Below are 71,857 nucleotides of genomic sequence, written 5' to 3' on the forward strand. Positions count from 1 at the left end.
TGAGCCAAGATCATCGTCATGGCTGCCATATGCCTGCACAACCTGATGAGACTCCGCTATCCTGGCTTGCAGAACAACGACCTGGATCAGGAAGATGAAGCTGGAAACAACATCCCCGGAGCATGGAGAAACGACCGAGTTCTACAAGATGTGGAAGCAGTTGGCAGAGGAAACTTGCCAAATCGGGATGGCAAGAGAATCCGAGCCTACCTGAAACATTACTACAACAGCAACGTTGGGAGCTTGCCGTGGCAGCATAATATGATATAGACTGTGATATTGATCAAGTAAAGATGTAAATTTGTATATCAATAAAAAATACTTTTGATTTACTTGAACAGTATAGATGAGATATAGTGACTTGGCAACCAGATTATACAGTATAAGCTATTTTTTCAACCAATCAAAATGTTAATTACAACCAGAATTATATTATTTAAGGAATCGCTTTAATTCTTGGCCATTTTATCGAGTAAAATCAGGTTTGGGTCAGTTTACGGTCTATAATCCGCTTCGAACGGAATATAAAGCGTAAACTGGCCCAAACCTGATTATACTCGATAATATGGCCAAGAATTAGAGTAATTCCTTATAATATAATTTTAAAATAATTAATCAACTTTGGATGTAAAATTGTGTTGCTCTTTGAAGCGAGGGGAGGTGTAGCATAGGTCTAGCAGCCATGATGTTTGTTAAATAAAGTAAAAAGAGTAACTATTTGAAGTTAAAGGTACATTAATTGATTGGAACATTATTAGTTATGTAGACACTTAGAGTGGTAATACGGAAATATGTGGGGTCCTTGAAAAAATACATATTGGGCGAGGCGTAAGCCGAGCCCAATATGCATTTTTTCAAGGATCCCACATATTTCCGTATTACCACTCTAAGTGTCTACATAACGAATTTATCCTGCTGATGATTCGATCACTAAAAGATTAGATATTGATAGTATCAATAAACCGCTTTCACTGAACGTCCAAGCAAGATGTTCTACATCCATTGTACGTTGTCGTCAGACGCATTGTGACGTCAGATATGAAGCTCCGTGTGGGTCACGTGAAAGCAGTATATTGATGATGTGTGGTTGGTATATTTTTAATATATGGTGGGTAGGTCACGTGGAGGGGGCACATTAGCAATGTGAGGTGGGTAGACAGCATAACATTGTTTCATGCAGTATTGCTCTCGGCCAATGAAATTTCACGATTTTTATCAGAGGCAGGATAAATTTTATTACGCCCTCTCCCTAATTACATCAATTAAATCTGGAATTTTCAATGCATTCCGAGGACTGGAAATGAGGGGATTAAATGGATATGATCTTTAAGCTAGTCATCAAGAAGGTTTGTCCCCATACCAAACCAAATTAAACAAAATAATTTGCGTCCCTTTATAGAAATCAACCAATGAGAGGCGAGACTACAAACAAAATTATTTAAAAATGTGACATGTTTTATTTTTTATTAGTTACATCTTTATGCAAAAAAAATACAACTTCTTTATTAATGTTACATTCATATACAAAATCAGAATCTTCTGCTGCTGCTGCTTAGACTACACTTATCACTAATTCAGGGTACGGGCAGCGGCGGCCAGAACATCTGAAGACTGTGGATACATCTGGTTGTACATCTGGGGCTGGGGCTGCATCTGTGTGAGGTCTTGAGGCCATTGGGCGGGCACTGACGCTGGTATGACCGGCATTATCGGCGGGGTCACCATCTGGGGGGTCGCTGGTCTGTGTGGTTGTTGCAGAGACTGCAGTGCAAAGTGCTCCCGCTGCTCATTCTCCACCCTGTCCTGGTACTTGCTGACGAGAGCAAACGCCTCTTTCATGAAGTCCCGCCAGATATGTCGAGGAAGGGGTTGGAGGGCTTGCAACATCCAGTTCACCCAGGCCTGCTTCTCGTCGCTGCTGTGACTCATTGCTGCGTCGACTTTTGCAGTCAGGTCAACCATCTGCCTGTCAGTCCTCTCCAGCAGGTCAATGATTGCTGTATCCAAGTCCTTCTTTTTCTGCTTCTTTCTGGTGGGTGCCTGTGTAACCGAGGAGGAGGGCTCACTATCCTCGTCCTCTTCATCAGCTGGTACTTGTCCGAGCTGGGATCCCTGTGGCCGGTGCACTATGTGTCTTCTCAGGAAGCCTAAGTTTGTTTCCACCCACTTCTGCCTGGCTGTGAGGTTGCACCTTTTCTGGCCACTCTTCTTTTTCTGGACCTTGCCCAGGATGGTTCGCTGGGATCTATACCAGAGCCGGATGTCTGATACTGAAAAGAAACAAATGCCAGTTTGTTAAGATTAAGAATTTAAAATATTCAACAATAAATTAAATATATCAAAATAAATCAATTAGAATGTTTAATAATATAGTTTTTATTTACGCACCAGTCAAATTCATAGCTGCTGCCTTTTCTTGAATCAGGCGATCTTTTTTCTTGGTGTTTTTAAAATCACTCCGACTTTTATCATAGAAGCAGGGGTTTTTCTTCGAAAAAGTCTGCTAACTCTTGTTCCTGCTCTGGAGTTAGCTCTAAGGATTTATGCTTGCAAGGATCTTCCTCGTCCTTATCCTCACTGTACCCATCGGGTTGTAAAGGTTCAATTGGGTGGTCTGGTGGCTCTTCCCCCTCGTTGACAAGCTCAGGATGAACAGGGCTCTGCTGCTGTGGCAGGTCCTGGACCTCCTCCTCCCCCTGGGCCTTCTTTCTACGACTTACTTTAGCTTTACTAGAAGCTCTTGTCGTCTTTTTGGGCGGCATCTCTTGCATTTGATTGATGAGGGTCAGAAACAGGTAGTATATATATATTCTTCTTCTCACCCGCACGATCAGTCGTACCAGGAATCGCATGATTGCACGAGCGCTTTACGTCCAATCACATTGGTGTACGTTCAATCGTCCGATCACCTGATAACTCCCGCGATACTTTAGCATTATCTTACAACACTCGCTTTCATTGTACAACAGTCGCTTATAGACGCAAGATATATCGTAAGATTTAATGCACAACGGTCGCTTTAGATCGTGCAAATTTCGTACGAATACTTTTTCATATGCGATTATTTCAGCAACAGTTTACGATCCAACTTACAGTTTTTCGGTCGCACGAATATTTTGTCACTTCTGCTCGTGCACCAATTGTGAAAGGTCCTTAAGGCTTGCTTTATTAAGGCATGAAACTTCAGTAATAATTCTGGCCTACCATGTGTATATACATCTTTAATGTTTTTTTTTTTTTTTCGAGCTAAATACAAGTCTGACTTACAAAGAGAGCACTGCTCTATTTCTTAATTAATAGAAGACTTGTGTTACTTTCTCTTTTCAACCAATGAAAACCATTTGCCCTAGTGTCAATCTGACTTTTATCAAACCATAGGTCAGTTGGTTGAGCATTCCATGATCAGAAGGTTCTGTGTTCAAATCACAGCTGTGACTGAACTGTCAAAAAAAAAAAAGGTAGCAACTGTTCCTTGGCCACTAGCACTCTGCACTTGGAAGTGAAAGTCGCTGGTCTTTCAGATGAGACCTTAAAAACTGAGGCTCTATGTCATGGTAGGCATTGGCATGATAAAGAACCCTCACTGCTCAATTGGCCCTCAGTGCAGAGTAAAGTGAAAAATTCTCAAATAGGACTTAAACAACATTCAATCAATCAAACCAACCACATGGGTGGATTGAAGTTAAAACAAAGTACATGTATTTTCCAATTAGATAATGAATGTATCTACATATGCCTCTGTTTAAACTTCCATTTTTAGCTCACCTCAACGAAGTTGGGGGGAGCTTATGTGATACCCTCGGCGTCGGCGTCCCAGGTTAAGGTTAAGTTTTTTGGAGCAGTTTTCTTTTTAATTACTTCTGAGTCCTATAATATTGATTAGACATGCATGGAATATGGTTCTAGTGTGTTTCATTGTACCAAACAGAGTTTCAGATGCTGCAATTTCAGCAAAGGAATGACCAGGTTAATGTTTTTGGAGCAGGTTAACATTTTTGGTGCAGTTTTTGGTGCAGGTTCCATTTCCAAGTAACTATAAGCCCTATGTTGACCAAACTTGCATGGATGATACATCTAAGGATGCATACTACCGGGCTTGCTTCGGATGCTGAATCTGACCTACATTTTCCGGTTGAGTGAACAGGTTAAAGTTTTTGGTGCAGGTTTTATTTTCAAGTAACTATAAGCCCTATGTTGACCAAACTTGCATGGATGATACATCTAAGGATGCATACTACCGGGCTTGCTTCGGATGCTGAATCTGACCTACATTTTCCGGTTGAGTGAACAGGTTAAAGGTTTTGGTGCAGGTTTCATTTTCAAGTAACTATAAGCCCTATGTTGACCAAACTTGCATGGATGATACATCTAAGAATGCATACTACCGGGCTTGCTACGATGCTGAATCTGACCTACATTTTCCAGTTGAGCTAACAGGTTAATGTTTTTGGTGCAGGTTTCATTTGCAAGTAACTTTAAGCCCTATGTTGACCAAACTTGCATGGATATTACATCTAAGGATGCACACTACCAGACTTCCTTCGGATGCTGAATCTGACCTGCATTTTCCGGTTGAGTGAACAGGTAAAAGTTTTTGGTGCAGGTTTCATTTCCAAGGAAATATAAGTTCTTTAATGACCAATCTTGCATAGATGATACATCTAAGGATGCATACTACCAGGCTTGCTTCGGATGCTGAATCTGACCTACTTTTTGTGGATGAATGAAAATGTTAGTTTTTGATGCATGTTTCATTTCCAATTAACTATGAGCCCTATAATGAGCAAACTTGCATGGATGATACATCTAAGGATGCACACTAATGGACTTGCTTCGGATGCTGAATTCGACATACATTTTTCAGATAATAGACAAGGTAAAAGTTATGGTTTCAGGTCTATTTCCAAAAACTATAAGGCTTATATAACATTGTATAAACCAAACTTGCACAAATGCTGCATTAAGAGATGAAAACTCTCAAATTTGCTTCAGATGCTGGATTTTCATTATATTTTCATGAAGAAGAACTAGTTTAAATTTTTTATGTAGGTCTATTTCAAAGTATCAGATCAAAATTGCTTAAATTTTTCATTTTTGGAATGTATACTTTTTGTTAGCTCACCTGAGCCAAAGGCTCAAGTGAGCTTTTCTGATCACAATTTGTCCGTTGTCTGTCGTCGTCATTGTCGGCGTTGTCGTCGTCGTTGTTGTCGTTGTTGTAAACTTTTTACATTTTCATCTCAAGAACCACTGGGCCAATTTCAACCAAACTTGCGACAAAGTATCCTTGGGTGAAGGGGATTCAGGTTTCTTCAAATGAAGGGCCTTGCCCTCATTCAAGGGGAGATAATTGGGAATTAATGAAAATTTGGTGGTATGTTTTAAAAATCTTCTTCTCAAGAACCACTGTGCCAGGAAAGATGAAACTTATGGGGAAAGATCCTCAGGTAGTGTAGATTCAAGTTTGTTCAAATCATGACCCCCCGAGGTAGGGCGGGGCCACAATGGCCGACCAAAGTTTTACATAGAAATGTATAGGAAAATTCTTTAAAAATCTTCTTTTCAAGAATAACAAAGCCATAATTGATCATATTTATATGGAAGCATCCTCAGGTAGTGTAGATTCACTTTTGTTCAAATTATGACCCCCGGGGGTAGGGCGGGGCCACAATGGCCGACCAAAGTTTTACATAGAAATATGTAGGAAAATTCTTAAAAAATCTTCTTCTCAAGAGTTACAAAGCCATAATTCATCATATCTATATGGAAGCATCTTTAGGTAGTGTAGATTCACTTTTGTTCAAATTATGACCCCCGGGGGTAGGGCGGGGCCACAATGGCCGACCAAAATTTTACATAGAAATATGTAGGAAAAATCTTTAAAAATCTTCTTCTCAAGAATAACAAAGCCATAATTGATCATATTTATATGGAAGCATCATCAGGTAGATAAGATTCAAATTTGTACAAATCATGACCCTCGGGGGTAGGGCGGGGCCACAATTGCCGACCAAAGTTTTACATAGAAATATGTAGGAAAATTCTTTAAAAATCTTCTTCTCAAGAATAACAAAGCCATAATTGATCATATTTATATGGAAGCATCCTCAGGTAGTGTAGATTCAAGTTTGTTCAAATCATGACTCCCGGGGGTAGGGCGGGTCCAAAATGGCCGACCACAGTTTTACATAGAAATATATAGGAAAAATCTTTAAAAATCTTCTTCTCAAGAGTAACAAAGCCATAATTGATCAAATTTGTATGGAAGCATCTTCAGGTAGTGAAGATTCAAATTTGTTCAAATCATGACCCTCGGGGGTAGGGCGGGGCCACAATGGCCGACCAAAGTTTTACATAGAAATATATAGGAAAAATCTTTAAAAAATCTTCTTCTCAAGAGTAACAAAGCCATAATTGATCAAATTTGTATGGAAGCATCTTCAGGTAGTGAAGATTCAAGTTTGTTCAAATCATGACCCCTGGTGGTAGGGCGGGGCTACAATGGCCAATCAAAGTTTTACATAGGCATATATAGGAAAATTCTTTAAAAATCATCTTATCAAGAATAGCAAAGCCATGATTGGTCATTGGACTACTTTTGGATTTAAAGTATTAATCTACTTTTTCTTAGCCACAGTGCTCAGGTGAGCGATGTGGCCCATGGGCCTCTTGTTGGTTAATTGTGTGACTTTGCCTTACTTAAAGACAACATTCGTTGAGGTGAGCTCTGTAATCTCTGATTACCTATGTTTTTAGAAGTGTGAATGCACTGGTCAATTCAAAGGAATCAAAGTATTAAATCATCCATCTATTTTAATGACTGAATACACTGTTTATAGCTAAAAAATACATGGTATTTAGTGAAGTGTTGTTTATTATCTTGCGAGTCCTTTGGAGTCATACAACCTACAAAAAAGTACATGACAGTGAGTGTATAAGTATAAGAATTATATTAGGCTTATAAAAGGCAAGCCTTAAAATGTGGTGAACCAGCCCTTAAAGTCAGCAAAAATGGGGCATAAATATTAAGTCCATGGTTTTAGTTAAGAATTAATGCTTTAGATTTGACACATATGACAGTTGATGCAAAAATATTTCTTGCATCCATTAATAATGACCAGTGCATTAATTTAATTATTATATCATCTTGTCACTTTACTGCATGCATGAACTGGATTTTATGTATCTTTAGCAGCTTTATTTATATTAATTAATTTATTTTCATAATGAAAATAAATGCAGTCTATTTCGGAAAAAAAAATTGTTATAGGAAACATGTGCTAGAGAAAAATTGGTCTTGTTTAAAGGATTTTAAAAAAACGATTTGACAGGTCAAATAAGATATTGTCAGTTTTAATCAAATATGTTGCTTAATTGTCCCCCGCTTGAAAAGTGGGGGATACTAATTTGGGTTTGTCTGTCCGTCCGTCCGTCTTTCTGTCTGTCTGTAACGCTTTCATTTCCACACGATATCTCGAGAACCCTTTAAGCTTTTGCAATGAAATTTAGCATAGCAACTCCCTATGGACTAAAGAAGACCCCTATTGATTTTGAGGTCAAAAGGTCAAAGGTCAAGGTCATAAATAAGCAAATTCTGTCTGTTATAACACTTTCGTTTCCACACGATATCTCTAGAACCATTTGAGCTATTGCAATGAACTCCCTGTGGCCTAATGAAGACCCCTAATGATTTTGAGGTCAAAAGGTCAAAGTTCAAGGTCGTAAATTTATACATTCTGTCTGTGTGTAACACTATCATTTCCGGGTGATATTTCAAGAAGATTTTGAGCTAATGCAATGTAATTTTATACCAAAACTCCCTAAGACCTCTCTCACCCCTCTCAAAGTGCCCCGCCACGTTTTTTTTATTAGTATTTATAGTATTACATGTCGCTACTTTTAGCACAGGGGCATGAGGAGAGTTATTGCATATAAAACAGGTTCTCGGCGGACTTTGTGTTCTTATTACATCTATTAAAACTGTTTAATAAAGGCTAAATAAATCAAACACCATGGATTGTGTAAAATTTTGAGAATACCAAACATGAATATATACTTGTATGTGACTTTAGTTCTGCATATACTTGACTCAACGTAAAGCGATTTCGTGGTCTATTGGTATGTCTCTCGCTTCACATGTGAGAGGTCCTGGGATCGAATCTCGGTCAATCCTTTTTATACCCCCCGCAAACGAAGTTTGGGGGGGGTATATAGGAATCACCTTGTCCGTCTGTCCGTCTGTCTGTCTGTCCGTCTGTCCAGCTGTCCGTCCGTCCGTCCGTCCGTCTGTCTGTGCATTCGTGTCCGGTCCATATCTTTCTTACAGAGGGACATTAGAATCTACTACTCCACAATAAGATTGCTCATGACCTAAGGGTGTGTCATGACCTTGACCCAAGGTCATTTGGGAAAGTTCAAGGTCACTGGAAGAAAAATTTCATAATTCGTGTCCGGTCCATATCTTTCATATGGATAAACTTGGTAGGTTCTCATTTCACACAAAGATTGCCCATGACCCAAGGGTGTGTCATGACCTTGAACCAAGGTCATTTGGGAAAGTTCAAGGTCACTGGAAGAAAATTTTCATAAATCATGTTTGATACATATCTTTTATAGATAAACTTGGTAGGTTCTCATTTCACACAAAGATTGCCTATAACCCAAGGGTGTGTCATGACCTTCACCCAAGGTCATTTGGGAATGTTCAAGGTCACTGGAAGAAAATTTTTATATTCCCTGTCCGGTCCATATTTTTTTTATGGATAAACTTGGTAGGTTCTCATTTCACACAAAGATTGCCCATGACCCAAGGGTGTGTCATGACCTTGACCCAAGGTCATTCGGGGAAGTTCAAGGTCACTGGTAGAAAAATTTCATAATTTGTGTTCAGTCCATATCTTTCTCATGCATAAACTTGGTAGGTTCTCATTTCACACAAAGATTGCCCATGACCCAAGGGTGTGTCATGACCTTGACCAAAGGTCATTTGGGGAAGTTCAAGGTCACTGGTAGAAAAATTTCATAATTCGTGGCTGGTCCATATCTTTCTTATGCATAAACTTGGTAGGTTCTCATTTCACACAAAGATTGCCCATGACCCAAGGGTGTGTCATGACCTTGACCCAAGGTCATTTGGGGAAGTTCAAGGTCACTGGAAGAAAAATTTCATAATTTGTGTCCAGTCCATATCTTTCTTATGGATAAACTTGGTAGGTTCTCATTTCACTGAAAGATTGCCCATGACCCAAGGGTGTGTCATGACCTTGACCCAAGGTTATTTGGGGAAGTTCAAGGTCACTGGAATAAAAATTTCATAATTTGTTTTTGATACATTTCTTTATTATTGAAAAACTTACTTCTGAAAAACCCAGCGGGGGGTATTTTGTCCCGTTTGGACAGTTCTAGTTTTTTTTTTAAAATACTTTTCTTTTTTTTTTTTTACTAAATGATAAGTTACAGATTTACCCCTTACCCCAAAACAACCCATAAGATTGGATCACCCCAATTTATGCCCTGAATACTAAATGTATATGTCGTCCTTTTATTTGTAGATATCATGGAAATATCACCAATTATCGTATATTATTAATGTATGCTTTATAATTCATTGTATATGTTTATTAGACAAATATTGTTTGGTTGTATAGTACAAACCCGAATTTCCTCCATTGATCAGCCATATCGTAATAACAAATGGCCACCTGGCATTGTTATTCGACTCATGTAACTCAAAATACACTTGGCATCATCTCCAAAGTAATTCCCAACCAATAATTCATCCTTTTCCAGCGTTTGTAATACTTTTTAGATCCTTGTTTACTTGGTGCAAAGTTGTTGACAAATGTCGCGCGAATAATGGCGGCACCGCACGTTATTCGCGCGTGGAGTATTTCGCACCTATCAACCAAAAAGTATATAATAAACGATCCGAGAGACAAACGCCAGTAGTGCTTGCGCTGCTCAACCAGGCATGGTGCCTTCAGTGCCCATCAGACTGGTACTCTACCCATAGGTACATTTTGTACCATTACTTTGGGTAGGCCTGATGCCTCTTCATACCCAGTGTTTTGGGTCCCCATGCTTTTCCTGGGTAAACTCACCATTTTATGGGTAAACACCCATTTTGTGAGAAAAACACCCATTTTCCGCAGTTTTTGCCACTTTCTGTTGATTTTGGCCATATATTAGTAAATTCCTGACTTTTTAGGTGTTTTAACTGATTTTCTTGATTTTTAATAAATTTATAGAAAATTGACCATCTTTTCTTATTATTGGGTAAATTTCAGAAATAAGAGACCCACATATAATTTCTGTAACGGGGTAAACCATAGAGTGGTAAAAGAATACAAAGTATTCAAAAACCACAACTATACCCAGAAACGTTACAACTGGTGTCAGAAGTGGGATTTCTCTTATCTTATTTTTGTTTACCCATAATGAAGAAATAGATAAAAATCATTTCTTTTTACTTAGGTAAAATTTTATTGACTCAATACATTTTTTTTTGAACATTTTTGTACAAGATGGAATTAGAAGAAAGTCTTGAAGTAACTTTTAAGTCCCGTTCATCTTCACCCAACAACTTGGAGAATGATAGGGTGGCCACACCCGTTTCCAATCCTCCTTCTCCATCAAAGGCATCAGATATTGCCCAACCTGTGAATGAAAAGCAATTAGATGCTATCATGTCTATCATGCAAAATGTAAACCAACAATTGTTGGGAATGACAAATGAGTACCAAAGGTTGAGAGAGCATGTTGATAATTTGGAAAAAGAAATTAAGAGCCCTATTCCAGATAGGGGAGACAACCATCACTTTCCAAATTTTATACCCAGACCCATTCACCCAGTGAATTCTTATGACAATTTTCCTCCCCGCAGTCATTCAAACCCCGTTAATGGGCAAAGGGAATATAACCCCGGTACAATGTCGGGTACCCATTATTCCCCATTACCTGAAATAAACAGGAATGAAAACAGAATGCCTTACCCATGTACACCCAAAACCCATGTAACAATAAAACCCCAAGCATTTGATGGCTCAGAGGACTTTGACGAGTACCTCGCCCAATTTGAAATTTTAGTTGACTTGCATGGGTGGGATTATAAAACAAAATCTCTGTACCTTGCCAATAGCCTTACAGGTGGTGCCCGTGCCCTACTGAGCGAATTAAATGAAAATCAGAGAAGAGATTTTAACTCCCTTGTAAAAACCCTAAACAGGAGATATGGCTCCATTGAGAGATCTGAAATGTACCGTGCCCAACTCAAGACCAAAACTAGGGGTACAAATGAATCCTTACCTGAATTGGCCCAATCTATTAAAAAATTGACCCGTCAAGCATACCCAACAGCTGACCCAACCATTATAAGCATTCTGGCACTTGATCAATTTATTGATGCCCTACCAGAACCAGATATGCGACTAAGGTTGAGGGAAGCTAAACCAAAAGACATAAATGAAGCAGAAATTTTGGCCATTCGATTAGAAACTTATAGATTGGCAGATGCCCAGAGAAATAAAACTGTCAATGTCATTCGTGACACTGACCCTATTTCATCATTAAAGCAAGATAATCAAAACTTGCGGGATGACATACAATCCCTTACCCAAGAAATCAGAGCCCTTATAAGAAATGGTCCAAGGCCGACCCATAATTTTGGGCAAACCCCCTACGAAAATTATTACAATATGGGCTCTTATGAAAACCCAGTCAGACCTGAATACGAAGGGCATGAACCCACAAATTATGAACCAAGACCCCAGGGTCCATCCTACCAAGGAAATTCAAACAATGGGAACAATTACCCCAAAAACTCAAAACAAAATCCTTTCGAACCTCAAGGACAGGGAAACTACCCAGAGTCGAATTCGGGGGTCGGAAGTCGACAGGTTCAAGGGGCAGGCCCCAACACTTGCCATTAAATATGGCTCAACCACTCTCACTAAAACCCAAACCCAATATTGAAAATAAAACAGATGAGAAATCTGATAAAGGAATCTCTGGTTGTAATACACCTACCCCCAAAGAAATTTTAGTGAGAGATATAAACGGGGGAGATGATGTAATTTATGTAATTGGAAAAATTGGAAATAAAGAGACAAATATACTAGTAGATACGGGTGCTAGTATGACTATTGTCAGTACCCAATTCTTTGAAAATATAGATGCTGAGGAAAAGCCCCAAATTACCCCAGTATCTATCAAACTTACATCTGCAAGTGGTGATGCAATCCCAGTTAAGGGAGAATGCTTAATCAAAATATCACTTGAAAATGTTCAAGTTACCCATAAAGTACTTGTGGCTGATATACAAAACCCATGCATATTGGGATTAGATTTTATGACCAAGAATTCATGTGAACTTTTTGTAAAACAGATGAAACTAAAGGTACAGGGTCTAGACATTCCCTGCTTTAGTACATCTTGTGTAAAAGTTGTGTCTTGTGGCAAGATAAGTCTTGCCAAGGATATTGGAAATCCTCCCCATTGTGAATATATTGCTTCTGAGAAGGTAGATAAACCTTTGAATAAGGATGAGGTTGAAATAATAGAACCTATCCCAAGTTTTGTTGAGAAAAATGAATTGATGATTCCCCAAACCCCTGAAACTGTAGACAGAGAAGTCACAGTTTGTCACATGAATTTCAAAGATGAAAGTAGCAATTTTTATGAAAATACCAAAAATGCCACAGTCAAATGTGTTGACAAAGTACTAGATAAATGGGAAGACCTAAACAATACCCGAACTCTTGATGCTCCTAGCCCAGAGCTCAAACCCCAATTTCTAGACCACTTGCCATGTTCTAATATTGAGAAACTACCCAAAGAAATTGCAAATGAATCAAAACAAAAGTTTCATTTGAATGAAAATTGTCATGTAGCTTATGACAAACTCAAAAGAGCCCTAACCGGTTCCCCGGACTTGTCCTACCCTAACCATGAAGGATTATTGAATATCCTAAATACTGATGTCTCCAATAGTGTGCTAGGCGCTATACCCTCTCAAGGACAGAGTGATGTAGAAAAATCATCTATGCTGTACCCTACACTAAGCGAGCCATCCCTGGTTCATACCTTAGTTTGAGGAATCCTTCCAGGTCGAGTGATGTAATTCCGGATATGGATCCTGACCATTTTCCGATGACGCTGAATTTGAAATAAGTAGACGTGTGCTGGACTTTGTGGACATCTCAAAGAAATATATTATGTAACTGTGTTAGCTGTATAGAAAATGTGAATATTTGTGAAATCAGAACAATTGTCTTTTGGAGATTTGTGATGCGTCCCGGTCGTGACTTTTCTATTCCAGTGGATCCAGGATGTGAAGATGAACTGTGATAAATGAAGACATTGTTTTATAAAATATTTTGGTAAAAGTTATGTATTGATAATCGACAAACTGTTATTCATATTATTGTTATTCATGCCTATAATTGTAACTTGTTGATTGTATTTATTGATATATAACGATATTTGTAAATGTATTCTTGTGGCCCATGATTATGTTATTGCAAATGTTACTCATTGACTATGTTTTAATTACATGGCGATATTCCCATGAAAACTAGTCACCAAAATGAGTTATGATAAAACGATCCAACATTCGGGACGAATGTTTTCATGGAAGGGGGGCTGAGTTACAGATTTACCCCTTACCCCAAAACAACCCATAAGATTGGATCACCCCAATTTATGCCCTGAATACTAAATGTATATGTCGTCCTTTTATTTGTAGATATCATGGAAATATCACCAATTATCGTATATTATTAATGTATGCTTTATAATTCATTGTATATGTTTATTAGACAAATATTGTTTGGTTGTATAGTACAAACCCGAATTTCCTCCATTGATCAGCCATATCGTAATAACAAATGGCCACCTGGCATTGTTATTCGACTCATGTAACTCAAAATACACTTGGCATCATCTCCAAAGTAATTCCCAACCAATAATTCATCCTTTTCCAGCGTATGTAATAGGGATGTGCGATTTTATCGGTATACCGGTATATCGCGATTTTTTGTTGCGTGATACGTATCGTGATACGGAGACCTAAATACCGGTTTTTCGGTACATATTATAAAGTTCAGAAATTATTCATTTATTTGTTCAATCTTTCAAATTACAATTGCAGAAAGTATAAAAAATGTTGTAAAAAGTGAAAAGAACGGCATCTTACCGTCCAAACATAATTGATTTCATATACATAAAAATTTCAAGAACGTAAAATTTTGTTTTTCTAGCATATTTTTTAGAAAAATAATGACTTTTCATATAAAATCATTGTAAAAACTGCTTGTAAAAATATCATGATATTATCGTGATATTGTGGGAAAAAATCGTGATATATCGCGATACGAAATTTTTGGCGATACCCATCCCTAGTATGTAATACTTTTTAGATCCTTGTTTACTTGGTGCAAAGTTGTTGACAAATGTCGCGCGAATAATGGCGGCACCGCACGTTATTCGCGCGTGGAGTATTTCGCACCTATCAACCAAAAAGTATATAATAAACGATCCGAGAGACAAACGCCAGTAGTGCTTGCGCTGCTCAACCAGGCATGGTGCCTTCAGTGCCCATCAGACTGGTACTCTACCCATAGGTACATTTTGTACCATTACTTTGGGTAGGCCTGATGCCTCTTCATACCCAGTGTTTTGGGTCCCCATGCTTTTCCTGGGTAAACTCACCATTTTATGGGTAAACACCCATTTTGTGAGAAAAACACCCATTTTCCGCAGTTTTTGCCACTTTCTGTTGATTTTGGCCATATATTAGTAAATTCCTGACTTTTTAGGTGTTTTAACTGATTTTCTTGATTTTTAATAAATTTATAGAAAATTGACCATCTTTTCTTATTATTGGGTAAATTTCAGAAATAAGAGACCCACATATAATTTCTGTAACGGGGTAAACCATAGAGTGGTAAAAGAATACAAAGTATTCAAAAACCACAACTATACCCAGAAACGTTACAGATAGTATTCAGCATGTGAAATGAAAAATTTAAGAGGTTATAAAATCATCATTACAGTTGATAAATATTCCATATAAAAAGAATCTTCTATACACATAGTTCTACAAATTCAGTCAGGGGGATCCGACTTTTTCCCTAAGTGGGGGACACGAATTCTCTGAATTAGCTTGTTTTTTTTTTTTTTGATCACAGGCACTTGTTTCTTATTCAGGGCATCTTAGTTTTTGTGGTACAAATAAGAAGGGGTTCCCCGTATACAAAACATGTGCCTGTGGTTTTGATGCATATATACTGAAAGGAAAAAGAAACACAGGATAGCATAATATTCAAAATTTTTTTGACCGCCAGATCGAAAATTTCTGAGATGAGAATGTTAGTTACTATGCACCAAAATCAGTGTTCAGAATTACCCAACCGTAAAATATATGACGTCATGTAGGGAAAACGTTAAAAAGCCCAAAACAGGTGCAAATTGATGACGACGAGTTTGTCAACAAATCTTGTTATACCATTTGATAACCTGAAGTATACATATTGTTTTTCAATATTTAAGGACAATATAAATTTCTTGCAATCTTGGTACAGTTTACGGAAGTTCAATGGGGCTTGGTTTTCGAAATGCCTTAGTGAGGACAAGGGGTTACTGAGCAGTTTTTAGCTCACCTGAGCCAAAGGCTCAAGTGAGCTTTTCTGATCACAATTTGTCTGTTGTCTGTCGTTGTCCTTGTTGTCGTCGTTGTTGTTGTAAACTTTTCACATTTTCCTCTTCTTCTCAAGAACCACTGGGCCAATTTCAACCAAACTTCCCATAAAGTATCCTTAGGTGAAGGGAATTCAGGTTTGTTCAAATGAAGGGCCACACCCTTTTCCAAGGGGAGATAACTATGAATTAGAAAAAAATTAATGGTATTTTTAAAAAATCTTCTTCTCAAGAACCACTGGGCTAGGAAAGATAAAACTCATGTGGAATCATCCTCAGGTAGTGTAGATTCAAATTTGTTCAAATCATGACCCCCGGGGGTAGGGTGGGGCCAAAATGGCCGATCAAAGTTTTACATAGGAATATATAGGAAAAATCTGTGAAAATCTTCTTCTCAAGAACCACAGGGCCAGGAAAGATGAAACTCATGTGGAATCATCCTCAGGTAGTTAAGATTCAAGTTTGTACAAATCATGACCCCCAGGGGTAGGGTGGGGCCAAAATGGCCGATCAAAGTTTTACATAGGAATATATAGGAAAAATCTTTAAAAATCTTCTTCTCAAGAACCACTATGCCAGGAAAGATGAAACTCATGTGGAATCATCCTTAGGTAGTGTAGATTCAAGTTTGTTCAAATCATGACCCCCAGGGGTAGGGTAGGGCCAAAATGGCCGATCAAAGTTTTACATAGGAATATATAGGAAAAATCTTCTTCTCAAGAACCACTGGGCCAGGAAAGATGAAACTCATGTGGAATCATCCCCAGGTAGTGTAGATTCAAGTTTGTTATCATGACCCCAGGGGGTAGGGTGGGGCCAAATGGCCGATAAATCTTTTACATAGGAATATATAGGGAAACCTTTTAATATCAAGTACTTCAAAGCCATGCTTAGTGATATTTATAGGGAATCATCCTCAGGTAGTGTAGATTCTAGTTTGCTCAAATCATGACCCCCTGGGGGGTTAAAATTCAAGCCCCCTCCCCCCTTCAGTAAACTTTCAGTTCTGATCTGATATGTGCTTTTTCCTAGCCAATTGCTCAGGTGAGCGATGTGGCCCCTGGGCCTCTTGTTTGTAAATATTCCCCCATAGAGTGTGTTACCTGTTGTCAGAGAGGGCCTGGAATGGTTCGCGACCAACCGTGATGATGACGTTGGCGAAACACACTCAGGTTAAGATTGGGTTATTCGACCTGCCACCTGTTTAATTGCCACCTTACTACCTCAAAAATCGCTCTTAACGAGGCCCAATTTAGTTGAAAATTACAAAAACGGAATGATAAAAAATTTTAATTCCTGGAAATATACTTGTATGTTTAATGCTTAGAAAAATTAAAATGAAATTTTGTTACCTTGCCTTTATTGTAGTGAAATGGGGGCACTGTCAAGATATGGACCATTTTTCATGTTTATATACACAATTACATACTAAAACTGTTCAATAAACAAAGAAATTTACAAATTAAAAAAAGATACATGATGAAATTCTTTGTTTTTCACATATATCATGCAATTTTCATTCTTCTTATAAAAAATGAAAAGAAAATTGGAGGTAGCCTTTATTGCAGTGAAAAGGGGGCATGTCAGAACACAAAATTTGGATTTATTCTGTCTAACTACGTATTTTATAGGTCGCAATGGGCTTACATAACACCAACAAACAATTGCAATACTGTATAAGTTTCTTAAAAATAAATAATTCTTACATTATGAAATAATTTTCTCGCCATGTTCTATTTTTCTCTTAACACGCGACGTTGTTTTGTGTGACAAAAAGGGTTAGAGGAGGGGAGGGGTAAAGGCGACAAAAATGCGATTTTTACTAATATCATGTAATATATAGAAAAATAAAATATTTCGGGGGTTCAATTTAAATGATTTATAGACTTATTTTATTTTTTAAAACTGAAGATAATCCATGCATATTTAAGTCCGCATTAAAAGAGTGTGTATAAACACTACAACATGTTTAAAGAGAAAGACTAAAATCGTTTACTTTTAGTTGCAGTGTTTGTTTTTTTAAACTCCCAAATTGAAATAAAACAGGATAAAATTAATGAATCTGTACCAAAAAACTGATCCCTCAAAATTAATTAGGTTCCAAAGTTGTTTATTAATTTAAATATTTAAAAAAGAAAAATAGAAATGCCAGCTTTCAATGCATAGTCTATAGAGCTACCAGGTAAGCTAGATCAGCGAAACATTTTAGCGCAATTTGACGTCATTTTAATATGTGACGGCAGACAAGGGTATTGTGACGTGCCTGAGTCGACGCTGCATTAAAACTTATGCGCAGATGAAGTAGATCGGGCCTCGTTAATACTGTTAATACAGTAGACTTTCATAATCATTTTATTCACCCCAAAACTGAAAGAAACCTATCGCGTAATTTTGGCTTTTGAGTAGGTAAACTTTATGTTGTGTTCCTCTAACTTTCGCATGCGCGCAATGTTTGACTAATTTTTTGGCGTGGTTACCCATGCCCAATATACACAGGGTTTGAAAGATAAACATTCTGATGAATTTCATGCAAAGGAGAATTAAGGCTGTTACAGATGCGATAGGGGAGACATTGAGGATAATGAGAGTTTACGATTTTCACTTTTGGGGGGTATCGTCATATGAGTTAATTTCAATAACTCATGAATTATAAGACAAAATCAAATGGGTTTTTGGTTATATTTTCTTTAAAGATGATTTTAAAAGTTAGAGTGGAATACTGAAAAAATAAAAAAATAAAAATAAATTTAATTCACCTCAAAATTTACCCTGCGCTTCTTTTTCCTTTCAGTATATTGAAAGTTTATAAAACTATTCAACAAACTCTAAAATAGAACAAATAAGTCAATTATTTTTGTTGCGTTTATTGTGACGAAGACTCGGAGGCATTCGTGATATTGGATAAATTTGATTTTAATATAATATGAAACAAGCTAATTCAGAGAATTTGTGTCCCCCGCTTAAGGAAAAAGTAAACCATGCGTGGGAAGGGAAGGGGGTCAGATCCCCCTGACTGAATCTGTAGAATTATTAAATGGATACATGTATACTGAAGCAAATAAAATACTATGCCAATATAGATATAAAGATTTGATTGCTTATTCTTTATTATGTGTATGGAAGATTCTTTTTACATGAAATATTTATCACACTGTAATAATGATAAATTTGATTTTAATATAATATGAAACAAGCTAATTCAGAGAATTTGTGTTCCCCGCTTAGGGAAAAAGTAAACCATGCGTGGGAAGGGAAGGGGGTCAGATCCCCCTGACTGAATCTGTAGAATTATTAAATGGATACATGTATACTGAAGCAAATAAAATACTATGCCAATATAGATATAAAGATTTGATTGCTTATTCTTTATTATGTGTATGGAAGATTCTTTTTACATGAAATACTTATCACACTGTAATAATGATTTTATGAGTTTGTACAAGCCAGACCTCATAAATTTTTCATTTCACATGCTGAATACTATATATATCATTTAGTAAAAAAAAGTATTTCGGTAAAAAAGAAAATGGATCGTCCTGGATTCGAACGCGGAACCTCTCACAGATGAAGCGAGAGACATACCACTACGCCACGGAACCTCTTTACATTTGCGAGAATTATATGCAAATATGTATTCATATACATGTATATATTCACGTTCGATATTGTCAAAATTTGAAACAATGCATGGTGTCTAATTTAACCTTTATTAAACAGTTCTAATAGATGTAATAAGAATATAAAGTCCGCCGAGAACCTGTTTTATACGTAATAATACTCCTCATGCCCCGGTGCTAAATATAGCGACATGTAATACAATAAATACTAATAAAACAAACGGGGCGGGACACTTTGAGGGGGGTGAGAGAGGTTCTAAGGAGCTTGGTATATAAAATTACATTGCAAAAGACCAAAATCCTCTTGAAATATTGCCTGGAAAAGATAGTGTTATACACAGAAAGAATGTATAAATTTACGACCTTGAACTTTGACCTTTTGACCTCAAAATCAATACGGGTCTTCCATAGGCCACTGGGAGTTGTTATGTAAAATTTCATTGCAAAAGCTCAAAGGGTTCTTGAGATATTGCGCAGAAATGAGAGTGTTATAACAGACAAAATTTGCGAATTCATGACCTTGACCTTTCACCTTTTGACCTCAAAATTAATCGAGTTCTTTTTTAGTCCATAGGGAGTTGTTATGCAAAATTTCATTGCGAAAGCTCAAAGGGTTCTCGAGATATCGTGTGGAAACGAAAGCATTACAGACAGACAGAAAGACGGACGGACAGACCCAAATTAATATCCCCCACTTTTCAAGCGGAGGACAAAAAATGAATTTAATATTTGTTTTATTTCTTAATCTATAAAGTCAGCATCAAAAACAGTATATCATATTCATATATATATATATTGTTATTTTGTTAGTTTATTTCTGTATGTTTCTGTATGTTCATTTGTATTCAAAGACCCCAACCTGGAAGTCTCTGTCTTAAACAAAAACTTGAAACTTATGCCAGTTTTGGAGTCAAGTGTTTTCTGCTATCTATAGGCAGCTGAAAAAAATTGTGAAGGTGGCTTGACCAGTTGATATTGATTTTGCAGCTTTGACAGCTCTTCTAGAATGTGGTCTTTATTTGTAATTTTGTAGCATTAGTGGTGGCTCCTGAGTTTAATCAGATGCAGGATTGAGTGCAGAAGAATTAATCAATGGGAAAGCTTTGTGTAGTATTATAGTTGCTTGTATTTGTTTCTGGCTCAATGGTCTTAGTGTAGAGACGGGCATGTATTAGAACATCCAAAGGTTTTAATAGGCAATGGCCCCCATCATATTACCAAAAAAAAGTGAATCATTGGATGTCATGTTGATTTAATTCACAGAAATACAAAAAAAGTAGCACTAATTACAGCTTGTATGTTAATTTTCAGGGAAGGTTAAAGAGAACAATATACTTTTATTATTTAAGACTTCCAATTAATTCTTATCTGTTTTTTAAAGTTAATTCTGCTGCCATGACAGTAAGATATATGTTGGTTCTGTCATGGTTGTTTGTCTGTAACAATTAATGTCAAAGCATCATTGAACATCATGTTTGAATCCTTGATTGGAAAGAATTAATTCAAACTTAATTAACCAAATTAGGTCTAAGACTAAGGTCGTAAATGAATAAGTCTAGCAAGCCAGAGTGAGATATTGATATTCTGATCAGGGCAGAATTACAAAATGTTTGATTGGAAGAGTTTTTAAACTTTTAATTATTATGTTGTTGTTCATGACCTTATATTTGCATGTCATATGACAAAATGTTTGACCCAAGATCAGTTCTCGAAGGTTACAGCACATTTGGGAGATTTTTCCAATATAAGTAAAGAAAAATGATTTTAAAAAAGGGGATTTTTAAAGGAAAAAAACTCTTAATTCATATTAAATCATATTCACCTATAACTATACATGTAGTCAGTTGTAATTGCGCAGTCCATTCAGTACCAGTGAGATTTATTTATAAAATAGGCCTGGTAGGTTATAAAGGTATACCAAAAGAAATATTTCAAAATTAAAACATGCATTGTGATTAATTCAAGGCCATAGAATGAAGCTTAATTGCTGTAATAAAATATTTCTAATTAAGGAAATTTATTTACCATGGTTTGTGGACATTTTACGTATATAACAGGCACAAACCTTGCTTGTTCAGGATTTTCTGAGACCTAGATTTATTTACTGAAATTAACATCATTCTAGTAAGTGTCTTTCAATCCATGTCTTAAATTAACCTACCCCCCGGTATTAACTTTTATTTTCATCATTATGGATGAGGTGCAGACTTTATTTCATATTTACCAAATTTAAATCATAGCTGGGACATACTACTCACTGATTTTGTCCTCTGAAGAGGGAGATTTGTTGTAACTGTTTGGTTATAGGGTTTTCTTCATGTGAAGGCTTCTGACATGTTCAGGGATTTCTTCAGTTTTGTGGATCTATCCTGACATTATAGATTAAACTGATAGACCTCCGTCACGATTTGATCTATTTTGTATAATTTTGTCATGGTATGGTTATTTTCAATACAAAACTTTTTGATTGAAGGAAACAAAAATTTGTTTTATGTCTTAATTGTCTCACTAAAAGTATGCTGTTAACTGAATTTACATGCAAATGACTGGAAAAATTGACTAGGATGGATTGAGTTTTGTTTATGATTTATCTACAAACTATTAGACTAAGTCTTTAAAAATTACTTTTTAAATTTTTTATCATGCACTGTTTAGTCTGGTTTTGTGTGCAGTATCTGAAAGTGTCTGATATGATTTAAGGAATTAATTTCTCCAGTTGTGGAACTTGCAAAATTGAAAAAAAATAGACTTATAAAACTCATTGCTAAGTGTCATTTATCTAAATTCTGTCACAAATTTAAATATAGCTAGAACCTCTAAACTGCAGAAATGTGTTTCTTTTTAGATCAGTCATCTTATGGTCACTTGGACAACCATTTGTTATGATACCCTCTGTTTTAAAAACATGCAGGACTTCTTTTGATCTTTAACCCTTCTATAGGTATGTTCAAATAAAATGTCAAACCCCCTGCCTAATAAGATAAGTATTAAATAAAGAATTTTATTAATTCATTGAAAGTTCTTCCTGTTTAAAACCAGTTTCAGAAATGACATTTATATTTAGGAGAGTCTTTTTTATGCAGATTTTAATTCATTGAAACTATATATAGCTTTTAGACCATACAAAAGGAGAAAGTTTACCAATATATAGGCCATTTCTTCTCACAACAGATGGGCACATCTGTAATGAGAATATGAAGTGCTTTATTTAATGATATGTATAGTTCTTAACAAAGTAAAATGAATGTATAGAAGTTTTTATGTCTATTATTTTATTCATTAATAATTTTAGTTCAAGTGTATGTATAGTAAACATAACTATGATATACATATATAATTATAGTATAATATATAAGGGGTGGGGTTCAGTCTGATCATTTTCATATAATGTATAGAATCTATTTATTTAGATCATGATCCAAAGAGTAAGAATACAACCATTGTAGAGCTCCAAAGTTTAAAAAGAAAAGTTCCTGAGGAATCATATGAAAAACCAACTTGAAAGTAAGAAGAAGAAATCAAGCTTCATGGTCATGCAGGCATTAGTTTTTAGCCAGTTCATTGCTTGTAGAGCAATATAAGTTTATTCGGAATATAACTTCAGGCAATACAGCCCATCAGTTTACAAAAATAGCATATAACAACATATATTACAAAAAGATGCAACTCGATCTCAAAGAGCTTACGTTCAATTGGGGGTGGAGTGGTGAAAGCCTTGTTCTAGAGTATCTTGATCAATCCCACAGTTCCACTCATAACGTACTATACAGTACTAATGTGATATTGAATAAAGCAGTACAATTCATAATTCCAAGTAATGATACTATATATAGCAATGCTATTTTAATGTACAAACATCTGAAAATATTAAACAGATAGAAATTATCTCAAACTGATGATCTTTGTTAGGTAAAATTACAGCAAATTGATTGATATATTTCCCTAAACCAACCAAAGCAGATATGTGGTTTGTATCCAACAATTTGATTAATTTGAATAATACTTTGGGATTTGTAAAAGTATTCATTTATGTATTTTTTTCCTTAAATTTGAATATGTATGACATTGAATAATGAAATGAAATTTGTCTTTTATTTGATGAGTGTCATAAAAATCACAAAATCTATTCTTTCTGCTCTTGCCATATGGTACATTTCACATTCTATGTCTAATAAGGGAAATAATTCTGAAAAGGTTTTGTAAAATTGGGTTGCATTTTGCAGAAGTCAGATTGAATAATGTATTTGTTTTAAAAGCATTTTGATGAATTATACTCAAATGCAGTGCACTCTTGGAGGTTTTATATCTAGGATTCTATTTATATATACTGTAAACGTATTACATTTAGTGGTATATTCTATTTAGCGATTTTGGCGGAAAGCAGAGTCCGTTAATTCAAGTACATCGCTAAATGTCTTGTACAGATGTATATCATAGATTTACAACTACCACATTCAGACAGCGCTAAATCAAATCTATGCTAACTTCGTTGTTGAAAATTGAATACTAGTATTCTGCCAAATGTCGTACATGCCAAATGTAATACATTTACAGTATATTACACATGCATAAAATGAGCAAAATTAATTGCTTGATGTTTCATATCCAATGCTGTTTTCTCCCAGACCCAATCTAAATAGTTCAAGTTTTACATGTCACGCCCAATTCTCAATCCATTCTCTGCATCATATCGCAGTTATTATTAGGAATAATTTTAATAAAATGCAGAATTCTGTTTTTGGTAACTTACACCAGAATTTCATAATTTTAAGTTTCCTTTATTTAATCAGAGGACATCACCCCAATTCTCTATAAATCATATAATTGCATACGTTGTGCTTAACACCTTACATGCAAGGGTAATTTTACAAAAGGGGAAATGTGGTCTTTCAATATCCATATATTTATTAAACCCCAGATTTCACTTCCATTGAAAAAACACTTCCAACATGTGTATCAAAGAGTTGAAACAGGTTTTCAATGTTGAATTCAATTTTTCAAATATTACGGTTTAAACCAAATAGTGCTATTTGACCTTGTTCGGCTAATTCCTTCTTCGTAACATTGAATTTACCAATATAACACAATCTTAGGTCAGTAAAAGAGTCGACAATTTCCAAAATTTCATTGTTATAAATCCATGAAAAATTAATGCATCCTCCTTTTCTGAATACTGAAATTTTAGTTTTTTTGCTGTGTTGACAGTCAAAGGTAACATATCCATGTAACGTGTCAAACCTATTCTGTAATTTTTCTGGTGAGTTTAATATACCCCTAGTATGTCTAACTCTGTTTTCATGGTATATATATCAAACTTGGTAAGTCAAAACCATATTCTTTTTTAGATGAATGATTCTATGGAGATAAAATAAGAAAAGTTATATGTATTTCAATTAGTGCTTGTGATGCATGTATATTACTAGTATACTTGTATGTCTGATATATATCATACCATTGTTACAGGAAAAGATGAATGCAATGTTATCAATTAAATGCATGAACATATATAATTAATTTATTGCATAAATTTGAATACCTGCAAGAAAATAATGATTCTACATATATGTTGGAAATTACAAACAAGCCATATATTATATATTATACTGATTAAATGGCATTGGGGAATATGTGATGGCAGCTAATTAAGGTTATTTGAAAAATGATGCAGTGTTGCTGGACATTTTCACAGTGGCATATTAATATTTTTTATATACACATTTTTTTATGTGCCTGGATTGATAGATTGTGGGCGCATATTGTTTTTGTCCTGTCTGTTTGTAACCTTCGCCATAAGTGATAACTTTTGAACCAATGAGAGATAGAGACTTCATATTTGGTATGCATACTCCACTTATTAAGTCCTTTCAAATGACACCAAGGTCAACGACCTTGTGACCTTGACTGTGACCTATATGCTAAAAATAGTTTAATTGAATATTCGCCATAATTTAAAAACCATGAGAAATAGAGACTTTATATTTAGTATGCATACTCAACTAATTTAGGTCTTTAAAATGACACCAAGGTCTTTGACAAGAACCTTGGCTGTGACCCATATACTTAAAATAGATTTTTTGAACCTTCAACATAACTTTTGAACCATGAAAGATGGCAACCTTATATTTGGTATGCATTCTCCACTAATTATGCTCTTTCAAATGACACCAAGGTCAATGACCTTGTGACCTCTACTGTGATCTCTATGCTAAAAACAGCCTTTTTAAACCTCCACCATAATTTTTGAACCATAAGAGGTAGAGACTTCATATTTAGGATGCATATTCCACTAATTAAGTTCTTTCAAATGACACCAAGATCAATGACCTTGTGACTTTGACCTATATGCTAAAAATGGTTTTTCAAACTTTGTTGCCGCTTGTTTCAAAAACACATCTTTTTTCAACAAAATTTTTCTATCTTTTCAAAGAATAGCATAATTAAGGTTAAGTAGCTATTTCTTACTGACTCTGTAGCTTAATATGCTATTGATTTTTATGTTCCTCAGCACAATTTGTTAATTGTTAGACTGATAGATAATTTTTTCTATTAAATACCAATTTATTTAGGTAGTATTGCAGTGTTGCCCCAATACTGCTGCAGCAAAACCTGAAAGGATACATGTACTGCAATTGCTCTGCAGCAACATTGCCGCAACACCTTTCTGGCAATATTGCCACAAATCTAATTTACATATGAAAAAACGATATTGCCGCAATATTGCTGCAATATACTGCCAGAATGTTGCTACAATATTGCCGCAACACTTTTCTGGCAATATTGCCGCAAATCTAATTTACATACAAAAAACGATATTGCCGCAATATTGCTGCAATGTATTGCCAGAATGTTGAGCACTGCAATATTGCGGCAATAATTCCAGAAGGTGAGTATTTTGGTAAGGGATAGCAAATATTATGAAGTCATTTGTGGTCAGTCCCCTGCTTTCAGGGTCTAATTGGTTGGGATGTAATGATCAATGATATAAATAATGTAATGCCCCCCATCCCCTCCTCTTTCACAGGTAATTCACATGTCAAATATGAAAGCCCTATCTCTTCTTAATCAAAAGTTATTAGGAAAAATAGAATTTTTGTAAAGTAGGTCAAAATAGAAGGTCAAGGTCACAGGGTCAAAAATCATAGTTACAGATTTATTGAGAAATACACATATGTGATGTGAAAGGCCTACTTTTTCTCTTTCATAAAAAAAGATCCCTCACTGCTCAAAGAAAACATTATAGAAAAGCGATGCAGGGTTAAAATTTTTATTGAAGCTTCCTCCAGTGTAGATTCAACATATTCATGGTATTTTGAATTATCCTTGATGTTCTGCTTAGGTTTGCATAAAAAATGTTCTTGACAATGAAGTTTTTAAAATTTAAAGACAATGTGAACTTGTACAAAATGGTGTGCTTGTTTAGGTGACTGCTAAGGCCTGTCGGCCTCTTATGTATCATATGTCACCTTTGTAGTTCAGTGCTTCACCCATTGTTGTCATCTTTGTGGAGATCTGCTCGGGTATTACCTCAAAATATGTGATATGAGTCATTCTGTTGGAGGAACGTGCATGCAGAATGATCAATTATGCATAATAGAAAAAAAGTTTCATTAATGAGCTGGAATTCCTTTGATAGTTGTCAGTTGATCTCTCCTAGTATTAGGTTTGGAGTTCTAGCATGGCTTTACTTGCGGGTGTATTGTCTGAGAAGACCGATGGCAGTGTGAACCAAACCACTGATACTTCCTGTTCATCTTTACAGGATATGAATCACAAACTAATTAGGTCTCAGACAGTAATGTAAAATTCACACAGTCTTATAAAAAATTCATAGTGAAGTCGTTATAGAAATGTATTAAACACCCTCATTGAGTCTGCAGTCTCATAGCTGAGATTAGAAAATACAGATTTTGTAAATGATGGATTAATTCCTGTTTTCCATTAATTTATATAAGTTAACAGACTTTTTTTGTCTCCCACTTTTGCAAAAAATGATGGTAAATAAATGTTCATTTATTTGTGAGTCAGTCTGATTGTCACAAAAACTTAAACATTAGTCAGAAGTTTTTATGAATGAATGGGGGCTTATTTTGTATGTACATTACATGTAAAACACCCTTTTTCACTTCATGACCTTGACCTTTGACCTTGAAGTTTGAAATTTTAACATTGATGATTTACTTTTGAATGAGAGAAGATAGGGATTTCATATTTGACATGGGCATTCTCTGTTGCAAGACCTTCCCAGATGAAAATGGTTTTAGACCTCATAACCTTCTAGTTTAACCATATACTGCCCTTTCCAAAATTTTTTATATTACTAATATAAATAACTTTGGAATGAGAGAAAATAAGGCTTTCATATTCTAGAAGTATAATTATACCTGTGATAAATACTTTTCAGAAAAAAACTATATCACTTTTGACTTCAAGACCTTGACCTAGAAGTTTGACCTTCTTATTTTTAACTTTGTTCCATGAAGGATACAGGGCTTTCATATTACTGTAAACATACTTTTCCATGTGATCAAGATTCCGCAGAATCTCGATTTCTGTTTAAGCTAGGAAACGCTTGTTTTGTACTTAATGTAACAATTTATCTGAATCTAACCTATATATGATCATGAAGATTTTACTTTACTAGCTGGCAAAACCTATGACAGGATACGTACATTGTACAATCTGGTATATGGAGACTGTCAGATCAGTAGATATACGTATTGATTAAATATTATCGTGATTTTCCTGGGGAAATCATTAACCTATCCAGCAATACATTACATTAAAACATGCTAAAAGGAAAATAGAAATTGCAACAAAAAAATATATTTTGTCACCATCGTCCCAAGACAATGATGTATGGATGTAAATACTGTGCCTAGAGATTTGTGACTTGTACCATAGTTAGGTGTGATTTCTTTTGTTAAAAGTGTGGGTTATCTGTACATAACTCACACTTTTCTATAACTCCGCCCCCATCAGGTATGGACAAAAGAGCATTTCAGAGAACGGTAAAGCCACATTTTTCTTGGTACAGTCATAGCTATACAATAATGTTATGTATAACAATAAAATTACATGTATTTTGAAATCTGAATTCAGGTTACTATAAAAATTTATCATAGTTAATCTATGATATCTGATTACAAGTAGTACAATTTATTGAGGATGATGATGGTTTATCTAACATGCTTCAATGCTTTCTTTGAATGTTGTTTGAACTAAGTGGATCTTGTCAGAAAAGTTGTTTTATACTTTTCTGTTCTTAGCTATGAAATAGATATAAATGGATTAATTTTTTGTGATTTTTGGCTTTGTTGTACTAAATGATATTCTATAGCCAGAACATCTATTCCCAGGAATTTCAACTTTATTGTCCCCCGCTTTCACTGAAAGTGGGGGATATTAATTCAGTCTGTCTGTCTATTTCTGTCTGTCTCTAACACTTTGTTCCTGCACTATATCTTGAAAGCCTAAGTATCAGAGCTTTTGCAATATGGCATTGTATGGCCTAAAAGACCTTGACTGATTTTGAGGTCAAAAGGTCAAGGTAATTAAACCATAAATTCTGTTTGTTTAAACATTTCCATTTCTGTGTGTTAACTGAAGAAGCCTTTTTGAGCTTTGCAGTGAAATTTTATACCACAGCTCCTTATGGGGAGTTCAACTTTCCCTCCTAATCTGAGCAATTGCTCTTCTTTTTTTCTTAAGTGGGGGTTAAAATTCAATGAATTAGCTTGTTTCAATTATTTTTTTTTATAATAAAGCTACATATTTTAGCCCCCTTTCCCTATACTAGAATTCTTGATTAAAAGGTTGATCTGAAATTCCATTATATTTGAAAATGTCCATTGTTGGGGATCTTTATTTTAATTGCTAGAGGAAAAGTAAGTATGCAAGTGAATATTTTATTATAGTGACTTGTGTATACAATGATTTTACATTCATTAACCATATCATTAATCCAGTAAACATGCATTTTCAACACCCAATTAATTGGACCTATAAGTCACTTTTAGCAATATATATAACATAACATGTGTGTGATATTATTTTTATTTGTCCTATATTACATGCATTATATATACCCTGTAAATTAAAACTTGCAGTTGGACATTACGGAAATGAGTTACTAGATATTTAAAAAGAACATTAATCATTATTATGTTTATTTGAAATTCCAATACCAGGTATTTCTTAGAAAGACATATGTCTACATGAGTTTTTATGTTGATTACATTTTAATTGCAAATGAAATGCATCCTCTATTTCGTTCAGATCACAGAGATTGTATAATCTGTATATAAAAAACGTGATTTATATTTTACAGTCATTATTATCTTAGAAGTTTCATATTGATTGAGAATTAAAAACAATTAAAACAAAAAATACCACTTACTCAGCTAATTCACAAAGCCTGATTTCTTTATTAACTATGTTGACTCATTTAGGTTGAGTACAGAATTATATTTGTAATTAAAAATATTTGAGAACATATTTTTTTATGGTCAATGACCTACCCAGTATTTCCGAAAAACATGACACATTTGAATAACTGCATGGTTAACAAATTCCCTCAAAATAAAAACAATGAATAACAGATTAAAATGACTTCAAAGAATGATTCAAATTTTGGACTGCTCAAAGATCTAATGTTGCATAATGTTTTTGTACAGAATTCCTATGAGATTTTAAAGAATAGGCAAACAATTCGTTTACACTTCCTAATGTTTATGTATTACTCAACTTTTGTGGGGGATAACAAAAGTTAGAAGAAAACAAACTTTCTTTACCATGTTTTTGGTAGTTTGTTTGTACAAGATATTACCCTGTAGTTTGTGGTTCCCATTTGATGATCAAGAGCCAATTACAAATACATTTGTACATGAGTATGAATTAGTGATCAGAATATATCTTGCAGCAGTTTGCATACATTAATTGATTTTGTCCTGCAGCTTTAAGATGTCATGATTTAACTTTAAGACTTTGTTATTTGAATTGGAGTGTTTTGAATTTGTGGATCTAAATTGCACAAGCAAACTGGGTAGGTGTTGTCATATTTTTAAGACATTAAGCTATTTTAATGTATGTGCTTTCAATTTTTAAAAAAGGGAATTTTTCCAGGAAAAGAGGAGTACTGTGCAATATATGCTACTTTAATAATGCAACAATTGCAACAAGTAAAAAAATAAAATTAATTTTTTTTCAGTTTGTCAGTGCCACAGATGTTGCGAAAATGATGAATGAAACCTATGTTCATTAATTAAACTAATTCTGTTATAAAAAAATTATGTTCATTTTTACAAGGTTAGCATTAAATTTATATCTTCACTTAATTACTTATGTCAGATTTTTAAAAAATATTCATTGTGATTAACCCATGGACACATTTAAAAGATTTTGGACACTAAGTTGTTATTGTCATCAAATAGCAATTAAGCTTCGGAGTCCTGACTTTTCATCATTCTATTGAATCACCTCTGGCTCAGTTTAGGTAGTGTTAGAATTTCTGAGCACACTGGACTATAGATATAACTGAAGTTCCACAGGGACCATGAATGTGCATTGATTTGTGTTAACCAGACCATTAGACAGGTGATTAAGGCAATCATTCTGGCCAATTTAGCTGTCCAGTGGTCACTAGTAGGTCTGATGGGTGGTCAGATGGGCAGTTCACCTCTTCTAATCTTCACTGTGTATCAGGCAGGGTGTGAAATAAAAGTATACTGACAGACAGAATTAAATATTTCAGGTGTGTAATTATAATATTCACATGGTCTACTCGTCATGCTTCATTGTGCTTATATTGTTGTAAACATTTCACTCTCACTGAAACAGACATTGTTGGAATCTCTCATTTACTGTGTGACATAACTAGAAATTGTTACATAGTTCGGGATTAAGGGGACTTAACACCTGGAAATGTATGGATTCTTAGAGAGTGTATAATACCTCTTTTGTGTTAGGAAGTGTTACTCTGAAGAACTGATCAAAGTAGTTGTTGAGAACAGAAAGTGGATCATTTAATTATCCCAGTGGGTGACACAGCAGGTAGGTGTTGAGTGTTTACTTATGTGATTGCTCAGTAGATATTTCAGGCTGCTGATCAAATAGGTGAAATCAATTGAATTTCAGGCTGCAATCGGAATTTGATGATCAGATCAAGCAATTGTTAACAGTTTATTGAAAAAATTCTAAATATATCTAGAGAGAAATTGATTGACAAATTTTTAAAATTCAAATTGTGACTGTTAATTTTGCTGTGCCGTTTGTATGGAAAACATTTTATTTCTGATTACAAGGCTATAGATTCTAGATATCTAGGGGAATTATTGATGATACATGGTAGGTGCTTTTGGTTTTTTATTTAAATTGTAAACCATTTAATAATAGTTTTGGTTTATGTTAATTGATTGAAATTTGTTCTGTTCTTTCTGTGAATCATTACCCCTGGCCTGCATTTACATAATGATGCATTAATTAAAAAGGAGGTTCAATAAATAAAGTGATTAAGTCTCATTTTTAGAACACTTGCTATAAAACATCAAAAGTGGATGACATTTTATTTCTGATTGATACAAGGCTATAGATTCTAGATATCTAGGGGAATTATTGATGATAGTACGTACATGGTAGGTGATTTTGGTTTTTATTTAAATTGTAAACCGTTTAATAATAGTTTTGGTTTATGTTAATTGATTGAAATTTGTTCTGTTCTTTCTGCGAATCATTACCCCTGCATTTACAAATGGTGCATTAATTAAAAAGGAGGTTCAATAAATAAAGTCTCATTTTTAGAACACTTGCTATAAAACATCAAAAGTGGATGCATTGGTTTGGCATTTATTGAGTTTTTTTTTTTTGGTTGTAAATGATGCAATTTATTTCAAATGTTTAAAATATTGGAGTAAAATATAAGGGATTTTACTATAACCCACTGGCGACCCCAATATAGTAAAGTTAGGGGTTTTTACTACAGAATGTCGCCTACCTTTAGTTTAAGGTGACGACAGAACACCCAGGTTTACATGGTGGGTAAACAGTGGTTAACACAGGTACATAAATCATAAGAACAACAGGAAAACGTGGTGAAAAGTTTGACTGGTAAGACTGATGTGGAAAGCGTGCTGGCACAGATGGGTGGCCACAAGGTCAGGGTCAAAGGTCATATGTAATACATTTACATACATGTATGCTATTTCACTACAATATTATGAAATTTTAGATCCGCACTTTCTATGTGTTAAAAGTTTCAAATCAATGACTTGATCAAAATTATAAATCATACAATTTTTACCACTCTAAGCTATCATTTTTTCATTCCTACTGAATATATTTCATAAAAAATTGAATTTGATACATATGCCAACTTTGAAGTATAGTAAGTAAGTAATCATTACAGTGACATTGTGCATTATAAGGATTTTAATTTACATCATAAACAAAATAGACATACTGAAAACTGCAAACGACTCATTAGACCAATAAGTCACCTTTTCCATTAAATATAAAAATTTACACATGCAGAAGATATTTTTCTATGGTGAAATGCTTTATGTAAAAATTTGGCTAATTTTATCTCGTAATTTGATTTAACACTTTAAACAAATAAGCAGTATCATTAATTACTATTTGGGTGATCTTTATATAAACTATCAGAATATTTTTTCCTAACATTATCATAAATTTGACAGTCCAATAAGAAATGTTTTAATTTCTTCTTCAACAGAACAACTAGAGCAGAAAACACACGTTCTTTAATTCACTTATTAATTAAGGTTCATTTAATATATAGCGACCAGTTTCTATGCGAATAGGAAGAACACTATACTTCTGAGATGTGCCAATTAAGGCTAAACGTTCTTGTTTTGAAATATATTTGATGTAATATATGGCTGTGTTTCGCAATTAGATTTAAAGGTAAATATAAATTATGTCCTTATAATTTTGGAGATTGTATTTTAACTTTTCAGTCATTTTCAGTGTTTTGACAAAGTTTTTGGTATATGGAATCTTTTAGTTTTAGCAATTTATTTGTATTATTTTTTGCAGAATTTCTTGTTCTTTTGTGAATCTGAATGATTTTTTATTTGGTTTTTAAATGATCTTTTACTTTTAGTACAAATCCAGAGTTTTAAAATCATTAATTTCATATAGTATAAAAGTTAATTAAGATACAAGCATTAATTCTCAACATTACATCCCATTGAATGATGGCAGCTGCAATATATCATAGCTATTTTCTTTGGAGAAAAACATTGAAAATTCACATTTTTGGGGGGGAAAAAACAGTAGGGTGGGTTGAATGGGAAAGGGTTGTCTGAATAAAATAGGTTTTGTAGCAGCTGGTAATCAATATTCAAATGAGTGTTGCAGATCATTTTGAATTGAGAAAAATCTTGAAGTCATTTAATATGATTTATTTCTAAATTACATTTTCCCATAATTGAGCTGAATATTGATTCTATGAGCTCATATTATTGCATAACACAAATTAAAAAGAAATGTATTTGTTGAATTTTGATGTCACAAAACAAAAATTTTCTTTTCCCATTTGTATATGTATGAAATGAAGTTTTGTTGAAATTAAGTGATATCAGTGTTTGAAACTCATCCTAAAATAAGCTAGACTTCTAGTAAAAGTGTTCAGCCCTGCCAAAAATCGAGTAGCCCAAGAAAATAGTTGATCTTTTATAAATTTTGTTTTAGCAATAATGTGATGGGGCCTTATCACCATATCTTCGATCCTGAACCAAAAGTCTGTCAAATTCTACCCGTTTGCTTGTTACACTTTGCTGCCAATACTATTGTGACATGACCCGGCGAGTTTTCCTTTGAAGTCAACCGTACTGTAACTGCGATACAGAACACTTTTTGTGGGCGTTTCTTATGCAGATGAACAGAAACTGTACTGTATCTGCAAAATATCAATGATACAGTACGGGTTTCTTTTAGCGATGACGGAAAGCTGTAACTGTAGACAGACGTAACAATCGTTCAACTCGCATGATAGCACTGTTTAGTATTTACTTAAAATTTGAAGTGAATTCAGAAAAAAAAATTTACAACGTGAATGTAAAGTTATGAGTGTCGGATTAAAAAAAATTGGAATGGAGGGAGATGGGCAGTTCACAAATGATTACTTTTACATGTACCCCCTCCCCCCCCCCCCCAAAAAAATGGAAAATCGTTTTTCGTGGGAGTAGATAAATAATCAACCCAGACACCATGTGCGTGATATCGTTACTTGTGATAAATTAAAAAGCGTATGTATACAAGGTTAGCAAAAATAATCCACGAAAGCCAAAAAGAAAAAGCACGAAGGGGGGGGGCATACCGACGCGCACCTGTGAGTGCTGGATCCGATCCCCCTTTGGTTACTCTACATTTTAGTAAAACATGAAGGTAAGCCCCCCTTTCCTTTCATCTGTTTATTTCAATTTTGTATATGATTATGACGACCGATGGATGACATTGTCGAACATTTCTCTCAGAATAGCACTCCCCCTTTTTTCCATTTATCTGGTTGAGCTATCGCTCTCAGAATACTATCTCCCCGAAGCATTTTTCATTCAAAAATATTCCCACATGATTCTTATATATCAATTTTTTTTGCACAAAATCGTTGCTTAAATAAAAAAAAATTATATCAGCAAGAGCTGAATAGAGTAAAAAAAAGAACCTATGCACGTAATCAAATCTAAATTAATTTTTTTCATGGAAAACAAATTATATCATGCATTAAATTTTATAATTCTAAATATTTTGAAATAATACATACCTGCACGTCCACCTCGCTCGGCATTTCAGTTGAGATTGAATAATTAAAATGGGATACTCTATCAACTTTCCCCCAAATCATCTGATTGGTTGATAGATAAGTACCCAAATAAGCATGTAAATTATTGAGGTCATAAGAAAGGTCATGTCACAAGTCATTTAGAATATTCGTTTCCTACTGTATCAGAGATACAGGGCGGGGCCCGGCTCGAGCTATCGCTCTCGCCTCAAGCCCCGCCCTGTATCTCTGATACAGTAGGAAACTCGTACTCTAAATAATACTTAGTTGATTTGAAAGAGATTTATCAATTAATATCTAAATTTTAATTTATGGAAATCTGTTCACCCACAACAAAATTTGTGCGTCTCTGGCGCACGATTATTTTATACACTGGATATATGAAAATTCTTGCAATTAACTGACATAATGTTAAAACATGCAATCATTTAATTGAGGTAATTAATTTAAAATGAAATATTATAGCCCTTGAATGATAGATTAACTGCCTAAAATGCATGCAGAAAGAGGATTTTAGTAAGAATGAATCAGATAAGCACTGAATGACACAATCAAGAGCAAAATATAGGGTTAGAGAGATATGCTTAGTACTACAACTCTGTATCATAATTTGTAGTAAATATAGTCCAATGCAGAGAATAGACAGCAGACTACTACAGGCAAGTAAAAAATAAAGGACTGTGGATGTTAGATACCAAGAAATGGAACAAAATTTTACCCATTCCTTATTTAATGCTTGCAAGAAACACTAAATTATAGTCCTGTTCCCCCCTTCCCCCCCTTAAAATTGTGGCTTAGACACAGAAGGAATGCTTGTTTATATGGCTTTGATTGTCAAGACATTTGTAATTCATGAAAATTAAAAGTAGATGAAATGGTAGATTTCTGGGCAAGCATTTGAAACAATCAACTGATTTGATGTTAGGGCAAGGATAAGGGAGGTCAACATTACCGCTACATTGCCAAAAATTTCAACTCATTACCGCTACATTTTTTTCAGATTTTGGACGGATCATTACCGCTACATTTTTCCAGCCAAAAACAATTCATTACCGCTACATAATTGAATCAGCCAAAAACAACTCATTACCGCTACATTTAGACAGAAATGATTTGGTATATGAGTTCTAATCAACAGAATTCACTCACTATCTAATCAGAGTATATATAAATAACTCTGCAGTTGAAATTTAATTATTTAGCGTCATCTGAACATTATGGCCACCATTGAGAAGTTTGTTACAAATATACAACAATATGTCGCGCAAATGGCTTTCAAGGCTAGTGTAAAAAACATTTGACAAAACTTAGGATTTTATCTATGAACAGTGCTTGATTTTAATTTTGTGTGTGTGTGTTTTATGAAATATAATTGATTTTAATTAAAAAAAAACCATCCTGCTCGAAGTCCCCTTGGTTAGCAGGGAAACGGGTCTTATGCATGTATATAGGTTGTACTGTAGACGCATAAGTGTTTGGCTAACGAGAGAGGCAATGTAACGGTAATGTATATACTTTTTATGTAGTGGTAATGTAACATTTTTTGTAGCGGTAATGAAAATTTCGAAAATGTAGCGGTAATGATATGCACCCAAGGATAATAGGTCTCAATACATTAAATGTTTACTCTTGACTCAATTATAGCTTGATTTTTTAAGAACCGCAAAGAAATGAAATTTTAAAAAATCATTTAAAATAATCGTAAGCATTTCCTCCTTTTTTTTTTGTTTTTTATTTAAATATTTGATGTGTGATATTTACTTTGACATTTAACAAACACTTTGTAATTAGGCAATAAAGGAAATGTTTTACTTTTGAAACATGAGGGAGAGGGTGATTTGGTAATTTCATTTTAGTTTTGCTTTGTATTGCTAAAAACATCCATTCAGTGGATGTCAACAAAGCATTATAAAATTCAAATTCTAATTTTCATTTGAATAAAAAAAACTATTCATGGTTTTCCATATTCAAATGACATATCAAAATGTTTGATTCAATCCATGTAATAATATGTATTGTATTGGATTTTGTCATAAATTTAATAGAAGCTTTGCAACTAATTGTAGACACACCAGAAATGTATCAGAATGATTATTTTGTTGCAAGTTATATAGCCCATAACTTTGGATATATTTTGATAAATAACAGTACTCTATGAGCATTTTATATATATTTTAGATATTATCTAAAAATTAAACTTCTGCTAAAGTCAAAGATGTGGACACTGATTCTGAAAATTGCAAAATATAATTGTAGCAAAATTTTTTTTACTAACATCAAATTGTCAAATATGAATATAGCCAACCACAGAATGCAGTTACATTTTTATAATTATTCCATGATTCAGTTAAAAACTTTTTCACTGCATGTAGATCCGTGATGATAGAACTGCAGAGAAAACAATTGCCTTGAAAACCGTAACAACATTTATTGTATCATAATTCAAGGGAAAAAAACAAAAATTGATCGTGTGCTGCTCTACTATAAAGATTGTTTTCCTTTTAATTTCAGAGTGAAAAATCTACCCTAACCATGTAAATAAATGAAGTGATTACCATGCTGCTTCTCTGTGGGCTTTGTTTAGTGATCATTCTTCTGGGTTCTTTGGAAAATAGTCTTGGATTTATGTTTCAAGATGGAGGTAGGTTCAATTATATTTTTTTGTTAAACCCTTATAAATATCTTTCTAATATATTTATTATTTATAAAAAGTCCAACAGAAGTATTGGTCTAACAATTTCTTTGTTGATTGGCCTGCCAGTCCAATGTAAGAATTCAAATTGTTAGACCCTGAGTTGCTGCTATGTCACAAGTATAGTTAATCGTCATTCATTATCGTTGACATAAAAAAAAAACCTGAAGTTTTAAGAGCTGCAAAAGTTTTAAACTACAAAAAGCCCAGATTAGAATCATCAAACTTTTTTTTAGTTAACTGCCTTAGGTCTGTGAATTGTAACTAAAAAGTTGGTCTTCATGACCTACTTTTGAAATTTCATGTCTATTAAAGAAAATTCAACAAAACAAAAAAAATTTTTAATTTCCATTAACTTTCTCTAGAATAAGGTTTCTGAAGCTGGGATGGTAGGGACCTCCCTTGGTCTAAATCTACGTCAGAGATGAGAAGTTTCATCTATTAAATGGCACCGTCAACAGTCTACTAGGTGTAATCATATGCTTACCACTTGCTATTTTAATATTAATAAATTGTGAAAATGAAGAGAAAATTAGGCTTACATGGCAATATAAAGAGGGGAAGTGAATAATTTAATACAAATTTACTTATTTTGCTGGCAATAACCTTTAAATCTCTGTGTATGATATCTGTGCAGTAGGCATGAGAAAGCTCCAGGGTATTATAGAGTAAATGTTACACTGTATATGAAATTATTTTCTGTACACTGGTTTTTATAACATGTATGAAAATTGAAATTATAGAATTTTAAATAACAACGACAATTTCAAGAAACCATAGTTGTTACAATGAATCTCATTGAAATGGTAACTTTTTGTCTGTGATTGGAACTTTTTGATCTACTTTAATCATTGTTGATTTTTAGCTCTACTGGTCAGAGACCAGAAGAGCTTATGCAATAGTAATGTATATTTCTTCTGTCTGTCCATCTGTCTGTAAACAATTTTTCAAAATGCTACTTCTCTTACAGTTTTGGTCTGATTTCAAATTACATAACTTAGCACACAAGTAGACTACACTAAGATACATTAAAAAGTTATATAGATTTATAAAGAAAGATAGAATTTTAAACATTTTCAATTTCTTAATATCTTAAAAATTTGATATTTGCATTATTTACAACCAAGGTATGCCTATAAAATTAATATATATTAATCCAGGTATCCATTTTTTAGCTCAATCACCTGAGCCAGAGGCTCTTAAGTTAGCTGTTCTGAGCAAATTTGTTTGATGTCTGTTGTCATGGATATTGACAAAAACTTATCACACTTTCATCTTCTCGAGAACCGTGGGGCAAGTTTCATCCAAACTTGGCACATAGTATCCTCAGGTAAAAGCTAGGGACTCCATGTTGTCTAATCCTCTCCAAAGGGGAGATAATTAAGAAATAGTGGAAATGCATCGGTAGAATACATATAATTTAAAATCTTCTCAAGAACAAATGAGCCAGAAAAGTTATGTTCAAATTAAAAGCAGTATAGCTCGACATACTTCAATTTTGTTATTAATTAGGGTTGGTACAAAGATTTTTATGACATAGGGTTTTCTAGACTTTAACCTAAGGTCTTTCTGGCAATATCAAGGTCACTGGCAGAAAAAAATTATCAAATTCATTTCTTGTTTACAACATTTTAGAAACAATGAAAGAATATGGTAATTAATTACCACCACTAGACTCTACAAGATTAATCATTACATTTTTGCATATTAAATCATTGTTTGAGTTAGGCTGGGATCAGTTTAAATTACAGTTTTTATTCATTATGTCAGTTTATATGTGGTAATATTTTTATTTTTAGCTCAACTGGTCAAAGATCAGGCTCCGGGGCCATAAAACTTAGATGAGTTCACTTTTGATCTCAGTGTCACTTTTCCGCTATATATCCCTTTGGTAAAAGTGAGATTGAGATCAAAAGTGAGTTTTTCTATGTTTTATGGCCCTGTGGCCATAAAACTTAGACAAGCTCATTTTAAATTAAATTTAAACAATATTTTATTATGTATAAACATAACAGGATTGGACAGCAGGCACTGCCTATATTAGTCCTCTCCATGAGCTCGCTTTTGATCTCAGTCTCTCACTCTCTCTTTTTCACCATATATTCCTTTTCTAATAGTGAGACTGAGATCAAAAGTGAGCTCGTCTTAGTTTTATGGCCCCGGAGCCAGAAGAGCTAATGCGATAATGAGTTGTCTGTCATCTGTTTGTCTGTCTATAGGAAATACTTTCAAAATGTTACTCCTCCTATAGCTTTCATCTGATTTCAATGTATCTTGATACACAAGAATTTCAAGGCAACACTAAGAAACATAATTGTCTGATGAATGATGTTCCCATGGTAGCTTAAATTGAAATTTATGTAAAATTCTTTTAAAAGGCTACTCCTACTGTTGAAGTCTTATTGCAATCTTGCCACAAAAAGAGACTAAATCAAAGATCATTATTCTATTCATTGCTGTTGTAAAGTTTCAAGTCCCAATTGCTACTTTTCTCTTCCTTTGTTATAAGTACAAGCCATTGCAGTAGAACTGGAGTCTTGGTAGAGACTTTTGGTTGAATGTTGTTTCAGATTTAAAGTGGAAATTGTTTTTATATGACTAAAATTTCTTAATTAAATGATCGATTTAAAAAATGCCATCATGAAAAACATGTATAGAACTTTTTATGTGTGTTTCCACAGTGGTTGTTCCCAATGACCCGTACGTCTACATTGGAGATGACCTAGTCCTGTCCTGTAACCTGACCAAGCCATTAGATGAGGACTCCAAGTCCATGTACTTCACACGGAACAGGAACGAAATCATTCCCTCTCAGTATGTCTCTATTGTCAACTCGCGCAGCATTAAACTACGGATGCCTATCCTCTCCCCAGAAGACAGTGGAAATTACATCTGTAAAATCAACAAGACCAAGGGGAAGACAGAGGTCATTGGATGGCAGGTGGTCAAGGTGGAATGTAAGTGGGATTAATTAAAATTATGTATATAATGTAATTGGAAACAAAGTCAAAAGTTTTATTATATACTGTATAAGTAGAATTTTTAGTGAGGATTTAATTTTGGCATTATTAGCGAGGGTCCTGAGATTGCTAAAATTAAATATCGCTAAAAATAAATTGAGTTGTAGTTGTTATATCTTCTTATAAAGTCGCCATTTTATAATCGCTAAAATTGCTTCTCGCTAAAATTAAAATACCGATTTTTGAGGTCAAATCGCTAAATTTGCGTCTTGCTGAAATTTCCACTTGTACAGTACAATATAGTTTTTTACACACCCCCCCCCCCCCCTTAAACAAAGTTTTGGGATACATATTTGTAAGTAAGAACCTCTGTGCATCTGTTAGTTTTGACCCCAACTGCCCAAGCCATGATTTTGTGAAAGAGGAAAATTACTAGTATTGGTGTTGGTGTCAGCAGCATCCCAGGTTAAGGTTTTTGGTGCTGTTTTCTTATATGGTATATCATGATAATAAGACTGTAATTCTCTAACAGATATCCAAAACGTTTTTGTTCAAGATTTTATGACAAGGTAGTGTAGATTTGTAAGAGTTGGGGTTTGAAGTATAAAAAGTAGTTCTACGCATAACGTTTTGCATGGTTTGATTAGAATTTAGGCTAACTATATCCCTTTTTGATTTTAATAGATATCAACATAACTAACCAAGGTAATAATCAGATATACTGTTTATTATTTTAGTGTCTGATTGATATCAAAATAATAAAATGCAGTCAAGGATAAGAAACGCGTACTTTCAGTCTGTAAAGCGGAAGTATCAGATTGTTGATGAATTCATGTAGGGCATTAAATAAGTAAAAGGTAAACTAGCAATAAATCTGGAATTATGAATGTACTTTTTACACAACTTTTTAAGAATATATGAAATTCAGTTTCCCTTAATAATACTTGTGTAATTTAAGATTTGTTGAGGATTGAAGCATTGCATGCCAACTTAGGTCTATATATAGACCGGTTGACAGGAAGGATAACTTCCAAGAATTAAACTTAATCCAAAAATTTCTTCTTTGATTATTACTTATTAAAATACCTGAATATTGGTTCATTTTCAATAACTCACACCTGTTGGAGAAATTCAAGGAAGCAAACATTTATTAGATTTTTTCATTTTCAAAAACTTTGTTCTCTCCATTTCTAAGCTGTTACTATGATGAAATATATTTACCAGTATTTTTTTATGTAAAATAAAACAAATTATAATAATTAGTACCGTATATCATAATTTATGCTGTATATTTATACCCCCCGCAAACGAAGTTTGGGGGGGGGTATATAGGAATCACCTTGTCCGTCTGTCAGTCTGTCTAGCTGTCTGTGCAAACGTGTCTGGTCTATATCTTTCTTACAGAGGGATATTAGAATCTACTACTCCACACAAAGATTGCCCATGACCTAAGGGTGTGTCATAATCTTGACCCAAGGTCATTTGGGGAAGTTCTTTCTTATAGATTGACCCAAGGTCATTTGGGGAAGTTCAAGGTCACTGGAAGAAAAATTTCATAATTTGTGTCCGGTCCATATCTTTCTTATGGATAAACTTGGTAGGTTGTCATTTCACAAAGATTGCCCATAACTCAAGGGTGTGTCATGACCTTGACCCAAGGTCATTTGGGGAAGTTCAAGGTCACTGGAAGAAAAAATTCATAATTCGTGTCCGGTCCATATCTTTCTTATGGATAAACATGGTAGGTTGTCATTTCACACAAAGATTGCCCATAACCCAAGGGTGTGTCATGACCTTGACCCAAGGTCATTTGGGGAAGTTCAAGGTCACTGGAAGAAAAATTTCATAATTCGTGTCCAGTCCATATCTTTCTTATGGATAAACTTGGTAGGTTCTCATTTCACACAAAGATTGCCCATAACCCAAGGGTGTGTCATGACCTTGACCCAAGGTCATTTGGGGAAGTTCAAGGTCACTGGAAGAAAAAATTCATAATGGTCCATATCTTTTTATGGAAAAAAAAACTTCTGAAAAACCCATAATTAGTACCGTTTGGACAGTTCTAGTTTATTTTTATAAAGAAAATTTTGGAGATAAGATAATTTAACTTGCTAATGTACTCATTATTGTTTTTTATCAACAGAACTAGAACACAATGTTGGTTGGCTTAAAAAAAGCAATTATGTTTTTTAATTTGATTTATTGGGTAATTAACTATTATATAATATTCTAACATTTATGTATACCTCATATTTATTTTGTATCTTGCATTAATTATCTTTTAATTTAAATACTTTAAATTTTACAAAAGTAAATGATTTTAGATGCATATTTGTAGATAAACCACAGAGCGTTAATAAGGACGACATCAGCTGTCGCGTTTTCAACTGGGAGAAAATGAATTGTACGTGGAAACTTGGTGTGGATTATCTCCACATGGAGGATATAAAAGTGGAACTAGTTTGGGCAGTAGCGTAAGTGTATCATTAAACTCACTGAACTCTGAATTCTCTATAAACTCACTAGAATGGCAGTACACCTGAAATGCCTAATTGATACTAAGCATAACCCTAAACACCTGAGCTTCATCTTCAGATTAAAATAGAGCATCATTGCATCAGATTAATTTCTTGTACATGTAAAATAAATTTACACTTAATTAGTAAAGGAAATTATTCCTTTGATGAAAAATTCTTTTAGAATAATTATATTGGTTCATGAATTAATATTAACCAGTTTTATATTGGAAGTACTTGATAAAAACAAAAATAATAAAACTGATTTAGTTTAACATTAAAAGCTCATTTATATATATAAATCTTAATTTGATTTCTCTTTTATGATCATGTTATGCTCTATTTGATTTTCAGTTATTTTCGTCATAAGTTTATTCTAATCAGCTGTCATAATTTTTTTTCATGAAAGTCTGCAGTCCGAAATTTAATGACTGGATCACCAACATCTAACATCTGGGGCAATTGTTTTTGGCCTTAAGCTGTTTACAACTTTCTAATGAAACAAAAACATTATACTTAATTTCTAAGCATTTAATCAAGGCTAAAATTATCAATCTAAATATAGGTCAGACTCATTCATCAAGTCCTTTAGGGAACTTCTAATGTCATCTTGCAGTCCGTCAGGGACCACATTTTGGGAATACATGCATATTTGTTTAATTTATGTTTCTCTAATTTGATAATACATGTAAACAGATGATTTATATAAGCATAAATTTTCTAAAAGTCTAAATTAGCAGAGAAAATAAATTGCCTTGATTTCCAGTTTTAATTTCTGGAGGGATCTTGTATAATTCTTGTTTATGGTTTATTTTTGCTTATGGGGCTAATTTGTTACAATGAAAGTTTCATATGTTTTAAAACAGGAAAGCAAGTGCTTTAAAGCAAGAATTTATTACAAATATTAAATACCACAAATTTATACCATTTAAAATCTTTATGAAATTCCTTTAAATGAAAAATGACACACATTGAATTACTTTTCAGCTCGGATAACAAGCAGTATGACTGTCCCCAGCAGACCAATACTTCCTGTGTGTGGGTTTCAGACAACAGTAAGGACCGCCTAAGGTGGAATATGCCCTACAGTATGGGAATCATTGTACAGAATGAGAAAACCAACGACCAAGTCATCACAACTTTCAATCAGAACACAGAGTCTATTGGTATTATACATGTGTTCTAAAATTGTTAAATTATTTTTAAAATGGCAAAAATATTACTTTATATCAATATTTTCTTTTTGTAACTGGTCACTAAACCTAGTTGACCTTTGACAGACTATATTATATTTTGGGCTTTCTCTTCCATCTATCCTTATATGTTCCTGTTAGTGTCTACTGTCTAGGTTATATCTTTCACACTGTGAGGCCTTTTAAGGTGGAATGCCACACCAACTTTTTATTTTATAGATCTTTGTGTCATCCTTTTTCAACAATGGTTTCAGCATTGAAAGGCCAATATATGCTCTTGATTATTTTGTATATGAATTTTTTTGTATTTTTTCAAAGAAAATGAAAAAAAATATTTATATCCAAATAAGTTGTTTTCGAGATAAAAGTTTGCTGTAAATGAATGCATCATATTAATATGTAATAAAATATGTAAAGAAAGGCTGAATAGACATATTGATTTTTTTATAAAAAATTATTTATGAAAATAAAACATATTATTTGTGAATATTTTTTAAACCTATGGTTAACTTAAAAACACCCTAAAACTAGTCACAACTGAGGACAACATGTTTGTCAATCATATTTTAAAAAGAAATTGAAACAAAATTGAGAAATTTTACAGAAATTAATTTTTTTAATATTTGGACCTAACCCGATCAAAATTAACAGAAAATACAAAACAAAGAGAAGCTGGAGACCAACATCTTGAGGTTAAAATTGTGGAAAATTCTTAACAGAAAATGAATAAAAGGCTTATTTATTGCCTCTTCGTGTATTTACAATGAAGAAATCTATTTTATTGTCAAGTTCAATAATGTTTAAAGCCTTATTACACCTAATCAGACTTGTGTTCTTGGGGAAATGTTATTTATTTCCAATAATTGTACAATTATGGTTGGGATCGGTTTAATTTTGATCGCGCGCGGGTTTGGCCAAAATTAAAAAAATTAATTTCTCAAAAATTTGGCTATTTCCTTTCAATTTCTTTTTAAAATATGATTAACGAACATGTTCTCTCCAGTTATGACTAGTTTTAAGAAGATTTTAACCACAAATTTAAAAAATATTCAAAAGTTATGTGTTTCATTTTCATAAATATTTTTTTTATTTAAATTTTTTGATATTTATACGGCTTTTCTTTACATATTTTATAAGGTATTCATGTGATGCATTCATTTACAGCAAAATTTTTACAAGAAAGCATCTAATTTGGGTGTAAACAATTTTTTTCATTTTCTTTGAAAAAATACAAGAAAAATCATATAAAATAATTAAGAGCATATATCAACCTTGCAATGCTGAAACCATTGTGTTAAAAGGTTGCCTCAGAGATCTATAAAATAAAAATTTGGTGTGGCATTCCACCTTAAGCTCAAACTTTGTCTATTGATGCATCCTCAGTGAAAGGCGTGTCTTGATACAAATGTAGGTCACAATGTCCACAATTAAGAACCTTATAGATATACATTGTCAAATTGTGTCATGATCGTATTTGCACACTGAGAGATCAAGGTCTATCAAATCTTGTCAGTTGCTGCATCTAACGAGAAAAGGTCTGTGACATACAACCTTATGGTTGGACACTATGGCCACATTTGGAATTTAATATACATATGTACTCGATCAAGTTACCGGGGTGTGTTGGAAGATATTTTTCATACTGTGAGACCTAAGAACATCAAACATAGTCAGATGATGTAGCTGGATGAGAAAGTGTGTTGTGAGCATAAAAAAGGTCATGGTGACCTCATTTTAGAATTTGATAGTTATCCATTTAAAATTGTATTTGGATCTTATCTTTTATACTGTGAAGCCTAGGACTATCAAACCATGAATTAAAGTCATATAGGGTGTATTTTTGATAACTTCAGAACAACTAAAATTAAGATGATCTTTCTATTTGTTTTGTTACTTTATATAAAGAGAGGACTTTCATGTACATTACACAATTTAAATCAATCAAATTTCATAGATATTTGAGAGGTAAAACAATAACTGATTGATTTCAGACTCAGAATTTAATTATCAGACACAGTTTAAAGTCAATTTAACTATAGTAACAAGGGAATATTTTTCAGAAAAATATAATAATAATTTGAACGTAAATAGCAAATATCATGTAATTCTATACCTCATCTTGTATGTTTATTTTTTACCTCAGATATGCCATATATAGCTTTAAAATAAAAGAACACATATTGTAGGTTCCACTTTTACCTCAAATTAACACAGAACTACTTTATTTTCGTTACAGTGCAGCCTGACAGTGTGACAGATGTGGATATTAATCCTAATAGTACATGTATGAACATCCAGTGGAATCACTCAGACAAAAACAACCGTAAACTCTACAGAATTCAGTATAAATCCCAGTGGATGGAGGCAGCAGAGGTATATGTCTGCCATTGCATTCCTAATTTAATTAATAAACCGGTACTTAGAAGAATAGAAGTTACTGTAAAAGTCTTCTTTTTGATGACATGTATTTTTTTCATTCACCTGAGCTGGAGGCTTATATGGAAATAGAGAAAATTAAAAGAATGTCATAAAAACTGAAAGAGAGTTAATTTACTGATTCTTTTTAAAAAATAACCCTATTTTTTCAGATGAAGTAACAAAGTAACTTTACAGAACTTGAGGTAATGACCTAGAGAAGATTGAGCATTACTGTGGTTTCAGAAAAGATTTATTTTACAGGAAATAGAGACAGAGAGGGAGTTTGTAGTGATTTGTAATTTAAAACCTCACACATGGTACACAGTGGAAATCCAAGCTCGACCCCTGACCTCCCGCGGCATAGTGACAGGTTTCTGGAGTGATGTTGTGGCTAATATGGAATTAACAAAAGAAGATGGTAAAGAACTAAAAAAGTTTAATTTATTTAATTCTTTTTGAGGTCAATATGATGATTTGGCAACCTGAGCAGTACAAAATTTGAAGGTGATTAAATCATTGTGTTGATTGAAAACAGTAAAAATTGTTTTTATTATATTGTTATGGCCATTATGTTTGAAGGGTTGGTGAGAGGGTTTTTCATACTTCACATGTTTATTGTCTGTGACAATCTCCTTTGGATTGCAACAATTTTGACCTTGACTTTGGAGTTTTACAAACTTGAAAAACTTTAACCTTGGTCACACTCATACCTTTTGAATGGTTGGTGTTAGGGTTTTCATATTTCACATATCTTTTTCATATGACAAGAATTTTGGTTACCAACAACTTTGACCTGGACATTGGAGTTTGACAAAATTTTGAACAGCTGGTGCTAGAACTTTCTCATTTTACAGGTGTTTTATTGGGACAAGTCTTTCCCTTGGTTACCACTTACTTTAACCTTGACTTTGGAGTTAGAAATATTTTTTTGAAAAATTTAAACTACTAATGTAAACTACTGCCATATGGGGGCATCAGTGTTTCACAAACACATCTTTAGCTCTACTGGTCAGAGACCAGAAGAGCTTATGCAATAGTAATGCGTCCGTCGTCCATCTGTCTAGCTGTCTGTCCGTCTGTAAACAATTTTTCAAAATGCTACTCCTCCTACAGTTTTGGTCTGATTTCAGTATAACTTGGCACACAAGTAGACTACACTATGATACATAAATCTATATATCGGCTTTTGATTTTGATGAACGGTGTTGCCGCGGTTACTAAAAATAGTAATTTCTGTGAAATTCTTTCAAAATGCAACTCCTCCTACAGTTTTGGTCTGATTTCAATATAACGTGGTACACAAGAAGACTACACTAAGATACATAATTCTGTGTATCAGTTTTTGATTTCGATGAGCGGTGTTGCCGTGGTTACTAAAAATAGAAATTTCTGTGAAATTCTTTCAAAATGCTACTCCTCCTACAGTTTTGGTTTGATTTCAGTATAACTTGGCACACAAGTAGACTACACTAAGATACATAATTCTTAATATCGGTTTTTGATTTTGATGGGCGGTGTTGCCGTTGTTACTAAAAATAGAAATTTCTTTCAAATCCTACTCCTCCTACAGTTTTGGTCTGATTTCAATATAACTTGGCACACAAGTAGACTACACTAAGATACATAATTCTGTGTATCGGTTTTTGACTTCAATGAACGGTGTTGCCTTGGTTACTAAAAATAGAAATTTCAGTTAAATACTCTTAAAATGCTACTCCAAATACAGTTTTAGTCTGATTATAATATAATGTAATATAATTCATTGCTGTTTTAAAGTTTCAGTTCCCATCTGCTTATAAGTATTTTTCTCTTCCTTTGCTACAAGTACAAACCAGTAGAGCTTCAGTCTCGACAGAGACTTCTGGTTTTTATTTGGTTACCCTCTCATTTTATAAATTAAGTTTAATTACTGTAGATCACTAAATTTTCACGACACCATATTTTCGTGAGATAGTCATTGACTCTTGATGAGCGAGACAAATTTTTCAGGAATTATGGTAATTGCTCTATATAATCTATATAATCCTAAGGATACTATTATATGCGAGAATTAAATTTTCTTGAGCACACTATTTCGCTACAATGTGAAAATAAGTTCTCGCAAATAAAAAGTTATTTACAGTATACCGCTACAAGTGGCAAAAATCTCTAGTTTGTTGATACAGCCTTCTTGAAAATTGATGCAGTAAGAGTAATAATATTGGTTACTTAATTATGATGATTGACTACCGATAAACATGATTAATGTCTGCTTGCTTAGAAAGTGATTTGCATTTTGATTTTTTCTCACAATATTTATGATGGTAAATTAATCACATTGTCACCAGTGAATGATATTTTATGTAATTTGATCATGCAACCATTATTAAAATAATGACTTAACATCCAATAAAGAATAATGACTTTTATTAAAAAGTCTTGATTAAGGAGATGGAAGATGAGTAGTACTGGCTTTGCATTTCCTAATGTGCATCAACGATTGAGTTAATTATCTGCATGTCTCCATTGTAAAACACTGCTTCATCTCGCATTTGGATATTGAATTCTCACACTTGACCATGACAAAGTTATAATCATCCTTCAAAATATCTCAGGATGGTAGTAGGCATTTAAAACTTCACATTTTCAACAGTCACAGAACCAAAATCTAAAGAGCTTAAAAAGAAATTTGTAATATGAATGGTTTGAAGATTATGAAAAAAAGAGATTGATGCGAAATCTATCCCTTAAATTTATGCCCAGTGCATCACAGCTGAGTTTTTTATTTAAGAATTAAGTAAATTTAATTTAATTTAAATTTTAATCTTCAAGATTATTTTTACTATGAAAGTCCATCTAATTAAATAAGAAGGTGACTCTCTCTCTCTGTTTCTCCCACAGTCTATTTTTGTTGCAATAAATTTTTTTAATGGAAGATGTAAGGAATATGATGTTTAAAGCTCCTCCAAGCCAAACGATCAAGTAAAAACTATACATTTATTGACCGAGGTCGAGGGCAACATGCATTTTGTCGGCCCCAAGAACCAAACTGTTTGGTTTGAGGGTCGACAAAATGCATTTTGCCCAAGAACACAGTCAATAAATGTCTTATTATATTTTATTATACCTTTCATTAGCTCACCTGAGCCGAAGGCTCAAGTCAGCTTTTCTGATCACATTTTGTCCGGCGTCCGTCTGTCTGTCTAGCTGTCCGTCTGTCTGTAAACTTTTCACATTTTCGACTTCTTCTCAAGAACCACTGGGCCAATTTCAACCAAACTTGGCACAAAGCATCCTTGGGTGAAGGGGATTCAAGTTTGTTCAAATGAAGGGCCACGCCCTTTTCCAAGGGGAGATAATCATGAATTTGTTAAAAATTAATGGCATTTTTAAAAAATCTTCTTCTCCAGAACCGCTGGGCCAGGAAAGATGAAACTCAGGTGGAATCATCCTCAGGTAGTGTAGATTCAAGTTTGTTCAAATCATGACCCCCGGGGCAAGGGTGGGGCCAAAATGGCCGACCCTAGTTTTACATAGGAATATATAGGAAAAATCTTTAAAAATCTTCTTCTCCAGAACCACTGGGCCAGGAAAGACGAAACTCATGTGGAATCATCCTCAGGTAGTGTAGATTCAAGTTTGTCCAAATCATGACCCCCGGGGCAAAGGTGGGGCCAAAATGGCCGACCCTAGTTTTACATAGGAATATATGGGGAAAATCTTTAAAAAATCTTCTTCACCAGAACCACTGGGCCAGGAAAGATGAAACTCATGTGGAATCATCCTCAGGTAGTGTAGATTCAAATTTGTTCAAATCATGACCCCCGGGGGTAGGAGGGGGCCAAAATGGCCGACCCAAGTTTTACATAGGAATATATAGGAAAAATATTTAAAAATCTTCTTCTCCAGAACCTCTGGGCCAGGAAAGATGAAACTCATGTGGAATCATCCTGAGGTAGTGTAGATTCAAATTTGTTCAAATCATGACCCCCGGGGGTAGGAGGGGGCCAAAATGGCCGACCCTAGTTTTACATAGGAATATATAGGAAAAATCTTTAAAAATCTTCTTCACCAGAACCAATGGGCCAGGAAAGATGAAACTCATGTGGAATCATCCTCAGGTAGTGTAGATTCAAGTTTGTTCAAATCATGACCCCCGGGGCAAAGGTGGGGCCAAAATGGCCGACCCAACTTTTACATAGGAATGTATAGGTAAAATCTTTAAAAATCTTCTTCTCCAGAACCACTGGGCCAGGAAAGATGAAACTCATGTGGAATCATCCTGAGGTAGTGTAGATTCAAATTTGTTCAAATCATGACCCCCGCGGCAAGGGTGGGGCCAAAATGGCCGACCCTAATGTTACATAGGAATATATTAGAAAAATCTTTAAAAATCTTCTTCTCAAGAACCACTGGGCCAGGAAAGACGAAACTCAGGTGGAATCATCCTCAGGTAGTGTAGATTCAAGTTTGTTCAAATCATGACCCCCGGGGGTAGGAGGGGGCCAAAATGGCCGACCCAAGTTTTACATAGGAATATATAGGAAAAATCTTTAAAAATCTTCTTCTCCAGAACCTCTGTGCTAGGAAAGATGAAACTCATGTGGAATCATCCTCAGGTAGTGTAGATTCAAGTTTGTTCAAATCATGACCCCCGGGGCAAGGGTGGGGCCAAAATGGCCGACCCAAGTTTTACATAGGAATATATAGGAAAAATCTTTAAAAATCTTCTTCTCCAGAACCACTGGGCCAGGAAAGATGAAACTCATGTGGAATCATCCTCAGGTAGTGTAGATTCAAATTTGTTCAAATCATGACCCCCGGGGCAAGGGTGGGGCCAAAATGGCCAACCCAAATTTTTACATAGGAATATATAGAAAAAATCTTTAAAAATCTTCTTCTCAAGAACCACTGAGCCAGGAAAGATGAAACTCATGTGGAATCATCCTCAGGTAGTGCAGATTCAAGTTTCTTCAAATCATGACCCCCGGGGCTAGGGAGGGGCCAAAATGGCCGACCCAAGTTTTACATAAGGATATATAGGGAAACCTTTTAAAATCTTCTTTTCAAGTACTTCAAAGCTTAATATGATTAGTGATATTTATATGGAATCATCCTCAGGTAGTGTAGATTCTAGTTTGTTCAAATGATGACCGCCTGGAGGGGGGGAGGGGAGTAAATTCAAGCCCGATGTGCTCAGGTGAGCGCTGTGGCCCCTGGGCCTCTTGTTTTAATATTTTCTGACATGCATATATCTTGTACTGTCTTAACACCAACGTATGCAAATGATGTAAGCGGTCCAACATCTCATCGACAGGTCCAACATCTCACTCAGCAGTCAAACATCAATTATTTTATGTCTGTTCAGTAAAACATTAGAAATATTAGAATTTTTTGTATAGATTTGCATAGAAACAAATTTTTAATATATAACAATTGTGATTGAAATGTGCATTTATCTAATACTTTCATCATATTATTTTCCTTATTTCAGTGCCATCGGGGGCACCTGATGTACGTTTGGGGAGTTATGCTGAATATCCTTGTGGCTTGAGATTTTGTCGAAAAATTATTGTTTACTGGAAGGTAAGATTGGACCATTACAGTAAAACAAGCATATAGGGAACACACTTATAATTAAATGATGCTTACTATGAAGTCACCAATTTCATCCTGACTGTAAAAGTTTATTGTAAACTTGATTGTGAAAACAAATTAGGAAGCAAAATTGTTTGTTGATCATGGCACAGTTCTACAAAATCAGAATGAATCATATTAATGTATTTTCCTTTTTCAGCCTGTGAAGAAAGATCAAAGCAATGGTGAAATTTTACACTATCATGTGTCACTAAAGGATCTACAAACAAGTGTAACAATCCCTAGAAGCATAGGCAACGTTACTAACCACGAGTTCAGTCTAGACATCAACCATGCCTATGAAATTCAAATTAGGGCTGCTACTAAAGTGGGCACATCAGAACATGCAGCATTTGTGTACATTCCTTCACAGAGCAAAGGTAATAAAACTTAAGTTAAGTTTTCTAAATTGTACATGAGTATCAAGATGAAATTAGCCCATATTTAAAGTGATTTTAAAAAAGAAAGCATCATAGAAATCCAAATTCTTCTTCCTTCAATTGTATATGGTTAATTAAAAGATTCATGTTAATTGTTAATTTATGTTCATTGTAGAACCAGAGCATCCAGATGAATTTTTGGTAGAACAGTCCAATATTGATTCAGACAAGGAGCAGATCGATATCAGCTGGCAGAAGCCTTCCTCCCTAAGCCCTGCCACCCAGATCATGTCTTATACCCTGTACTGGTGCCGAGGGGCCCACCTCATCCAAAACTGTCAGGTAGGAAACAAGGAAACAATCAGATTTGTTAGTTTTATGCTAATTTGCATTAGATTTTAAAAAAGAAACATGATTTTTATAAATTCTGGCTGGTTTATGAACTGGAATTTGAAAGATCCAGGATGATTTTGAATGATGCCTCTGATATTAAAGGCAGAAAATTATTTTTTCCTGACTTAACGCTTTCATTTGATCAGTTCCATGACTGACATTTTAAACTGATAGCACTGAAAAACAGCCTCTGTCAGAGTCATTGGTATTTTCAAGGTCAAGAAGCTTGAAAGGAGGAATGTAGTTATCTTAGACGTATATATCTACACACTGAAGTCCAAGTCAGTCAGGGTGTGATGTGGTCTTAGATCTCTGACAATATTTTTCTGTTTCTGGTTAGAATAATAAAAGTTTTATCTTCATTTCAGGAACCTATCACCTGGAAGACTCTACATCCCAATAATACACATCACACAATTAAAGTAGACAAGAAGTCTGTACATAATATGTTGTTTGGGATTTCTGTGGAGGTCAGATCCCCAGGCTCAGGTTCACCCAACTGGACAAGTTCTGGCATTAAATGGAATACCTGCATCTACAAGAAAAATGGCAGTAAGTATTCATTCTTGCAATAGATTAAAAAGTTTTCAGATAAACCTTCAGATATTTTTTGTAATGTTATGAATTTTTAGGTAGGTTAGACTCTTAAAATAAGTTTTCCAATAATTTTATGTTCTTGGTTGCCATTGCTTTTATTGTTTTAAAAAGATTTCTTAACAAAAATGATTATAAGAAATGTAATGTTTGAACTACATGTACTCCTGGGTCCATTTCCAAAAAAAGATTGATAGGCTATCATACAGGGTTTAATAGTTTTGCACTGATGGAGCCTATAACAATATTTATAGATTATAAGTTTAACCAAAACCATTTCTATTACAGAACCACTGATTGCCCCAAAGAATTTTCATCTGTCTCCGTACAGTCCTGAGACCAGTATTAAAGTAGAGTGGGACCCGTTCCAGTGTCACGAGACTGCTGGTTATATACAGACATACAAGATAAACTACTGCATGGCTGAAATGTCAGGAAACTGTACAGGTGAGTCAAACCACAGAGTCAAGCAGATTTAGCTCACCTGAGCTAAAGGCTCATACAAGCTAGTGGTCAAAATTTGTGTGATGTCAGCATTATCATCAAAAACTTTTACAAGTTTTTCTTATTCTCCATAACCCCTAGTCTAATTTTAAATAAACTTGCTTCAAAACATCCTTGTTTATTGTATAGGAGACCTATTCAATGTGACTGTGTTGGTAATTAAATTTATTATTTTATTGTATAGGAGACCTATTCAATGTAACTGTGTTGGGTAGAGAACACTCTACAGTTGTTCCTGATCTGGAGCCTGGATTCACCTACAGATTCCAGATGGAGTCAGAGGCAGAAGGCGGGATTGGACCAAGCACAGATCCGGTGTATACTACTATTCCTATAGCAGGTCTGTTAGGAGTAGATTTTTATGACATTGTCTTTTACTATAACTGTAGTCCAACTTTTCTCAGTTCTGCAATGCAAATTCAAAGCATGAGGTCAATATTTTTTAGTGTAGCTTGTTAATGAATTGTTCAAGTGATTTTGAACTACCTGAGCTTGTAGAGATATTTCATAAGTGCAATAAAATATCATTCATTGACATTTTCTTAAGGCATGTGCATGATAGTGAAAACATATTTTTTGAAACAACTTGTATTTTTCCTCCTTTGATCTAAGATTGGGACATTTAATTTTAGTCTTTATTGGCTATCTGTTTTTTGTCTGTCTGATTGTTAGTCCACAAAACAACTTTTATCCTTGCATGCTCATAACTTTTAAATGGTTGATGCTAGGGTTTTCATATTTCTTGTCCTCCTTGTGACACAATTCTTGCTTTTGTAGCTTTGGAGACAGAGAGGATAGTGGTTATCATAAGCATAGTCCTGGTTGTGTTTGCATTAACTTTGTGTGGAGTCATCATATGTATAAGGTCAGTCTACTTTAATTACATGGATTAAAGACTTTATTCATAGAATAGTATGATGATTGACATAATTATAAAATTTGCTTGATTACCTGTACTAATGGTGACCTGGGCCTGTTTTACAAAAAACAAAAACCCAACAAACAAACAAAAACCATGCCTATTAGACCCAAGTCTATTTTTTGCAATTTATTTTATTATTTACCAGCTGTGATTTTAATCTGAAGAATAAAAATTAAGATATTTAATTTTTTGCAAGTTTGCATGATCACATAAGAGTTGGGGCTCTCAGCTATTACAATTTGTTTCAATTTCACAATATTTGTAATACCTTCGTTTGGGCATTTAACACATGAACATGTGTTATTTTCCCCCAAAAGAAATCTCACTAGAACTTTACATACATATGCAGGGCTATCGGCCTAGACACACACGCATATAGGCCATCGGCCTCTACCACAAGGCCATCGGCCTTCAAGACTTGCAGGCCATCGGCCATGTTATTCACCAAGGCCATCGGCCTCTCAAGTTCAAGGCCATCGGCCACTGAAGTTCAAGGCCATCGGCCAAGCTATTCACAAGGCCATCGGCCACTTACATTTGAGACCATCGGCCAGTCGCATGAATTATTACAGGCCATCGGCTTCACACATGAAGGTCATCAACCTTCAGAATACCAGGCCATCGGTCTACAAACATTTTTAAGGCCATTGGCCAGTTACATATCGCCACGATTTACATATTGTAGGTGCAATTCAACATGATTGGCCATTGGCCTTACATGTACATATAAGTATTTTATCTTTATTCAGTTTTGTATAATGATGTTATGTGTATGCGTGTGTTTCTTGATGTTGCAATTTGTTAAATTGATTTGTCCTATAGCTGAGTAGTTCCCAAAGGCAAAGAATAAATGTAGAACTTGAAATTGACTTGTTTTGTTTATATAAAGAGTAAAATTACATGTAGCATAATTTTAAAACTTTGTCATAATTTAAGACTTAGTTGTCAGTTTTTCTGTAAATGGGGTACCAGTTGTCAGTTCTTTTGTAAACAGGGCACCAAGTCTAGAAAATGTGAAATGCATGTAGTTACATTTATTACTGAAAAGTTTTTATTGTGTATAACATTTAATGTTTATTTTTATCAGGAGGTGCTATCACACAGTGAAGAGTAATCTACAGCCATATGATATTGTCATTCCTAATGTTCCTCTTCCACCTGTGGTAAGATCATTGTCTTAAAACCAGAAGTCTTTACTTTAAAGTTTGTATTTTTTTTAACCAACATTTTTTCATATCCAAAATTTGTTTTAAATGTTTTTTATGATTAAAAAAGTATCAAAATGCCATTGAAATGAAAACTGTGGTAAAATTATCCAAAATAAGATGCAAATTAGGAAACTTGTTTTGATGTCTTTTTACTTGGGCTTTAGAAAGTCCCAGCTTCAATGCAAGAGAGCTCATTTCTGGAAGTGAGTAAAACTCATTGCATGATGCTTTCAATAAGTGGGAGTATTTATGGAGATGGTCATTATCCATTTTATGTTTACAAGTTTGTTGAAGAGTCTTGGGTGAATGCATGTAAAAATCTGTTTTCTCCCTTTACATCCTAATTATTCCTGCTTTATTCATCAGCCCACCAGAAAATGAACTCTTTCTCAGTATTTCTTATATTAATTTGAACAATTTTCAATTAACAGGTTATCACATATTCTTAAAAATTCTTCTTTAAAGAGTAATAGTTGGGAGAAAATAATTAACTCGTTGTGTGTCAAAAGGATTGGTCTGAAATTGACTTGGCATCTTTTCCAGCTTTTATTTACATATTCAGGTATATGGTACGCAATGTTTAATATTTGCCTGATGGAAGGTTTATCAGTTTATCCTGCAACTACCAGTTATATTGACTGAATAAAGAATATAAGGGTAAACCATACATTCGGTCAAGATTTATCATGCATTCTGATATCTTTAAAAGCATTGTGATGTCATTTATATTCCATGATTTACACAATGGCATCTTTTTTTTAACTGCATTGCCTTAATTTGTTGAAAATAACTTGTTCTGGAATTCAATATTTAATTTTTGATGCAGGATAAACAAAATAAATGATAACAGTCTTAAAATATGAGTGATAATTGGGCTCTGGTTGATAGAATGATAGACAGCTATGGCTCAGGAAGCCTTGCCCTCTATTACATTTTTTTACTCTTGCCAAATATTGCTAATATTTCAAGATACAAAACTATATATTTTATATGTCTTTGCACTCTGTTTCATGTGGTTGTAAATTACATAGTTATATATATGTAAAATATATGTGTATGTTGAATTGTTCGGGTTGTTCCCTACAATTGATGAAAAATGTAAATGTAATGATTTAATTGAATTTGTTTACAGACTGATTTAGTCTGTCTTAAATCTGATTTATTATAGCTAGTATGTGCTAAATCATCAAAATATAACTGTACTTTAGCAATATTTTCAGAAAATATTTGTAATGTTTGTAAAGATCTTTTGCAAAAATATATCAAAGGTAACAGGTATTACGGGTAATTTGGGTAGACCTAGTTTTGTGATATGTACACCCAGTGATTTTCTATGTAATCTAATTGATAAATTACTGATGACAATTTTTTGAAGATATATTTTGTGCAATCTGCAAAAAGCTTGTAAAGAAAGTGAAAATTAGATTATCATGAAAACTATCAGTTAAAGCAGAGGTAATTCAGTGGATATTGCAAAATCAGTTTTTGAAGAAACTGTATTAACAGTGTATTAAAAGTACTTTTACAAATATTAAGATGATGTAGTGAAAGCTGCATGTATAGAATGAAAACATTAGTTGTTCTTTTCTCTACAGCCTGACTTTCCAGTTCCATTCATCCCTGCAAAACCTTCACTCCAAAGTAAAGCCCCCCAGGGTAACAATGATGATGACGATGATGAAGATGATGATGATGACAGCATTTATGCCAAAATCAACGAGCCAGACTCCCACCCTTCCTCACCAGGAGAGGGTGCTGCTAATGTTCCTCTTCTGAATAAGAACAATGACAACATTTCTCAAGTCAAGGTAAAAAAAGGTCAAAAGTGCATGTGCCTGTCTTTCAAGTTTGTCTGGTTCTAAATTTTTTTTGTCTTACACAATGTCTAATAAAATATTTTTTTAAAATGCAATGATGTTTCAATATACATGTACGTGTATTACATATTAAAATTAGCTACTTTTGGATTTGGTTTTACTATAGTAGGTATAGTTAAATATATTATTTATATGACTAACAGTGGAAGTTACTTTCTCTTTTTAAGAACAAAAGTGAAAAAATTAATTCATGTACAGAATTTCTCTTTATGAGCAATTTTGAATATAATCATGCATGTGCACCTAGATTTTCCGTACATTGTCTGCGATGCCATTTGAGAATGTTTGTGTTAGAGAAAATAGCATTTAATTTCATGTTGTTTTAATTGCAGGCACAAACATTAGATGATGGAGTCAATTTTAAAAACAATGTTTACCTGGCTGATTCTATTAGAAATGGAGTAAAGAACAGCGCTGAGACACTGCTATGTAGACTTCACCCATCGCATATTGCTATGTACTCTTACAATGGTGGCAAGCTCCTCCCTAAAGTCAAAAACCTAGCACCCCAAGAAGTGAACCCGATTTCCAAGAATCGGACATTTGACACAGCAACCTTGGCTGCTTGTTCACCGTATGGTTGTGTGGATGTGACAGGCAAAGCCTACTCTGAAAAAGACCTTTGTACACACAATGTTACTCACACTGTAGCACCAAAGATGTGTGATTCTCATAATCTTACAAATGACTTGTCAGGTTCATCATTGGGTAGGAATGGTCACGTGATCAACAGTGCTACAGACCCAAGAGAAAACTACAACATAAGATTTACTCTTGACCGACGAAAACAGCTTGAAAGCTTCACTGAAAATAACATTCCATTCAATTTGCATAATTCTTGTGTAGGAGATGAAAGGTTTCATGTAAATAACCTTGAGGACACTTTTGACATGAATGAATCAAATTACCTTCTAGATAGTAGCCAAAACTACCCTATCACTTCTTACTGCAAAGCAGAACCTGATCCCAGTTTGTTAATGGAACCAGAATTTTCAAATGACTTAAATATTCCCAGATCGGGATTAAGTGGATATGTGGACTACAATCAGTATAACATCCAGTCTGGTATTCCTGCAATGACAGACTATGTTACAACTAGTGCCAGTGAGAGACTCATGAGAAATTCAAAAGGGTCTGGTAACCAGTTAAATGTGGCGGCGGGTACCAGACCAGTGAGTGAAGTGGTAACTGTACCGCCTCATTTCTACGGCTCTCTATCTCTCCTGGATGATGATGGTGAAGTGACAGAGCTTTAAATTAATTATCTTTTATGATGAGCTTTAAGTTACTGAGCTTTTATCTCAATCCTTGCTCGGCGATGATATATATACACTCTAGCTTAATTCATAACAAGTCTCCTTGATCTGACAGTGATGGTATTAAAGAGAATTTAATCTCATGAATGGTGACATTGCAGTGTATAAATCTGGATGCTAAATTGACATTATGGAGCTTTAAATTTCCTAAATGTCTTTAAAGTGAGAAGTTTTTATCGATTGGCAGACCACAAGGAAGTAACAATTGGGTCAAATATCAAAAATGCCAATTTGAAAGCATTGTCACAGGGAAGTCCAAATTTGTGAAGTTTGGTGAAAATTATGGCTAGTGTTGACATTGGTAACTTTGTGTGACTTCATTATGAAAGGACAGTTAAGGTCTCAGAATGTTTGCTGTGCTACACCTTCATTCTTTACGCGTGCAAATGAAATAAAACAGCAGTTTTGTTACTGGTTTATTTATCAAGTTTTGAAACTTAACTTGACTGCTAAAAAGTGGAGAGATTTCATAGCTAAAGCATGAACTAATGTCCAATTGATATTGATCATTATTTGCCTCATCAGTGTTTGTGGTTCGGTTATCAAATGAATGTTTTCATATTTTGCATAAGATGCATTTATAGTCTTCACTACATATTATGTACATATTCTCTTTTATGTTGAAATCACTAAACTAGTCTTTTTGAATAAACCAAACTACAGTCCTACATAAAAAATATACTGTAAAATCACGTACTTTCCTGGGATCAAAACTTAATTTCATGGTTGAAGAAGTGTTCAGTTCTTCACATTTTGGGTGAAAATGAATTTTTGGCTTTTTTTATACCATAAAAACATCAGAGATTAAACCCAAATAAAAATTAGTGATTTCAAAATAAGCGAATCACACAGATGTTCATGAACTTGTAGTATGCACATCTGTGTGAATTTATTAAAATTGTCTTTGATGCTATATATTGTAAATCACTTTTTATTTGCGAGAAATATATTTTCGCGTAATTATGCGAGACGGTATGCGAAAACATTCTGTAGTGATATTTGACCACAATTCGTGAAAATTTTGTCTCGCTTATAAACAGTCAATGACTATCTCGCGAAAATAAGGTGTCGCGAAAATTAAGTGATCTACAGTATACATAATTTTTGTTGTTGATTGTTCTTTTCTGCTCTAAAGTGTATTCATTGCCCAATTAATGTGAGTTCAACCATAGGTAAAGCTTAATTTAAATCTTTCTGAGCTAGGAACAAGAATTTTGTTCATCTTCACATTCACAGTACAAGTATTTTGTACTTAAAAGTCTAGCTTCTTTTTTTCAATTGAAATAATTGTAAATGATACATAATAGTGTTGTACAGTTTGAAGTGCTTGTTTATCTATATTTTTGCTATGGGATTTGATTCCTTTGTGTTTTTCTTTGTGCACTTTAACTTGTGTTTGTTGACAAAAACAACTGCATGATTAAGTGATTTAAAGTGCTTAGAACTGGTTTAGATAACCCTGACCAAGATGCTTCTTATGTTAGTTAGACCAAATGCAGATATTATAGTGCAGTTAGACTGGAGATTAATCAAACATAACTGAAAATGTGAACTGATTTTAATGAGAGCTATGTTTTTTTAGCATCTCTCTCCATGTGTCTGAAAGTTGTGATATTTTAAAATCAAACTTGCATAATACATTTATATTATAAACTATGGTGCTTATTGTGATCGTCCTTGTTTACTTTGATGACACATTTATGAAATTTTAAAATCTCTAAGAATGATTCTTAGTATACATACTCTGTGTTTAATGTATTTGATCCTAAGGCAAAGCCTAATATTGATTACATGTACTGTATTTACATTTTTATCATTTATGCATGTTTAGATTATATCTGAAGCAATTAAGCTTTCTCTTTGCACTTACCATATTAACATTCATAGGGAAGTGATGGTTTTCACTTATGAAACAAATTTTGCAAATATTTGTACTTTGAAATAATGAATTTAAGTGTAAATTTTTTTGACTTAATGTACATGTCATTTTATTTACAGTTGAATCACTGTGCTTATCATTCCATGACCAATAAATTGTAATTAAGACTGGTTGTGAACCCATATTGTTGCTCAAATTGTATGATATCAAAACATTTTTTCCCAGGGTTTGCTGGCTTTTATTTTGTATTTTATCTGCGTATGTAATTTGTATTATTTATGACTTGTAAATTTTTGGCAGCAAGATTTATGGATTTACAATATTGTCAATAATGACTAAATGTGAGTATGGATCACTGTTCTGTTTTACATTCCTGAATAAAGCATTTCCCATCTCTTGTAAATTAATTGTGTACCTACATGTAAATGGATAAATTAAGTGAAAACCAGGAGGCTTAAGAAAAATACAGATGCTGCCATTCATTGTGAAGGATATATTGAGTCTTTTCCAAATTTGCACTATATCCAATTGAAATATCAGATTCTTTTGTCAGATGAAGTTCATATCACAAAGCTAGATGATTTAATATACCTGATATTTATTTGAGGGATACACTGAATACTTTTGTGGGGATATATTTTACAATTACATGTATACTGAAATCTTTCTTGTAGAAGTTATTCTCATCAAAATAAAGGACTGAAATTAATATAGGTATTACCAGAAGTCTCTGATGAGATTCTGTATCTAAAATTCTGGCTCTACTACTTTGTACTTTTAAAATTCAGTGTAAGATAAAGTTGTTCTTTGACTTCCAACATTTTACATTCTCAAAAGAATTCTAATTTGGTATAAAGTTTTACTGAATTTGTACTAAAACAGTGAGAAAGTGTTTAAAAAGAATTTTTCTTAGTATCCATGGCAACAATGTAAACTGAATCATAACCATAAAAAAAACTCGCTGTGACAACATTATTACATTGTACTCAACCTTTTCATTCAAAATAGGAAAATTCAAAAAAGCAATTCAATAAGAGTAGAATTATTTCAGTAAATTTATACAATTCACCAAGATCAATAATTACATGAATACAATGAGAGTAATATTATTTGAGTTGTGAGAGTTTCAGAGGATTAACAGGCATTCCTTGTTCATTCCATTCCTCAGGGTTAACATCATAGTCCACCATGGCCTTCTGTAAATTCACAAAGCGTCCCAGAATTCCCACTTCCACTATACGCGTATGGAAATCCTTCCAATGAGGTTTAATAAGACTACATCTACCTTCAAACAAATCTGCCTCACGTGACAAACTGTCAAAATACACTATAGAGAAGAACAAGAGACTTCGGTACCTCAAGCGTCCGTCTCGCTCTGCTTCTAACAGTGAACAAAGGTACTTGTCCGTGTTCACATTTCTAATTGGTTCACCTATCAGCAGCATTTCATGAGCATCATCCAGCAGTTCCTGCTTAAAATCTCTCTCAGTGGGGTTTGTTTTGTACAGAAGTCCAAAAAATGATAAAAAGGAAATGTAAATGGAGGCTTTGACTGGATGGTTCTTGCAGTCCTGAATGGTCTCTTGGGCTACTACCTTGTAGTCATTGTAGATATTATAAATATAATTTCCTGAAGAATAAAAACAAAACATCACATTATGTTTTTACCTTCTAACAATTCATCAGTTAACATTAGATTTTGTGAAACACATCCCTTTCCCCTTGAAAATACATTCGAAGAAATGAGCAAAAACTGCAAATAACTGGAATATTTCCAAGTCCAAGGGGCATAACTCTGTCAAAAATTGCTTGATCGTACTCAAAAACAGAACTTAACCTAGATATTCTTATGATAATTTCATTTCTGAATCAGTGTGTGCAACCTCTGCATAGAAGATCAAAGAATATTTGACAGAGTTATGCCCCTTGACTTAGAAAAATTCCAATTACTAGCATTTTCGGTTCATTTTCTTTGTAAATTTATTAAGCACGAACGCACTATTGTTCACTCATCTCCAATTTTATGACATTTTTTCTCCCTACTGTTGAAAACTACAGGGGACTATAGGACTTATTAGGTTTTCTCCACCTCTGTCTGTCCCTGACTATCTTTTGATATTCAAGAACTCTTTGGGCTTCATGCCATCAATATTTGATTTCTCAAAATTTTAATTCATATTCATAACAAGAAAATAGAGTTAAGATATCTGTGATTTATAACATGGAAAGAAATAAACATTATATAATACTTCAAATTAAAGCATTTTTCAGGTTTGAGACTGCGACTCAATAAAATTTCCATTATCTTGTAAAAACATTCTTGCTAAGTTGCTCCATTAATACATGTAGAATTTTGTTCTCCGACTCCTTAATCCCATGAGGACTGGACGGATTTTCAAAGAATTAATTTATTTTCACTGTGTAATCAATAAATATGGGCCCCACCTTAATACACATGTCACAGTTGTTATTAATTTATCTTAATATAAATATGTTTTATGCAATACATTGTATTGTGTTCTGTATTCCAAATGGTGCGCATTGCCAATCGAATACAACTGGTTTTGCAGGTGTGTGAGAGCCACCTGGGAGTGTTTTGTTTTGTACAGGTAAATTTCTAGTTTTAGCATTCCTTTATTTATGACTGACCAATGACCTACCATGGACCAATGGATTTCGCTATACTAATTTATATGCATGTTTTACCAACCCGTGCACTATATAAAGTAAGAAACCTGCCAAATTCCCCACCACAAGCTTCTTCAGCCTTTACAGTAGATGACATATATTTCATGTTTAATCGGATCGATTCAATCAATATACAGAATAATTCATTTCTGATTTAATACTGGATGCCTGGTAAGATGTTCATTAATCTTGTAATTATTTACTTGTTAATTTAATAAATTTATGTTATGACTTTTCGTTAATGTTGAAATGTCTTCATGTTTCGTGTTTGTCTATGCATGTGTATTGTTTTGTATGAGTGTTGTGAGGGTGTTTTTCTATTTTCGATTTTTTTTCTTTATATCCATCATTAAAATATTAAGAGACTGAACCAGTTTTGTTTTAATTCAACAAAGAAAACTGTGACACTAGAACCCCAGATTAATTGGGGGTTGATGAATAACGTATAAGTGGAAATTTTAGCGAGATGCAAAATTAGCGATTTGTCCTTAAAACTGGTATATTTTTAGCCTTGTGTAATTTTAGCGATTTTAAAAAAGCTCACTAATGAAACTATCACAAATGAAGCGCAATTAATTTTTTGAGATTTTAAATTTTGGCAATCTTGGCACCCTTGTTAATAATGCCAAACTTAAATCCTCGCTAAAAATTCTGTTTATACGGTATGGGAATTTCATAATTTTGGAAGAGATAGCTTCTCATCAAAACCATACCCTTAGTTTTTTCTGCTAACGACACACAGGAGGAGAAGTCTTTTACTTTAATGAATTTATGCATGCATTTTCAGATTTTTAATATACAATCAAAAAGGTTTTTCCTGACCTATGCAGAAATCCTGACCCAAGGGCCATGAATATCACAATTTTTGAAAAAAAAAAAACAAAAAATCTGAGCACTGTATATAGACACCCACCCCCTCATGCAGAGTGCGATAATACTTAAGTGGATTTGCACTGGATGGGAAGAAGAAGGAGGAACCCTTGCTCATCATAAGGTCCTTACAGACTTTTTATCTAGTGTCTGCTTTGAAGATAAAAATATCACAAAAGATAAAAAAAAATCATACCATATATTAACCAATTACAGTGTAATTATGTCCCTGATTGAGTGATTCTGTCATACCTACAAGACGATCGCTACATCTATTCGTGTAAGGACGTAAAACAGTATCACAGAGGGAATTCGACTTAGAACTAGTTCTTATTTAAGAGCGTCAAAACAAATCATTGGAAAATTAAATTCAAAGGTTATATTTAATTGTACTCCATTGTCTAAAAGAGTATTCTTACCGATTCTGTCTATTTTCCCTCCTTTCCATTTGTCTGGGAGTGTTGGTTTTACTCTCTGCAGTAGTTTGCCAACAGAGGCCATGCTGGTCGTGCGACTTTCAATGTCTCTCTAAGTTTTTTGAAGGACTTGAGGTGTTCCGAATGGTAATAACGGTATCTGGTCTATTCGGCCACAGATGATTCGGTCCATAAAATACTGTTTAAGCTCATCCGAGATTTTCTGATCATTCGCTCTATGAAATGCGTCAGTTTGTGTATCTGTCTGTCAGAAACTTTTCACATTAAAATGAATTTTGACATCCCTTGAAACGATCTTGGGTGCCAGGCACGAACACTTGTTTCAGTAATAACTTTTTTTTCACCCGCAATAATATAGTACTGCCAAATAAAATTTATTACCGAAACAAGTGTCTTTGTAGATAGAATGTTCTATCGTTAAAATGATATTGTCCTACGGACCCGGTTTAACGATAGAATTCGTTCCGTGTATTCGTAATGTAGCAAAAAGAATAACCCGCATAGTGCATTTACTACGAACAATCTAGAGAGTTCCGAATGTAAACATTTGAATGGAGAGAAAAACGTTGGGAAAATTAATTGGATTTACGTATTTATATGGATTATTTTTTGGGATAAAAGGCATAAGCAATCTCAAAAAGGTTTGTTTTGATTAATTTATAAGTTATTTTCTGTGCAAATCCGTTTGTATCCTTCAAAATCGTTTCGTTGCGATTCTGCAATTTTTTGCTACATTACGAGTATATGGGTGGTATTCTAACTGTGGTGAGGGCTTGTACCGAGACACAGTTAGATTATTCTAACTAGTGTCTTTGGTGCTAGGGAGATATTTAGATGAAGATCTATATTTCAAAGATACAATATTCAGCTGGTATTTAACGTTCTGGATTTTTACATGGTAATTTATTGAGACATAAAATTAATACAATATTTTAAAATATAATTTTTGCTCAGTAGAATGGGAATTAGCTGTTCCAGAAACTTCAAAGAATTTACATGTGACTTTTTTTCTGCAGCATCAGCAGCTGTCTAACGATACTGTATTTACAATAAATGCTTGAAGCCATTAAATCAAAAGTGTATCTCAAATAAACATTTTTTTTTTATAACAGAGTGAATATTCTTCTATATAGCTGCAGATCTGTAGCTCACTGGTCTGGGAAAAAAATGAAACGGACGACCAGAGCTCCAGGACCACCAGCTGAAAAAAGTATATTTATTGTTCACAAAAAGTGCGATGTTTTAGTGGGGTATTTTAGAGGCATATACGTCCTTTTTTCATGATTTTGGGTTCTTGTGTAATCTTATCTAGACTAATTTTTTAAAAAGGTAGAACGCTCGTTTATCACCATATTCAAAACATTCCAAAACAACACTCTTTTAAAGAGATAAAAATGCATTTCGTTTCATACAACTAAAAAGATATACATGTGCATTCGAGGTTTTCTCGGGTTTGACCCATATTAACCCATGATCAATGACCTTGATTTGAACAGTTTGAGTTTAAAATAACTGAGGAAGCTTGCATATATGGAAAAGAAGTTCTCTGTCAGGCTATACTCGTATTGTTCATGAGACCCAACGGTGGTAACCCCTACACCTAGGGTGATAGCGGGTGGGGACATGAGTTGAGCAAACTCGAATATACATATCAAACTGACTAATCATCTAACTGTTGTGAATGTCGTTTACAGGAAGATGATGAAATAAAAAGACAGTGGTTGTTACCCCCACCCCACCCTGACTCCCTTTTTTCGTGTTTGTTTTAAATATCCAGTTGGAAAACTTGAGCTTGTAAAATGCTCCTTTCCATGCTACACAAATGATTCAGTTTCGTATCAATCAATATCCAGTTGGAAAACTTGAGCTTGTAAAATGCTCCTTTCCATGCTACACAAATGATTCAGTTTCGTATCAATGGTGTTTAAGAGTCAAATATAAATCACCGCGAATCTAAATTAAGGTGCCTCGACCCCACACTTTAATGGGTTGAAAATAGATAAACGCAGTTTTTTTTTTCAATTAAAAAACTACATGTATTTGTTTTGCTTAAAGGTTCTTTTATATAAGATTGATAGTTTTATATAATAGTTTCTAGAAGTCCAATAAATGGAAACGCAGCGTGAGTAAAAGGTAGTTTAAAACACATAATTAGTAAATCACTGTATAACTGTTATACATTGGGAAATGCAATTTTTGCCACAAGTATGCCAACTCAATGAGCACAAGCATTCTCAAAGTCTGCCCTTTATCATTGTGTCCTTGAATCTTATATTGACCTCAGAGAACTGGGACGAACACGAAGTCTTTATCATCTAGAAACAATGAAGAGAATAAAAGATTAATGGATCAGATTTAACTTACTTATTGTGACAAAGAGAAGATACAAATATTCTCCCCGATGTGGTGTCTATGTCATTCGTAAACATGTATAATCGTTTAACTAACAAAGGATTATTCAAAGACATAAAATATCCTGGCTCGGTTTACCACATTAAACTTTTCACCTGACTCTGAAGCATTAAAAAAAGGTTGACCGTTAATATTTTTAACGTAATCTATATACATCTTACAATACAGAGCTTAAGGCATCAATTTACACCAACCCCTCAAATGTCTTGGTTTATATTTTCACAAAGACATACTTTTTAGAGACATTGTGAAAAGTGAATATCAGTTTTTTCTACAATGTAGCGACAAACAACGCATCTATCATTACAGTACAAACATATATGCATATCTTATGCGTTTTCATTTCGATGTTCCCTTTCTTTAGTCTTTAAAAATGCTGACCTTGTGTTTAAAGGAAGATTTCTTTTTTAAAAATCCTGATTTATGCATAACATGTTTATACAAAATGTGTTTGTGAAACACTGACTTCCCCGTATGGCAGCCTTTGGCGAAGGTTAAATTGAGTTTATGAGGCGCCGTTTTGGTATTTACTGCCAAAGAGTGATATCACCCATTAGAATAGGTGATATCACCTATTCAATTGGTGACATCGCCTATTCGAATTAGTGATATCACCTATTTAGATTTTGAATAGGTGATATCACCTATTCGAATAAGTGATATTACCCATTTAAATATGTGATATCACATATTTATTTGAATTGGTGATATCACATATCACTTATTCGAATTGATGATCACCTATTGGAAATGAATAGGTGATATCACTAATTTAAATAGGTGATATTACCTATTCGAATAAGTGATATCACCTATTCGAATATAGGAGATATCACTTTTTACCAGTAAATACCAAAACGGCGCCTTATGTCAAATGTATCGTAAACGTCAAGGTCAAATGTTAGAAAATGTTGTTTTCCAAAGAAAGAACTTGTATCAATGAATATACCTGTGAAATATTGAAAGCCAAAGAACCAATCGTTCAAAAGTTTTGCTGGCCAAGGTCAAAGTTTTTTTAAAAAGTAGGTCAAACTCAAATGTCAAGGTCAAAATTTAAAAGCCCTAGCCTTAACAGTTTAAAAGTTATGGCCAAGGTTAAAGTTTTTTCGGAAACAGGCCAAACTCCAAGGTGAGAAAGTCAACATTGAAAAAAGGTCAAATGCACCGTGTATATCCCAAAGTGTGGGGTTTATGCTCTGTTGTGCAGGGAGTATATGCGTTCAAAGCGATAGACAAGGGGTCAATGAGTTACGTTTTTGTCCATTAAACATGATAAAGTATGGTGGGGTGGAATTTTGCCCTGAACGATTACTTTGCCCATTAACCAGTGTCAGGTACAAGTCTACCCCAGTCGACCCTCTGAAACTGATTTGCAGTCCTAAACTTCTGGATGTTGTAAAACACATCTTGTTTTTTCAGCAATAATGGAAATCGTTCCAAAAGATACTTTGATTCATTTTGATTTAGTTTAATTTAATGGTAAGAAATTTTATTTGATGAAAGACAAACTATGCTATGTTAGTCTTAAAAATTAATTTGTACTTATGAAGACGTTACATAAGGGACCAACCACTTTAAAATCATTCATCTAATCCATACAGAAAAAAATCTTCCAGTTCTACATGCAGCTTTGATGTTTATTCAGGAAAACATGCATGTTTATGTCTAATGTATCTATATACATATGTAGTACAGATGCAGAGTTAATGTCACAAAAGACCAAACCCCTTCAGATATTGCAGATTAAATTCAGTCATTTCGAATACAGGATAGACAGTCTCCCTCGGTACTCATTTAGAGTCTTCAATAATTCATGAACTAATCCGAATGAGACTTTGGGTTTGAATGTGCTCTTAGTTATATAATTTGGCATTTCCATTCCCGGAATCCGACATTCACAAATCTCTAGTTATCTTGTATTATTTATTCTCTGGGCAATACTTTGTTAGGGAGAGACAGTAAAAATGTCAAAACGAATATCGAAACATATCACTTTTTCCAATTCAAATTCCTATAAACTCTATGTACGCAAAATGTCAGTAAGTATCAAGACCATTATTGGTAGTTTTACTATCCACACGGCATTGTAGAACAGCCACAAGGATGTAATTTCAATATAGCATGTTATGTATATTATCATCTCACGTTTAGTCTTCCCAGTGTTCAATCAGGAAAGTTTTCAGTTTGAAATTTCTATTAAGGTCGAAGTAAGTTTTTTTTCAATTACATGCAATACTACCCTCAACTTGATCAGTCAAGTAATAAGTAAAATTTTACTACATCGTGTTAATTCCCTTAAGATTATTTTCTATTTTAATCCATTTTTTCCAAACTTTACTTAATAAGTATACATAGCATAATTTTATATACATATATGGTGTACATTTTTTTGAGATGGAATTATTGTGACTATTCGTCAAGAGTTGAATGGTTTGTCGCGACAATTTGAGGGTACGAGAAAACGAAGCGAAGGCTCAAGAGGCGACAGCTCACAGGAGAGGGGAGAGGGGAAATCATTAAATTGTTTAGAATCCCCCGACCATCCACTCTCTGACACTGTATTCCTCACCCCTCCTCTACTCCCCTCGCATTCTAGTTCCCTAAAGAAGCAACGTTTCTCGGTTTCGCGGAGGAAAAGAAATGTGTTAATTACCGATCCGTGTTTTTATGTTTTACTTGTAGTTCGTTTTTCAATCCTTGTTTACAATTTAATGCTTTGACGTCAGGGAATTTAGGCATCTTTTTATTTATACCGTAATCGACATTTTAATCACAACTGTATTATTAAAACAAGAACATTTCTTTTGATGACTATGATTATCAAAACACTGCATAACGCTCTTGCACAATCTATTGACAAACTTAGAATTTTTATGTTTTCAAAATCTCCAGTAAATGATAGGCGTTTCATAATGAAGACGGTTTTATGTGTTTTATTACTTTTGACATTAAAAGATGCCCGTAAGTGTTCAAAGGAATTCGGTTTATAGAATAAAAAACTGAATACATCTGATGAATTTTACATGATAAATTATGCTAGTACCCTGACCATTAAATATTTTTGATCTTCGATTCAAAGTTCTCTTTCAGTAGAAATGAAATATGGTAGGAATCGACATTTGATTCTTTTTTTTCTTTCATTTTCAAATATTTTTCTTAAAGTTTTATTTTTTCATTTTTATAATATTATTTTTTTTTTGTTAAGACAAGTTGCTGAGTCATTCCTTATTTTTTAGTTTCCATATATCTTGATTGAGGAAGGTGAAAATATAAGATTTTTTCCCTATACGATTGAATGCAGAAATGCTATTTAAAGCAAATCAATCGTAATGCGTCACTTTGATTTTTTTTTTCTCCAATTTTGAAAAAAATAATTGTAAATAGACGTTTTAAGGTCACTATGCCATTTACCTCCAAGGATATTTTTTAACAGAATTTTTAGGTTGATTCATTTGGGATTTTAATGAAATGCAGATCTTACTGATTAAATGCATGTAGTACATTACTAATGGACTAGGTTTTGTAATTAAAAACGTCATTAAGAAAGGCTTTTAAAGTCTGCAGCTTGGATTACGTAAATTTTGAATCATCCAACTGTCACTGAACTCAAAGAATCGTAAGACAGTATGCGATTCCTAACCATATATAATCTTATGAAATGAAATGCAGTCTAATTCCCAAGCAATAAAAAAAACTAAAGATAAGGAACAGTGATCGATCTCATAAAAACTATAAACAATGCACATCTGTGAAAAGGACATAAACATAGACCCCTGGAAATCCCAGAGGGAGGATCAGGTGCCCAAGAGGAGTTAACATCCCCTGTTGACCGGTCACACCCGCATTTAGTTGATCCTATATATATGCATTAACATT

General features: G+C 34.0%; 3 protein-coding genes, 1 long non-coding RNA gene and 1 pseudogene across 5 annotated transcripts in view; 2 read left to right on the plus strand and 3 right to left on the minus strand.

The window, feature by feature from the left end:
* Positions 1–3, plus strand: part of LOC134245796 (putative nuclease HARBI1) — a 1,035-nt gene extending 1,032 nt beyond the window's left edge. Inside the window, exon 1 of the mRNA XM_062728047.1 lies at positions 1–3. This exon is cut by the window's left edge and continues 1,032 nt beyond it. Coding sequence (XP_062584031.1) covers positions 1–3 — 3 coding nt within the window.
* Positions 4–1,233: 1,230 nt separating this feature from the next.
* Positions 1,234–3,149, minus strand: LOC134245793 (uncharacterized; annotated as a pseudogene).
* A 7,362-nt stretch (positions 3,150–10,511) lies between these two features.
* On the minus strand, positions 10,512–13,979 carry LOC134245794 (uncharacterized). The gene is made up of 3 exons (XR_009987522.1): positions 13,845–13,979; positions 13,081–13,338; positions 10,512–10,656 (listed from the first exon to the last, which is right to left on the minus strand). It is a non-coding gene; the product is annotated as an uncharacterized LOC134245794 (long non-coding RNA).
* Positions 13,980–30,954: 16,975 nt separating this feature from the next.
* Positions 30,955–60,607, plus strand: LOC134245798 (uncharacterized). 2 transcript variants are annotated; one of them, XM_062728048.1, is made up of 18 exons: positions 30,955–31,358; positions 37,618–37,747; positions 40,480–40,755; positions 43,097–43,232; positions 44,262–44,440; positions 46,704–46,840; positions 47,147–47,303; positions 52,359–52,450; positions 52,662–52,881; positions 53,057–53,223; positions 53,643–53,826; positions 54,157–54,315; positions 54,557–54,712; positions 55,150–55,237; positions 56,382–56,457; positions 56,667–56,705; positions 58,098–58,310; positions 58,712–60,607. In XM_062728048.1, exons 2-18 carry the CDS (start codon positions 37,663–37,665, stop codon positions 59,633–59,635), a joined length of 3,288 nt encoding a protein of 1,095 aa, XP_062584032.1. In that variant the 5' UTR covers positions 30,955–31,358; positions 37,618–37,662; the 3' UTR covers positions 59,636–60,607. The 2 variants fall into 2 exon arrangements, with proteins under 2 accessions (XP_062584032.1, XP_062584033.1); XM_062728049.1 differs by lacking the exon at positions 56,667–56,705.
* Positions 60,608–62,600: 1,993 nt separating this feature from the next.
* On the minus strand, positions 62,601–65,694 carry LOC134245795 (mitochondrial import inner membrane translocase subunit Tim29-like). The gene is made up of 2 exons (XM_062728046.1): positions 65,552–65,694; positions 62,601–63,204 (listed from the first exon to the last, which is right to left on the minus strand). Exons 1-2 carry the CDS (start codon positions 65,631–65,633, stop codon positions 62,681–62,683), a joined length of 606 nt encoding a protein of 201 aa, XP_062584030.1. The 5' UTR covers positions 65,634–65,694; the 3' UTR covers positions 62,601–62,680.
* Between the last annotated feature and the right edge of the window lie 6,163 nt (positions 65,695–71,857).

Source organism: Saccostrea cucullata, unplaced genomic scaffold (assembly GCF_032062105.1).
Source record: "Saccostrea cucullata isolate Sc308-1 unplaced genomic scaffold, CSIRO_AGI_Scuc_v1 ctg2507, whole genome shotgun sequence".
In the NCBI taxonomy this organism is placed as follows: domain Eukaryota; kingdom Metazoa; phylum Mollusca; class Bivalvia; order Ostreida; family Ostreidae; genus Saccostrea; species Saccostrea cuccullata.

What these genes read in the sequence shown, in the direction of transcription:
- LOC134245798 (XM_062728048.1), top strand. Translation starts at nt 37,663, where the DNA reads ATGCTGCTTCTCTGTGGGCTTTGTTTAGTGATCATTCTTCTGGGTTCT. An exon ending in GCAGGTGGTCAAGGTGGAAT is followed by an intron (nt 40,756 to 43,096) that starts GTAAGTGGGATT and finishes GCATATTTGTAG; the next exon opens with ATAAACCACAGAGCGTTAAT. An exon ending in GGAGTCATCATATGTATAAG is followed by an intron (nt 55,238 to 56,381) that starts GTCAGTCTACTT and finishes TATTTTTATCAG; the next exon opens with GAGGTGCTATCACACAGTGA.
- LOC134245795 (XM_062728046.1), bottom strand. Translation starts at nt 65,633, where the DNA reads ATGGCCTCTGTTGGCAAACTACTGCAGAGAGTAAAACCAACACTCCCA. An exon ending in AGGGAAAATAGACAGAATCG is followed by an intron (nt 63,205 to 65,551) that starts GTAAGAATACTC and finishes TTTATTCTTCAG; the next exon opens with GAAATTATATTTATAATATC.